The sequence below is a fragment of the Alosa alosa genome, chromosome 7 (genome assembly GCF_017589495.1).
Source record: "Alosa alosa isolate M-15738 ecotype Scorff River chromosome 7, AALO_Geno_1.1, whole genome shotgun sequence".
Lineage (NCBI taxonomy): Eukaryota > Metazoa > Chordata > Actinopteri > Clupeiformes > Clupeidae > Alosa > Alosa alosa.
Genome location: NC_063195.1, coordinates 32,409,050 through 32,461,549, shown reverse-complemented (window position 1 = coordinate 32,461,549; position 52,500 = coordinate 32,409,050). Strand labels below are relative to the sequence as shown.

At 46.7% G+C, this 52,500-nt stretch overlaps 1 protein-coding gene across 2 annotated transcripts; it reads right to left on the bottom strand.

Annotated features, from left to right (window-relative positions):
• Positions 1-5,007: 5,007 nt before the first annotated feature.
• On the bottom strand, positions 5,008-36,580 carry mxi1 (max interactor 1, dimerization protein). Of its 2 annotated transcripts, none has more exons than XM_048247426.1 (6): positions 36,253-36,580; positions 33,677-33,779; positions 29,992-30,021; positions 12,608-12,722; positions 9,379-9,604; positions 5,008-9,010 (listed from the first exon to the last, which is right to left on the bottom strand). In XM_048247426.1, exons 1-6 carry the CDS (start codon positions 36,473-36,475, stop codon positions 8,853-8,855), a joined length of 855 nt encoding a protein of 284 aa, XP_048103383.1. In that variant the 5' UTR covers positions 36,476-36,580; the 3' UTR covers positions 5,008-8,852. The 2 variants fall into 2 exon arrangements, with proteins under 2 accessions (XP_048103383.1, XP_048103384.1); XM_048247427.1 differs by lacking the exon at positions 36,253-36,580 and adding an exon at positions 34,068-34,586.
• Between the last annotated feature and the right edge of the window lie 15,920 nt (positions 36,581-52,500).

The window sequence follows — 52,500 nt, the reverse complement described above, 5'->3', positions numbered from 1 at the left end:
TTTCTATTTCTAGTGTTTCAATTGACAGGCAACCCATTTTGAATATAAACTAAAAACAAAAAAGTGTAAAATTGGAAGAGCTCCGGGTGTGACACACGTAAACAAAATGACCGCTCTGTTCCAGTGACTCACAAACTCCTCTCAGCTCCTCTCTCCTTCACATGAAATGACGGCCTAACCCAAACATTCCCTTCCCAGAACTATTTTTAAAAATTGGATAAGAATTTGAGATTCCATTTAGATATTTAGGATTTAATTAAAAACATGTTTTTGTGTGTGTGTGCGAGTAATACCTTTGTTTTTTTTTTTTCCATTAAAAGATGCATGAGTCCAACTTTCACACCAAGAATGACCTTTTAAGGACAGTCAGGTCACTTTCCCCTGCCAGTTTTTTTATTTGGTTGCTGGGAAATGGCCAACGTGCTAGCTATGGGTAATCCAGTTAGGACAGGAAATTGATTAGGCTAATTAAGCAAATTAAAAACCAGTATGATATTATATATAATATTGCTTGAAATGGCTCCTGTCGAGATAAGAGCTTTAGCTGTCAACATAAGTACACTCTTAAAACAAATGTGTCAGAAACAACACAAATGGTGTTGTCCCTATCTGGACATAGAGATGTGTTAAAAAAACACACAAGTTGTGTTATTTTAAACACATACACTCTTAAAACAAATAACAAAAGCAATGTGTTGGAAACAGCACAAACTGTGTTGTCCTTATCTGGACATAGAGATGTGTTTACCAGATGTGTTTAAAACAACAAGTTGAGCTCTTTTCAACACATTCATTTTAAGAGTGCAACCTTGGCCTGATGGAGTCATTACCAGGAATCCAGAGGTTCTAGAGGATGAAGGATTCTGATGACTTTCTCTGTGGGCTGCTGATGACGCTCTCTGTTATTGATCACAGGGTTCACATGTTAATAACAAACTTCATTCCTGCAGGTGGGTCATCAGCTGGCCTACTGACAAACTGGAGCCTGATTATTATTAAATGGTAACCACACAGTGATTTATTGGGAGAAACAAACAACACAACATTCTAAAGAAAGCTTACCAATGGCCATGAGTAATGACACATGCCTGTGGTCATTTTGTTTATTCTCAGCCAGGAAAAAAAAAACTTGAGCAAAATACTTTATGGAATATCAGTGCCACTTGTAGACAATTGGAAGTACAATATCTCCACCTAGAGGTTTACAGCCAAAATGCATGTTGAAATCCTGTTGACAGGATGCTGTTGAAATGTTGTGCCTGTGGTTATTTTGTTTATTCTCAGCCAGGAAAAAAAAAACTTAAGCAAAATACTTTATGGAATATCAGTGCCACTTGTAGACAATTGGAAGTACAATATCTCCACCTAGAGGTTTACAGCCAAAATGCATGTTGAAATCCTGTTGACAGGATGCTCTTGAAATGTTTTGTACGTCAGACATTACTATTGTTGCTGTTGTTGTTTTTGTTGTTGCTGTTTTGCAATGAGTGTGAAACTGATTGTTTTGTAACACTGACAGAATCATGGGAAATTCTGTCCGTCTTACTTCAGGTAGGCAAATTCTGTGCATGTTTACACTTTCAGGAACAGGAAATTATGAGCAATTGCAAGAAAATGCCCAAAATTGCCAATTTTACAAATGCATCATTAACAACAACAAAAATGTTCCCTTCGTGTTTTTGATCCAATAGAGACCAGTGTGTTGCACTCAAAAATAATTTGGAAAATATGCAAGACGTATGTTCACCTGGTCATCGAAGTTTATCTAGCTAGATTTTTTTACTCTGATTCCACAAAAGAAAAGGGAGCTACTGAACTGACCTGACATCAGGTCACTGGGTACACCTGTTTAATGGGCGTGTATTGTGTCAGTTTACACATGTCTCAATTTTACTCCAAATAAATTGAAAAGGACTGTGGATGCTTGAACATTACAACAAGGTCACCTTATCGGTTTCAGAGTTAGTGTACCTGAGAATGGGGCCTTGGTTATAAAGGGCTGTCGCAGTCCACTCGCCTATGAAATAGCTGAACCTTTACACTTCAGCACGGTCACTGCACTGCTTTCATAAACAACCTTCAGCAAAAAACACTGGAGCTTACAACACTGTTTAAACTTACTCAGCTGAAAATAAAGAGCATTCAATTATTTCTTTTTTATAACTCTGCAAGCCTCAAAAAAGCCATTCTTTTTTTCTTTTTTTTTTACTGCATAATGGCCAACTCTGTCTGTAACTTGATAGGCTACTAAGAATACTACCACCACTAACTAGTATCATTATTATGCCTGTTATATTTTACATTTGCCCTAAATTAGCCTAATAATTAATCAATTATTGGTAATCAAATATTTCAAAAATGTTCAGATAACTAAAGTCTAAACTATATTAGAGTCTACCACTTTAACCTAAACTGTACTTTACATTGTTAATGAAAAACTTCCTTTTAAAATGCTGTATCTTTTCTAAAAGCATTTTTTACACCCTTGAGGACTAACAGAACTCCTTTTATTTGTGTCTGTAGGATATAAGACATGGCTACAGTATACAGGTTTGAATTACCAATGTTAATGAAATGTGCTAATATATCAATAAACATGTCTTGCCTAAATTAGCACTAGAAGGAGCCATTTCTATATAATTCAACAGTCAAAAACGTTTTAGAAAGTAATCCCTATAGAATATTCCAATGGACTGTTGGTTGAAGCTAGCAGGATTAGTTCCTGTACCAAGGGTATAATGCATGATTGTTGATCAATTCATGATAATTTTAGTGAGAACCTTGTCAATGCCATGCTTCCACTATCTGCTGGTGGCTAGTAAGATAACTGCAGCGAAAGACTAGTCATGTCGACAGATCATGTTCCTTATTCCTGTATGGCACCTTTGCTGGAGTCGAATTTGCAGTTGCAGGCTGCAGAGTTTCTTTGTTGAGATGCTTTTGGGGCCCATTTAATTGTGTGGTTGCCAGAACATCCAGCATAAGGCAAGGCTGAGGGGTGGAACACAGAGCACAGAGGATGCCATCTCTATGGCACTTCACTACGCCCTGTCACACCTTGTCCATAGCAAAACCTATGTGAGAATGCTGTTCATTGATTTCAGTTCAGCATTCAACACCATCATCCCCTCCAAACTGATCACCAAACTCAGTCACTGGGCATCAATACTCCCTCTGTAACTGGATTCTGGACTTCCTAACCAATAGATCGCAGCCTGTCAGGTTAGATAACCTCACCTCAACCGTCACCCTGAACACCGGTGTATCACAGGGACTGTGTGCTGAGCCCTCTCCTTTACTCCCTCTTCACCTATGACTGCACACCTGTACATGGCTCTAACACCATCGTCAAGTTTGCAGACAGCACTACTGTGATTGGTCTCATCAGCAACAACGATGAAACGGCCTACAGGGAGGAGGTCCAGCACCTAACAACGTGGTGCACTGATAACAACCTGGCTCTCAACACCAAGAAGACCAAAGAGCTCATTGTGGACTTCAGGTGGTCAAAAGCAAGCTCACACACCCCCATTCTTATCAACGGGACTGTGGTGGAGCGTGTCACCAGCTTCAAGTTTCTGGGTGTCCATCTCTGAGGACCTCTCTTGGACCCTGAACACCTCTACCCTGATGCTGGCTCACCAGCATCTTTCTTCCTGAGGAGACTAAAAAAGGTCCACCTGTCTCCTCAGATCCTGGTGAACTTCTATTGCTGCGCCATCGAGAGCATCGTCACCAACTGTGTCACAGTATGGTATGGCAATTGCTCTGCCTCCGACCGGAAAGCATTGCAAAGTGTGGTGAAAACTGCCCCACATCACCGGTTCCTCATTTCCCTCCATCGAGGCCATCCAGGGGAAGCGATGCTTACGTAAGCCGTGCAGCACCATCAAAGACTGTTCTCACCCCAACCACAGACTGTTCACCCCACTCACCTCCGGGAGGCGTTACAGGTCTCTCCACACCCTGAACCATTTTTGAACTTTAGCTGTACAGTACACTCTTGTGACAGCCAACCAACTAAGCCACCCCATGCCTCCTTGCCTTGAGGTGTCCACGACCATGGCAACCTTGACAGGGACATAAATGAGGCGGACAATCAAGGCTGCCCCTCAACAGCCCCCTCCCCCCAGACAATTGCACTAACCTATCCCATCAATAGTATTATATTTATGTAATTACACTTACACATACAGCCATATTCTACTGCTCTATATACTGGTCATATGCACATATATTCACTTTTACTACTCTTATAATGTTAGTTACTACATATGTGTCTGTTAATACTGAATACCCATATATATTCTTTTTTATAATATTACTGTTAACACACACTGCATATATCTATATTATTTTTACTACTCCTATAATGTTACTGCTACTACACTGCACATATCTGTACATGTTGTACATTGTCCATACTGCATATCCATATCTATTCTGCTATAAGGCTACTACTGCTAGTACTCTGCACAATGACAATAGTTGTCTAAAGTAATCAAAATCTTTAAAAAAAACACTAGTGTGTTCTTGTGCAGGAGCGCTATTATCTAGAAATGCTGGGTCCTAAGATAATATAATATCAGCAGCCCTCCACACGCCCATGTGTTGCAGTTGCTGAAAGCTCACTGAAGGCCCTCACCACTGAGGCCCTGGGTTACCAGTCCCACTGTTCCCTTTGTAATGTGCATGGACATGCATGCATCACTGACCTTGTGCTATGGCCCAGTGGTTGTCTCATTTTCATTTAAGCCACTCCTTGGAGACATGTTGTAGTTTCAATATGCAGCTTATGGGTGCTATTCTGACATTAAACAGGTCAAAAAATAAAAAAAACATGGATAAGCTATCTGACACTCTGGAGTGTTTTACTGGTCGGTATCTCATTTCAGCTCACACGCGTTGACATCATGGAGTGCACTTTTTTGAAAAACAGTCATTTATTTCTCCCTTCTTCAAATGAAAAAGGAAAACCCCAAAAAAAGACGCAAACACCCAAAAGACTTCCAGGGTGGAATAGCTTTATTTAATTGACAGCCCGCTCTCCCTTCTCAGTGAATTCCAAGCCAACACCGGCAGGCTGAATACAGGCTGTAGCCAATCCCATCTGCCACCTTGGATCAGTCCTTCATCCCCGGGCGACTCGGTGGTCGCCAGGATACGGGCGGCGGGCCCAACGCGTTTTGGTGTGGCGTCATCGGAGGAACACTGTCATTACAATGGGCCCCACATTTATCATAGTGCAGATTTCAGAGAGAGAGAGAAAAAAAATAGAACAACGCAATACTCTGAAAACAAAACAAAAGTAACAACAGAAAAGAGAAAAAGAATGGAGTCATAAGAGATGACGAGCGGAAAAGAAACAGCCCCTCCTCGGTGGCAGGTAGGCTATAGAGCACACAAGGAGGGGGACGAGGAGTCTCGCCACAGGTTTGGCCATTTGCTGAAGAAGAGCACCACTTTTAAACATCTTTTACTATTTATTATTACTATGTTCTTCTTTAAAAGTTAGATTCTTCTCATCGGCCAAAACAGAGAGAGAGAGAGAGAGAGAGAGAGAGAGAGAGAGAGAGAGATTCTTCTCAGAGCCGTACGAGGCCACCACAACATCCTGACATCACATTTCCAATTCTCTTCTTTAAGATCAAGCTTCATTGACAACAGTGATAATGACTTAACACACACACACGCAGTAAAGGCAGCTGCACTCATACGAGGTCTTCTCGCCAGTGGAGTGTTTCGCTGATTGCAAATACTGACACCTTAAAAACAAGTCATGTTGCCTCTGAAGCCTCTTGTTAACATGACCTTAAAAGGACAATCCACATGGACTACACTGGACTATAAGGACTGAATTGGATGTAGCTTTTTACAGACAGGTCGCTACCCTGACAGGAAGGAATCTCATTCTGGGCTGATGACATTTCAAGCACCAGATATCAGCAACAGAATGGAGGGGTGGGAATTCAATAAATAAAATGGCTACAAAACATTTGTTGGTTTTTTTTTTTTGCCCCTCCAATATATTAAAATAACCAAATTCTGCAAACGAAAAGAAAAAGTGACATTTAAAGAATCAAAAAAAAAGAGGTGACACTAAAATTACAGAGAAACAAACCAATAAATTAAGATTTTTTTTGTTGCTTTTTTTGTGTTATTGCAAGGACAAAAATAAATATGGACAATTCTCAATCACAGAGCATTTATGGCTTCTTGACTGAGCGGCAAGAGAAAGCACTGAAGAACGGCTTACAGCAGAGCATGACACCAACTAGTGCACGTTGATTAAATAAAAGAGAAGGTGTAGGAAAAGAAAACAGTTCGGCCCAGAAGCTTTTTAAAATATGTGAATAAAATACACCTTATGCACTAAATGACAGTGGAATGCATGTCACCTTGAAAATAAAATGAACTAACCAAAACAGAAAAGGAAAAAAATTAACTGATCAAATAAATACACTTTTGTGAATGTGGGGAGGGAAGGGAGTTTTCATAACTAATTATGTCTTCAGTGTAAAAATAAGGGTCTTCCACCAAGGGCTAAAATTTGAGATCAAGTTCCAGAGGACATTAGATTGAATTCCTCATATTCAGTTTACTTTGGATTCGACTTTGTGACACGTGTATGCTGGGTTCCTTCGCAGAACAGATAAACAAGGCATCAGTGATATTAATTACAATTTTTTTATGAGTTTACCTTGCCATAGACATTCAAACTCTCCACCGACCTCAACGTAATCTCCAAGAATGAGAAACTAGACAGCTCCATAGGAGATGTAAGTTTCACAAAGCCTCTCATAAGCTGGCATGGAACCTTATCTCAAATTTTTAATCTCCACTTTGGTTTGGTGTGGACCGTATATTTCAGTTTCCTCCCCTCCCAGAGAAAGAAAATTGAAAACTGTGTGTGTATGTATGCCTTCTTTTGGTCTGGCTACAGAGTGGAAACATTTGAACCTTTCAACCAGCAAAACGAACAAAGTAACACTGTCCATGCCACAATGTCTGGCCCATGGCCATCTGTATTAGAGAAAATATAATTTAACATACACACAGCGGACACAAAAAACAGTTCAAATAGCAAGGACCAAACAGCAACAGAGGCAACAGGTCTACCAGAGGGGATCAATGTGTTCCTACCATTTTTTTTCCTTTTTGTTTTTTTAAAACTCCACATTCCTTCATTTAAAATCTTTCTTTTTTATTATTAAACTATCTGTATGTATGTACAAAATAAAAATATTATTCATAAGCAAGTCAGATCTGCTTACTGGACGGACACTTTGGGTCTGTATCTCTGGAAAAGAAATCCAAATTGTCGAGAGAGAGAGAGAGAGAGAGAGAGAGAGAGAGATCACTACAGGAGTTATTGCTTCTTACTGCTAGAAGGGTTGTGTACTCAAAAGTCCTTTTTTTGTCCTTCTCTTTTTCAGATTTTTTTTTATTTTCTATTTTCTTTTTTTTCTCCTTAAATATTGAGCCAGTTGCTATGGACACCTACTTTGTAAGCAAGTGCAGAGAGGAGAAGAGGAAGTGGTGGTGGCGGTAGCTGCTTTTGGGTTGGACGCCACTCCCCCAATACACCCCAATAACACCAGAGGGGAGGAGGGAGGGCGGGGCTGGACTGAGAGTGCTTGTTTTTGGTGGGCGGTGAGGTGCTGCAGGGCAGCGACCTGGGCCTCAGGTGTTCACATAGCACCAATGACGACGTTTGTGCCAGCCAACGGCCGGTACAAATAAAAACAAAAACTGGGGGGGAAAAAAACAGCAAAAAAAGGAACAAAAAACACCATCCAAACAATAAACACGGAAGCAAGAGAAGCGGGCCCCAAAACAATTGTTGATATGGCAAATTACGCTTTTGCAAGTCCCCGCTCCCCCACAAAACCAAACACACATACACACTACAATGCATTCCGAAAAATTCTACTTGTTCGTGGTCTTGTCGGCAGATGAAAAACAGGGCCGACGTTGACGAAAGGTTGTCAGTTCAGGATTCACACGATGACTAATAATAAGACTGAGCTTGAAATGAAAAACCCTAGAGTAACAGGTTTCGATTTTAAGTGCTTGGATTTTTTTTTTGGTCTTTATTTTCAGTACATACGTGAATCTTGAATTCGATGGGACGTCTTGTACTCTCCATTTCAAAACCACACAAGTATAAAAATTCCTATATGCCCACTGCAGTTGCGAATTCAAACCAAACCTAACAAGGTGATGAGGTGGGCTTTTTTTGTGGTGGACACGTCAAAAGCCTTTGTTCAAGAATCTACTCCCAAACCCCATTCCTTGCTCGTAACACACAGCAGGAAGTGCTTTGGTGGCTTTCTGTGTGTTTCTGAAGCTTAAGAGGCGCACATCGAAGGCCCTATGCAACACAAAAAATGCAATGACATCGTACAAATCCCCCCATTTTTGAGTGCTTTTTGCAACGCTCCTCATGCGACACACACACACACACACACACACACACCCTTGAGCACAGGTTCTCGTGCAGCCACAAACACACACTCGTCACCGGTCTGCCCGAGATGATTTTTCCAGTAGGGTGTAGAGAGGAGGGAGGCTGCTGAGACCTTCCTGCTAGGATGGGAGGGCTAGTGGTGGTGGTGTTGGTGGCCTTTTTCCGCAGAGATAGAGCCAGAGTTGAGTCTGTAGGCTGGGTCTGGAGTTCGGGCTGGGGAGCGTGGGACCATGGGAGTGGGGACATGGGCAGACAGAGGGTAGCGGTGGAGGTGACGAGGAGAAGCAGGACGTGGAGTCGGAGGAGAATAGTGGTGGGCGGCTGGTTGGTGGTGTATTTGTGCGTGTGTGTGTGTGTGTGGGGGGTGGTGGTTGGGGAGTCTCTAGGAGGCCAGTTTGACGCTGCAGCTGGAGTAGCCCTCGTCACTGGCCACACTCTGCAGGCTGCTGTGGTCGTCCAGGTCACTGGTGCTGGCCGTGCTGGCACTGTCCAGCTCGCCATGGGAGAACTCGGTGCCCTCCACATCCACCTCAATCTCTTCTACACAAACAAATGAGAGACAGAGAGAAAATGTTATATTATAATGTATTAAATATATATTATATTATATTATATTATACTATATAACTGATATCATTTAACTTTCTGAATGAAAGAGCACTGATGCTATGAGCAGAATGGGAGTTTGCCAGAAGACAAGGGAATATTAAACGTAGACATAAAAGGGAGACTGAAGAAAAATCAGAACAGTCCTGACATCAGACCGTGAAATGACTTTCAATTTCATTTTACGCCTTTGCCCAGCGATAGGTTTACCTGGGAAGGAGAGACAGAGGGACAGAGAGACAGACAGAGAGAGAGAGAGAGAGAGAGAAAAGCAAGAGAGGGAGAGAGAGCTGTCCGCTCACCTTGATCGGAATCCGAGCGGTCGGAGCACAGGGTGGACCCCACGCTGTCCATGCGTATCCGCTCTCCCTCGCCGCCGGCCGAGCAGGGCGAGGAGGAGGGCGAGGGGGACGAGACCAGCACGCCGCCGCCGCCCTGCAGCAGGTCCAGCTGCCTCTGGAGGTGCCGCTGCTCGCGCTCCAGACACTCCAGCTGGTGCTGACTCCGCCGGTCCGCCTCTTCAAGTTTCTGCACCACAGAGAGGGAGACACGGAGAGAGGACAGGTGAGGACAGGTAAGGGGGAGAGGACAGGTGTGGGGGAGAGGACAGCAGTGGACAGAACTGCTCCAACAGACTTTCGTTCCCCTCTCAGGCCTCTAGATGGCAGTGTGGCCAAGCGTTCCTCTCCAGAGATGTTGAAGGCTAGGGGGAGCCATTGGGCAGCGTTAAGGGTCAGCGTCTCATCGCATCGACAATGCCGGTCTGAGCCCTACCTGAGGTCATTTCTCGACCCTTCACTTCCTTTACTGTCTTAATCAATAAAAAAGGCTAAAAAAAGGGGTTTACGACTCATTATGCCCACATACATAAGTATTTGAACCCATGCTAAAGTTGACTAAAAAGAAGACAAATATAAAAACATCTGTTAGAAATTGATCTTAATGCCTTAATTAAAACAAATAGTAAAAATCCAACCTTTAAGGACACCAATTTTCTTAGTGAATGAAGAATGTATCGTAAATAAATAAATGTTCTTCCTTAAATTACAGGGGCAATAAGTATTTGACCCCTATGTTAAATTCCCATAGAGGCAGGCAGATTTTTTATTTTTAAAGGCCACTTATTTCATGGCCTGGATCCTATGCATCCTGATAAAGTTCCCTTGGCCTTTGGAATTAAAATAGCCCCACATCATCACATACCCTTCACCATACCTAGAGATTAGCATGGTGTGTTTTTCAGTTAGCCTATTAGCTGGTTTGATTTGCATTGAACCCAATTAGAATTAGTCAACTTTAGCATGGGTTCAAATACTTATTCTCCCCACATAGGAACGCACTGAGCAGGGAGTGGTCAGGTGAGCTGAAAGCACCTGTGTTCTCCCAAGAGCTCAGATCAGATTGCACCAATGCAAATGTGGCCGTGCCACTCCACGGAGGCGAAACCAGCCGTGACATATTCTCCGAGCCATGCAAAACCTCCTCCAGGCCTGGCCGGCTCAGCCACGCTTCCCTATGCAAGGTAAATGTTTGCAGAGAAGGCTAGGCTAGGCTAGGCTGCGTAAAGTCAGTTTGTCTGAAGTAAACACCAAAAGTGGATCCTTTACACACATTCCTATACAACCACATGGTTCAGAATCATCAGTGCTGAAGTTGCCCAGCTCTTAAAGAAGGCGACAGAGTGGTGTGTGGTAATGTTGACGAAAAGACTCATGTGAACAGAATGAGAGGGAGAGAGAGAGAAATAACATCAGATATCAAGAGAGACGGAGAGACAGAGACAAACAAGAACAAAAACCAGTGAAAAGAAGAGAAGAGAGGCGACCAAATGGAGGAGCGATGGAGACATTTCCATCTAATATGTGAATAGAGGCAGAGGAGGGCTGAGAGCAGGTGGAGGAGGGGGGTGCAAAGAGGAATGTAGAGAGCAGAGGACAGGTAGCAGACAAGGAGCACAAACACAGGGAAAGAGTGTGAGGGAGAGAGAGAGAGAGAGAGAGAGAAGCGAGGTGAAGGAGACAGGATGAGAGGAGCGAGATGAAAGCCCAGAGACGAGCCTCGTCATCAGAACTGGGCGGCTGCTTGAAGTGGCAGCTGGTAAATGTCAGCTGCAGGTCTCTCACACTCGCTTCCTGTTTGGCAGGGAGGGGACCCTGCAGCCACATGACCCACAGCACTGTCCTCCAACACACACACTCTCTCTCTCTCTCTCTCCCTCCACACACACACACACACAAACTGGCACATAAACCCCCCCCCAAAAGACATGCATGCACACTAAGAAAGGCGCGCACACACACACATTTACTCACTATATTTCATCATCTCTCCCCCTCTCTCTCACACACACACACACACAAACACATCAATCAATCAGACTTTGTTTACTACGACTGTTCACATGACCGGGGGCCACGATCAATACAACGGTTCCACGTGTCCGGCCCCCGCTCCTCGCCCGTCCCACATCCCCTGCCAACGAGCTGCCCAACACCACGGCCCCCGGCGCCAGCCCAATATAGGAGAGAAACGTCAATACTCTTTCAGATAAATAAATAAACAAGCTCCGGGGGTAAAGGACTGTATCGGTACATTGTGCCAATTCGTGCCGTTGCTTGTTGGCCCGTTTCATTTCCTGATAGAGCGTATCGAGGTCTACTTCATTTGCCCTGTCTGGACACGCTAGGCTTATTTCATAGGGAGACGTCCCAGTGTGTGTGTGTTTTTAAAAAATCCTTTACTCCGTTCCTCCATCCGTTATCAGGAGTGTTATGATGACAGGATAGAGGATTTGGTTTGGTCAATATGCAGGGAGGTTGCAGGGACTGCTGGTCTGTCTGTGGTGGCGATGTGAGGGTGCAGTGCAGCTACTGATATCTGACCATCATGGCTACACACACACACACACAGGCACGCACACACACACAGGCACGCGCAGACACACACACACACAGGCATGCTCACACATACACACACAGGCACGCACGCTAAAAGAGGAGTGAATATAGAAACGGTTATGTATGTGTGTTTAATGTGACCAGGGTTAAGACCGCCAGAGATAATTTGCTTTCGCGGAACGTGAATTAGCGCAGATTTGCCCCTTCTACTGCACTACACAACTAACCTTGCAGCCAACACACAGCTTTTTCAGCCCAACCGTCTCTGCAGCCGCCCTAGGTCATCAATAAAGACAATATGGTGTCTCTGCTGTGTGAAATCCATACTGAGGCCAATGTTTTAGGTCATAAAGAGGGATACTACCGTTATATTGTAACTATACTGACAACAAAATCAGCTACTCTAAAAAATAGGCCTAGTACTATTAACAGACCTCATTTGTGTTACATAGTTAGTAATGTGAGGTATATGTTGACTGGAGGTACATGTCAAGTGGAATGAGACAAAAATAAACATTTAAAAGAGAGAGGATAAAGCAATAGCTGCAAGAGGTGGTAAAACAGTCACTGGTTGATGTATGTGTGTGTGTGTGTGTGTGTGTGTGTGTGTGTGTGTGTGTGTGTGTGTGTGTACCTTAATATGTCCTTTGGCTTTGTTGAGCAAGCCCAAGGTGGTGTGACGGTTGCAGTCTGGGCCCAGTGGGATGAGAGCCTTCAATCGCTCCAGACACAGTCGGAGGTGGGCTCGCCTGCAGGAGAGGGAGAGAGAGGGGGAAACGGAAGGGTTAGAACATACACTCTTACTCACTCACACACACACACAACCATCCTTGCCCAAACCAACAATCTGACGCTATCTCAGAATCGGACACGGACACACACACACACACACACACACACACACACACACCCCATCCTTGCCCAAACCAACAATCTGACCCCATCTCAGAATCGGACACACACACACACACACACACACACACACACACACACACACACACACACACACAACCTTGCCCAAACCAACAATCCAACGCTATCTCAGAATCGGGGACACACACACTCAAATAGCATAATGTGTGCCACAGATGTCAAACAACAGCAAGACCTAAACATCTAGATCTTAGTGATTACATGCAGACACAGTTATCGTATGTCTTTACTTACAAAGGTGACCCCCCCCCCTTTATGATCCACCCAGCCAAAACACACACACACACACACACAGAGGGGGCCTGCTCCACAGCTGTGCTCTGTGGCTGGCCGCCCCCCGTGTGTGTTCAGATAAAGCGAGTGAGGGCAGTGAGAGGCCGAGCAGCACGAGCGGACTCACATTAACTAGATAGCGCGAGGCTGGCCGATGAGCTCCTGCCATGTATGCTGCAGATAAACTATCATAATGGGCGGATAATGCCACGCTAGTACAACCTTATCAGTTCTTATCCTCCGCGCAAGCACACAGCCCCCCCCTTCTTCTTCTCCCCTCCCCCCCTGATTTTTAAAAACACACACTTTTGGCTCAAGAGTTTTCTGAGAATACATGCGCTATATTAGCAGAACTCCGTGAAACACTGTGCAATCAACCTCTCTGTTTTCTCTTCCACCCCAATGCCTCTCTAATCAGTGGACAATAAAAGCACAGCCTCCCCGCCCCCTTTTTTAAAGAAACTCCAGGAACCTGTGCGCAATTTAAACATAATCAACCCCAGCAGCAGCCTGTGTAAAGAGCTAGGCTATTACATTATTACATGCGCCTCTGCTTAAGGACAACACACAGTGTCCTAATAAAACAACATGGCAGATTGGGAGTACTATGACCTCATATGATACGCTGCTTCCTGGTTTGAACTGCCGTCGGGACAGGAGCGAGGGCAGACAAGTGAGTGAGATAGCGACGTGCCCTGGACTGACAGTCCAGAGGTGGCCCAGTGGGGGTGGGGGACTGGACGTTGTGGAGGCTACCTTAGTTCCTGGCATGTGAGGCCCAACTTCAAACAGATCTAATCTTTTTCAATTTCCTCTCCAAACTCCACACAGTGTCATCTGATGGACTCCATTCCTCTGCACGTGCAAGCACGTGAGCTTGGGCCCACCGCACGAGTAAGGAGTGCGTGTGTGTGTGTGTGTGTGTGTGTCTGTGTGTGTGTGTGCATGCTCGAGTGAGTATGAACACTGCAGTGGGGTTTGTGTGTGTGTGTGTGTTTTTGTAAGAGACATAGAGGCAAAACATTTGCCTTTGTGTCCTACTGCATGTCTGGTGTGTGTGTGTGCATGCATGCATGTGTGTGTGTGTGTGTGTGTGTGTGCATGCATGCTCGAGTGTGTATGAAGGCTGCGGCGGAGTTCCTAAGAGCGGCCCTGATAGGCATCTGTCTGGCTCTTTGTGGCCGCTGACAGTAATCAGTGTTCTTCACAGGAGGCCGGGGCCCAACATTCTCCGGCCGGCTCCTTATCGGCCCTGAGCCTCCCTGGGCAGACGCCGGCCTGCCACTCTGCCTCCGCAGGCCCAGACGCCTCAGATGGCTACCCTGATGGGGCAGCGCCTCGCTTCACTCACCCTCTCATTCACTCAAAGGAACACTGTATGGAATGTGAGTTGTTGTACCCATGTCAAGTTTGTATGTGTGTGTGTGTGTGTGTGTGTTAAATCACTTCTGTTCACTCCTCCATAAAATTCTCATCCAGCCGGTTGGTCAGCTCTGCACGTCTCCCCCATAAGACCTCCTGCTCCTCCAGCCAGGCCCCCCGAGTGGATTCTGATTGACTGACTGATTGATTGATTGGCCCAGCAGACAAGCAGGCAACTGAGGATTCTTGGCCTGACTTCATCAGATCTAGGCCAGTGTGTGTGTGTGTGTGTGTTATGTGATTGATGATTGATGATTCTCCGCAGGCCCAGACGCCTCAGATGGCTACCCTGATGGGGCAGCGCCTCGCTTCACTCACCCTCTCATTCACTCAAAGGAACACTGTATGGAATGTGAGTTGTTGTACCCATGTCAAGTTTGTATGTGTGTGTGTGTGTGTGTGTGTGTGTGTTAAATCACTTCTGTTCACTCCTCCATAAAATTCTCATCCAGCCGGTTGGTCAGCTCTGCACGTCTCCCCCATAAGACCTCCTGCTCCTCCAGCCAGGCCCCCCGAGTGGATTCTGATTGACTGACTGATTGATTGATTGGCCCAGCAGACAAGCAGGCAACTGAGGATTCTTGGCCTGACTTCATCAGATCTAGGCCAGTGTGTGTGTGTGTGTGTTATGTGATTGATGATTCCAATCTCCTATGTTTAGCTACTGATAACACCAGTGGCTTGGCCATCCCAGAGGTGAACTCCTGATAATCCAGTGTGTGTGTTTACAAGCTTGAGACCACCTCACTGGACTGAGGGGTTGAGGGTTATATCCAGCTCTGACTGGGGTGTTTAAAGGTGTTTAAACCCCCACCTTTCTCCACAAGCCCAGGTGTGCCTAAGAAGATCAGAGTAGCGGCCTGTGACCTCCCTGTTTAACTGCATCATTAGATACACTGTAAGAGCAAGGGGCCCTGTCCCATTCCCAGTGGTCAAACGAACCTACGTATCCCATCATGGGTGACCGGGTCATACTGCTGAGGGCAGGAGTACAAGTTGTTCTGTTTCTTAAGGTCCTTTAAACAGAAACTTAGCTGCTTACGTAAACACACTGCTGCGCCGCTCTCAGCAAGCAGTACAACTAAACATGGCAGGGTGTTACAATGCACACACGCGGACGCACACACAGAGACGCTTGGATGCTCACACACACACACACACTCAAACACCCACTGTTCACATCCTGTGAGTAGAAGTCACACTGCACCACTAGCTGGTGTGAATGGTGCTCCATCTGCCACGGATTACGCAACACGTGGGCTGCAATTCCCTGAAGATCCACGCTCTTCCCACACACACATACACACAAAAAACACACACACACGCACACATAAAAAAAAAAAGAAAAATCACTCATAATGAGAGAGGTTGGTACAGACAGTTCTGGCTTCACCATGGAAACACCGCATGTACATAAAATACCCTTCACTTCTCACAAAACGCACTCAGTAGTTTTCCTGCCCAGCTAAGGGGTTCCGAACTTCTTGTTCATCCACATCCACACACACACACACACACACACACAAAACAGAACAAACGTCTGTACAAAAGAGGATCTGGACGTCCAAATGCCGACCTCGGCTGATCTGAAAGCCTCCTGCTGAAGTAGTGGATGCGCCCTGGCATCTAAAGGACAGGCCAGAAGGACTGACCCAGGGTCAGCTCCGGAAGTGTTGCTCCAGCAGCTTAGCCATCTTTCAGGCATTTTAGCGTAAGCACACAAGCCTCTGTGCACAACTGCAGCACAGTGCACGGTCTTCACTTGTGAGGCTTTTAGCCGATGGCCATCATCCGATGACAAGCCATTAGGTGGCCGAGAGCTTAGCCATTTAATGCCGCTTATAAATACGGGCGACTGTCCCTTCTGGATGGAATTTCCAGTGGACCCGCAGCACCGCAGTCCCGGAGAATGTGTGTGATCTAGATGGTCGCAGAGCCCACGGCGGCCGCCTGCAGCGCCGAGCCGAGCCAAGGTCACGGAAAGGTAGGGTGACATTCCACCGCGCAGTGGAACCAAAAAAAAAAAAAAAAGACGGATTTCACTTGGCTGTATCACGCCTGGTGAGAACTTCTGCATCATAATGCTGATTGTTGATGTGCTGGATATGCTCTTAAAGAAAAGGTTGGGTGATTCACGCTCTCGCTGGAACAACACAGGTCATTCTAACGAGTGAGCCTTGGCACTCGGGCTCGGGTAACCAAGGCAACTTGGCCCGGGGCACTCTGCCCACACTCCAGGGGTGGCGGACGGACACCCGATCTGGCCAATCGGAGCAGCAGGTCACACGCACACAGGTCGGGCCCTTTGTCCTCTTGCCTCTAGTTGCACTCCAAACACACAAGGACAGGAAGAGCGAGGGCGGAGAGAGAGAGAGAGAGAGAGAGAGAGAGATAAAGAGATAAAGAGCAACAGAGATAAATACAGATGGAGAGATGGAGAGTTTGGCCGGTGGAGGCTCAACATGAGTCACCGTGTTCAGCCTCCACACTTGTTCTCAGTGCGGTCTGAACTGTGGTGAATTGTCCTTTCATCTGAGCCTTGCGCTACCGCATGAGGGAAATGCTAAAACAACACGATACTGCAGGCATTCGCATTACACCACAAACACACACATACACATAGACATACAAAAAAATCACTCACAAGGACAGTGATTCACATTCTTCTCTGATGGGGATGCTATTTATAGACCCATCCTTTTAGTCGCCTTGCAGCTGCAGGGTGTGTAAGCCTGTGTGTGTGTGTGTGTGTGTGAGAGAGTGTGTGTCTGACACTGGCACGTTGAAGTTGAGACCATCACACACACACACTCAAACACACAAACACCCACTGTTCACATCCTGTGAGTAGAAGTCACACTGCACCACTAGCTGGTGTGAATGGTGCTCCATCTGCCACGGATTACGCAACACGTGGGCTGCAATTCCCTGAAGATCCACGCTCTTCCCACACACACATACACACAAAAAACACACACACACGCACACATAAAAAAAAAAGAAAAAATCACTCATAATGAGAGAGGTTGGTACAGACAGTTCTGGCTTCACCATGGAAACACCGCATGTACATAAAAATACCCTTCACTCCCCCTCACAAAAACGCACCAGTATTTTTCCTGCCCAGCTAAGGGGTTCCGAACTTCTTGTTCATCCACACACACACACACACACACACACACACACACACACACACACACACACACACACACACACAAAACAGAACAAACGTCTGTACAAAAGAGGATCTGGACGTCCAAATGCCGACCTCGGCTGATCTGAAAGCCTCCTGCTGAAGTAGTGGATGCGGCCCTGGCATCTAAAGGACAGGCCAGAAGGACTGACCCAGGGTCAGCTCCGGAAGTGTTGCTCCAGCAGCTTAGCCATCTTTCAGGCATTTTAAGCGTAAGCACACAAGCCTCTGTGCACAACTGCAGCACAGTGCACCGGTCTTCACTTGTGAGGCTTTTAGCCGATGGCCATCATCCGATGACAAGCCATTAGGTGGCCGAGAGCTTAGCCATTTAATGCCGCTATAAATACGGCGACTGTCCCTTCTGGATGGAATTTCCAGTCGGACCCGCAGCACCGGCAGTCCGAGAATGTGTAGATCTAGATGGCCATGAGATGTTTCACGGCGGCGCGTCGCCTGCAGTGCGAGCCGAGCGAAGGTCACGGAAAGGTAGGGTGACATTCCACCACGCAGTGGAACCAAAAAAAAAAAAAAAAAAGACGTGATTTCACTTGGCTGTATCACGCTCTGGTGAGAACTTCTGCATCATAATGCTGATTGTTGATGTGCTGGATATGCTCTTAAAGAAAAGGTTGGGTGATTCACGCTCTCGCTGGAACAACACAGGTCATTCTAACGAGTGAGCCTTGGCACTCGGGCTCGGGTAACCAAGGCAACTTGGCCCGGGGCACTCTGCCCACACTCCAGGGGTGGCGGACGGACACCGATCTGGCCAATCGGAGCAGCAGGTCACACGACACAGGTCGGGCCCTTTGTCCTCTTGCCTCTAGTTGCACTCCAAACACACAAGGACAGGAAGAGCGAGGGCGGAGAGAGAGAGAGAGAGAGAGAGAGAGAGAGAGAGAGAGAGAGAGAGAGACACAGAGATAAAGAGATAAAGAGCAACAGAGATAAATACAGATGGAGAGATGGAGAGTTTGGCCGGTGGAGGCTCAACATGAGTCACCGTGTTCAGCCTCCACACTTGTTCTCAGTGCGGTCTGAACTGTGGTGAATTGTCCTTTCATCTGAGCCTTGCGCTACCGCATGAGGGAAATGCTAAAACAACACGATACTGCAGGCATTCGCATTACACCACAAACACACACATACACATAGACATACAAAAAAAATCACTCACAAGGACAGTGATTCACATTCTTCTCTGATGGGGATGCTATTTATAGACCCATCCTTTTAGTCGCCTTGCAGCTGCAGGGTGTGTAAGCCTGTGTGTGTGTGTGTGTGTGTGTGTGAGAGTGTGTGTCTGACACTGGCACGTTGAAGTTGAGACCATGTCATCACATGCCACTATACTGCACTTACTGTACATTTCCACCTTAGACACTCTCTCTCCCACAGACACACACACACACACTCTCAAACACAACCACCCTGTGGACATCTCTGAGGAGCTGAAAAGGTTTTCAGACCGTTGTGGCCGGGGACGTGCCGTGTGTGCGCACGCACATCTCATCTCGTGAGTTTGAGACGTGCAGACGACGGTCGGCGTGCATGTGAGGATCAGGAGGGCTTGCTTTTGATTTGCGCAGATGCCGCTGATAAGTTCTTCCCCCGCCCCGCGCCGCAGTAGCTGAGGGGTGAAGGGCTCGTCCCAGATAGCGCTCGGTGAAACAGAGCTAATTCATGCATGACATTGCGCGATGCTGAAAATGTCCGGCATGATTTAACGTGTATTACTGCAGCAACCAAGCGAAACCCTACTACCAGCACTCCCCCTACACACACACACACACACACACGCATGCACTCACACACACACGCACTCACACTCCTCCTACTATCCGATCCTCCCATCCAGCCTGCCCTAATTCTTTCGTGACACACTGTCACCACAGTTAGTGAAAAACAGGAAACTGTGACACCATTGTCCCCCCCGCCCCATCTCTGAAACAAAACTGTGGCCTTGGCCAAGCGGAGTGAGCACCACATCACTTTCACCCCGTGGCTACTGAACACAGCACGCTAAAAACAACAATCCCAAACTCAGCAATATGCCAGCGTGCACGACTCAAGCGGTGCCAGCGAGCGCCACTGAAGGGGGCTAAACGCTCGCTGACTTGTTTACCAACAAACAAGCGAGACACAAAATGGCGCCCAGATGCCCCTTCATAGGCTCGGATTCTAAGGCTGTCAGTTTTATCTGATGGGGCCTGTTTCTGTAGGCACTGCCTTGGAGAAGTCACGAGGAGATGTAGGAGGTTGGGGGTGGGGGGGAGGGGTGGTGGTGGTGGTGCCATGTAATATAAATGAAGAAAAAGCGCTCGCTCTCTCTCTCGCATATATTCTCCACCCCCACCCTTCCAGCTCCCCTGACAGACGCAGGCAGAGCGGAGCACAGCACAGCGGAGAGGAGGAGAGGAGAGGAGCGGAGCGGTGATGAGGGGTGAGTGCTCACGTGCAGCTGTTGCCAGCGCTATTGTTGTACGTGCGGCTGCTGCTGCATGGCACAATGAACGGCCTGTCGTCCCCTTCTCCCCTCCCCGTCTTACTAATAAGGAGTCTCTCTCTCTCTACCCCTCATCACCGTTTCCATCATTACCCTCTCTCTCCTGTGTTTTCTGACCTACTGCTGGCACTCACATGATGAGCTTTGAGGCTGAGAGGGTCACATGGTGGAAGGCAGCACAAGCCAGTGAACAGGCCAGGCAGCGGAGTCGACGCCTCACTCTGACCATACACATTTATCATCCATCATTCTAGTACGCTTGGAACACTCACAGAAAACTATTTCTATGGGTGAACATCAGACTTTGGACCAAGGCTCTACCAGGTGAGCAACAGGACTACTACGGTTTCACACGCATTCTCAAAGGCAAGCTAATAAAGGACTACTACGGATGCACACACACTCTCAAAGGCGAGCTAAAAAAGGACTAAGGTGTTCTGAGGGAATAACAAAAAGATTACAGATCACACGATGGAGCGGCTGTGGGCTGGGCTTGGCGTTTGGCACCTCTGCTAGCGAGCTGTTTATGGGGATGGTGATATGAGGCATATGTCTTATGTCTCTCAGAGGGCTCAGGTGACTGGATTAGCAATCACATTTTTCAGCTCACATTTGGCAGATCAGAGTAAAGCCCTGCATGACGTGACGCACCCACATGTGCATACAGACTCTCTCTCACACACACACATATATATACTGTATATATACAATGACCCCATGAAGCGTTACTGGTATAAGAACACAGAGAAGCACATTCATTCACTCCTCTACTCTTTTAGACATGCACGCACGCATGCGCACACACACACACACACAGTCGAACAGTCAGAGCACATCACAAACACGCATGCCTGCGCGCGCACACACACACACAAAGCTGACCATTAAGTGTGAGGCTGTGAGTGTAATCTGCACAAAACTGCCCCTAAGACCGAGGCCACGCTGGCAGCAGAGCGCAGGGCAGCACAGAGCCGGCTCTAAGGGCTCCCACTACTCTACTCTACTCTAGATTACAAAGATAACCCTCTCCTCTGGCCATGTGGACTACACTGCTGCACACACACACACACACGTATAAAGTAACAGGGTCATGTCCCAGCATGGACAACGTGAAAGGCTGTCAAAAGAAGCTCAGAGCGAGTCCAAGAGTGCAATGGAGGGAAGAGAGGAGAGGAGGTGGTGTAGAGAGTTGAAAGTGAAGAGAAAAGGAGAGCCAGAGAGAGAGAGAGAGAGAGAGAGAGAGAGAGAGCAAGAGCAAGAGCAAGAGCAAGAGTCATCACTAAGCCTCCCTCGGCATTCTGTTCTATGGATATGTCCTGTGTGGGGGGACGACAATGGACGCCTTTCAGTTGGGTCAGACAACTGACAGCCAATTGTTGGCTCAGTATAGCTAACAGAGTCAAAGCACGGGAAGGAGAATGGACCCATCTGTTTGGGTCTCTCCACAGCGGGCCCGACCCGCTCACAGGGGACCCGGTGGGCACGACACATGGGCTTCCCAAAGAGGACCATCCTGGACAGGTCTACCCTGGACAGGTCTACCCTAGGGTGGGGGGTGGGGGGACAGGGAGCTGGCTCCCAGAGAGGTAGGGAGAAGAGGGACAGGAGTGGCTAGCGTGGGTGGGCTAACGCAGACAGGCTTAAGCTCTGGGAAGCCAAGTCCAGGCTCCCTCTGATATTTGGACATGACAGCATGGGATCTGAAATGCACAAGCAGCGAGAATGGGAACCAAACACACAAACAAACAAACAAACAAACATGAACAAGCCAACAGGCCTCATTCTCACATGCTCCTTCTCTCTTACTTGCCCTCTCCCTCTCTCTCTCTCTCTCTCTCTCTCTCTACCCCTTGCTCCCTCTCCCTCGCTCCCTCCCTGGGACAGGGCGGGCAGGGTAGAATAAAGTGAAACTGAAAGCAATTACTGAGCTGATTTAGCCCCATTATCACGCCTGCTCTGTGAACACTCGCCAAGCCTCAACTAGGCATCCGCACTGAAGCATGGCAGGGGAACACATCAGGGAGGGAGAGAGAGAGGGAGGGGGAGAGAGAGAGAGAGAGAGAGAGAGAGAGATTTTTCATCTATTCATCTCATTCAAATACTATTCTTTCAAAACAAAGCTGTTTTTCTTACTATGTGCTTAGTTTGTGTGCATTTTATAATCCGTGTGATCTCTGCGGCGTTGGCAACACTGTAAATACCATGGTCATGTCAATAAAGCTTATTGAATTGAACTGAATAGAGAGCCGGAGGGAGGGGAGAGTTTACACAAAGCTCTTGAGAGATCGAGTCAGAAACAACAGAGACAGTAAGTGGACACAAGGCCGGAGAAAATGAGGGACAGAGAAAGATGACAGAAAGAGGGGGATGAGTAGAACACAGCAAAGGAAGAGTGACAGCTGAGAATGGCAGTTCTCTCTATGTGTGTGTGTGTGTGTGTGTGTGTGTGTGTGTGTGTAGTAGGATCCAGTCCTAACCAGCACAACATGGGGATTAGTCTACATGTGCAGCAACTTAGCAGAGCACAGGTTACACTGTATGGTCTTAACATCTGTAAAGCCCCAACAGATAACTGCATACCCAAAACAATCCACTCTCTCCTCTGGCCCCTTCTCCATGTCCAGCCTCCCCCCATCGCTCTCATCTACACTGACCCTGGGTCATCAAGGCTTTGGATTACACACTAATACCACAAGGCTGCCCTAAAACATGGAGCGAGAGAGCGAGAGCGAGAGAGAGAGAGAGAGAGAGAGAGAGAGAGAGAGAGAGAGAGAGAGAGAGAGAGAGAGAGAGAGAGAGAGATCACATGAACACAGATGTTAGCTTTGGAGACCACTCATCGACTATAAAGACACACACACACACACACACACACACACACACACAAAATGAACTGGCCCAGAATCAAATAGGGCTTGAGAGCTGTAATGCAGCACCAGCAATCACACACGCCGTGTGCCCAAATTTGGGATGTAGATTGCATTCCTGCAATAATACCCCCCACCACCACCACCACCAGCACCCGCTCTCCAACTCCACTGCACTGCACTGCTCTGCTGCTCTGGAAGTGGGCCCGCTAGGGTCTCCTTTTCTCTAAGGCCCCCCTCCCCCTCATCCAGATCCACGGGAAAGGGATAAGAGCTGCACACTGACCAGGGATCCACGGTCACCAGACCAAAGACTAGCTGCTCTGTGGATCCCAGTTCTCATTGGTTGGTGAGGGAGGTGGGGATGTTGGGTTGGGAGGGAGAGCTACTGGTTGATTGATCCTGGTGGCAACCCCCCCCCCCCTCTAATCTGCTCCCCCACCTCTCTCTCGTTCTCTCTACTTCTCTCTCGTGAGGAGCTAAATATAGTTCTCCTTTCATCCCTTGATGTGTTATGGGGGGTGGCAGTGCGATCACTGGCATATCCTTCAAATGTCAAAAAGCAAACGATTCCCCACCCAAACATTTCAATCCATCCTGCAGACCCACAAGGTGCTGACATCCCAGTGGTGGAGCCCAGTCTGACAGAAGACGTGTCTCCTGGGGGTTTGGTGCTCTGACCTTGAAGATCTCATGGTCTACCAGTCAACTAAGCTGTGGAAGTCACAACACTAGCCACAAGCCCACTACTGAGATAAGGCGATATTCAAGCTTACAGGTGATCACGGGCTTCATGCTACCTGGAAAAATAAATTTGCTTCCCTTTTATCAGGCTGATAGCTCCTCTCAGTTGTCCTGTGTAGTCCAGATTTGTCTTTAGCAACGGTAGCCTTGGCTAACATGCTAACTGTTCATATTTAGCACAAAACACTGGCTGCAAAAGGAACCTTGGCCAACTCAAAAATGGTGTTAATTATGAACCACTCTGAATTTCATGGTAATTAAACATCCATGCAGATGAAGTGTTAGCTGTCTGCTTCAAATTCACATTCTGTGGTTATAAACCTAAAAAGTGGTGCAAATCCAATTGGCTTAGCGGTTATGCCAAAATGTTAAGCAGTGCCGTGTTATTGTGTGCTGGCCATTTTATGGGTTAATTGGTAGTAATGCAGGCTTTGGCATTACGTTAGTGACTATTTATCTGACCTGTTTCTGCGCTGAATCGCCCTTACCTGACTCAGTTAATCCCGCTTTCTGCCTTGACACCACCCTCTACCACTAAGCACAGGTTGACCAGAGGGTAAAGGTGAGGCCAAAAACTCAGCTCCGCAGAAGCACGACTAAGGACCATAAGTGATAATGTGGAAAAGATTAGCCTCCATACATCTTAACTCGCCCCACTTTGGCCCGACAACGGGGAAGCAGCTACTGCGCACCTCAGTAATGCCTGGCATTAGGAACAGGCCTGAGACACCAAAGGACACTTTGGCTACTTACAAAACTCAAGCTGAGCTGTCTGAGGTTTGAAAATCCTCCCAACTGTTTCTGTGTCAACCAATCTAAATTTGCAAAACTCACAATTATTGAAACTGTGAGTTGCCTGCGGAAATAAGCGGGCAAAACTGGTCCTCATTTCCGAGGTGACAGGAAGGAAGGGGTCATGGGGCTTACCCAGTGTGCCCAATGCTACTGGCCAGACATGACAGACGTGCAGGGGGCCAAGAGGTGCGGGCAAGGCCAGCTTAGGGGGAAGGGGGGGGGGGGTTGTAGCTGAGAAGGGACTGGGGCCCAGGGGTGAAACTCTGCCCTCCTTCAGGAACACGGCGGTGGATGGCGTTTCTCACCTCACCTCATCACGCCCCTTCACCAACGAGGTCTCAGAGGGAGAGAGAGAGAGAGAGAGAGAGAGAGAAAAACAGCACAGCTCTGACCTCCAATTCTCAAATGACATTTCCTCCACTTTTCTGAGCAAAAAGGAGGTGGTTGGTGTGTCCTCAAAAATAAAAAAAGCAAAATGGAAAGAAAGCCATGACAGTCTTGCCCAAGTATATGGGTGGGTGTGGGCATGCAAGCAAAAGTGCATAGCCTGTTCCAGCATACCTCAAGTCAATGCTGGCTAGTGTGTGTGGTGTATGGTGTGAGCTTATTAGTGTGTTTGAGCGTGTGTGTGTGTGTGTGTGCGCAGTGAGTGTGCCCCAGCACGTGTGTTGAGAGCATTCTGTTCTGCTGGACCAAAGATCAACTCTCCTAAGCTGCTTTATCCTGGCCAAGAAAAGCTTACACGGCATCACACAGCACAGGAACAAATGCTTCCAGTTCCTCCCTCTGTGGCTCCGGAGTATCCCTCAGGGACAGGGCAGCGCTCCAATCCCCACTTCCTCTGAGTGCACACACACACACACACACACACACATACACACACACTACCTAATATGCTCATGCACGCACATGCCCATACCCCTACATAGACACACACAAGATAGACGAATACACTAGGCACGAGGCACACACATACAATCATCTCCTCAGTTTGAAACTGTATGTGTGTGTAAAACATAATCATGGGACATAGAACTAAGGAGTGTCATGTGAAGCTAACAAGGAGAGAGAGAGAGAAAATAAATGAAGACAGAGAGGCAGAGGGTCCTTAACTTGAGTGACAGGTGTGTGAGACAGGAAGACTATTTGTGTGTGTGTGTGTGTGTGTGTCTGTTTGTGTGTCCTTAAGACCTCAGAAGGCGGAAAGCGACAAGGTCACAAAGGCACGATAATCAGACGGAAAACAATGAGTGACAGGCGTGTTGCCATGCAAACCCCTCCGCCCCCCAGGCCAATCCCCAGGAGGCGCTCGCCGATGCACCACCACGCCTTTTCCTCACGGAGAGGCTGAGGACACAGCAGCACACGCCTGGCTATTTTCAGCCAATCCCGGCTTGGCGAGCTTTTCCTGGAGAACCGAGGAAGGCGGCCACAGCCTTCAATCAAACACAGCACTCGCCAAAAAAACCCTATGTGTGAGCAACCAGAAAAAAAACACTGGCTGATTTGGCTGTCCAGGCAGGCAGGCAGGCACCGAAAGCAGGAAGCAGACACCAGCTACGACAAAGAAATAGGTCAGGACCGACAACGTGAGAGATCGACTGAGATAAAGGACCCTCATACTTGTGACTTCTGACAACACACAAACAAACTAAATGAGCCATAAGGAGGGATTGTTTTTTTGTGCAGCGTAGCCAAAACTGATCACCACAGTGCACGTGTGAGACGGACCTCAGGCGCATGAGGCGTGTGACCCTACAGATGGAGCTGTTAGGTGGGTGCTGCTGCTGCCGCTTGCACGCTGCTGCATCCTCTGCACGATCCACAATCCACTTGCAAAAAAGACCATCTGCAAAAAACAGCTTGCAGCAAAAAGACCATCTGCAAAATATATATATATATATATATATATATATATATATATATATATATATAAAATATATATATATATATAAAAAAACAAGCAAACTCACTTTCACTTCCCACAATGCACTGAGAGCGGGACAAATGCCACTTTGACTATGTAAACAGGGAGACACTTTTTGGTCTCCAAAAGCACTGCAGGCTTGTGTGTGGAGTAGTGGCTGGGAAGACCTTTAATGCACTAGAGCCTTAAAGTACGTCGGAGCAGAGCGGTCCGCAACACATATGGTACGGTCCGGAGTGAGACGCCACTTGGAGAAGAAAGAGCTCTCAATAACCTCCTGAGACTTGAGAAACACCCCAACAAAGAACAGAGCAGACGGAAAAAAAGAAAAAATGAAAAAAAGAGAGTTGGTTTTGAAGCATACAGGAAAACCAAGCGACAAGCTGCGGGCTTGTCTGGTTGAATAGCAGTGTGTACTTCTGTGTGTTCTTATGGGCGTGTGTGTGTGTGTGTGTGTACGGGTAGGTGTGTGTGTGTGTGTGTGCAAATGTATGGCTATCCAATGAGTGTGTCTCTATGGGTGTGTATTTGTATGGATGTCTCTGTGTGTGTGTGCCTATGGTGCATGTGTGTGCGTGTGTGTGTGTGTGTGTGTGTGTGTGTGGAATGTGGTTTCCAGCTCTTTCATCTTCCTCCCCTGCTGGTCTGGGCTGGAGGGGTTATCGCGGCCTGCGGCAGCCTTCTGAACACACCACACTGCACGCTCAGCAACACAGGCTTCCAGATCCTTTTCGCAGATAGTGAACAGACTGGTGGCACAGGCTACGCCTTCGCTCCCTCCACACACACGCTCTCCACAGCTCAATGTGGTGTTTGAGGTGTTTTCCACATGCAATGGCTCATGCAGGAGTGGAAGTAATTAACGTAATTATAGTACTGTGTTTGCAGCAAAGGTTTTTATCTGCTGTCTGCATCTCTGGAAGAATCTACTCAGGAATGTGTCTGCATAAAATGTACATATACAGTAAAACGCATTACATACACAATAGGTAAAAAAAATCCACTGGCTCATTGTATTGCGTAAATATTAAGTAGGACCAACTGTTACATAAAGTAGGACCAACTGTTCTTTGAAAGATTGACTGAAAGAGTGGTTCACTTTGTATGCATCTCTGATTGGTCCAGAAGCAGCGAGCAGCCCGGTGTTACCATATGGTGAGCACAAATGGCATGTGGATGATGTCTGGTGATCAGAGGCACCAAAATCATCATGGTCACCATCGTTACACTCATGGGATATTTCCGTCACTTTGTTCTTGTGTTTTTTGTTGCTAGTTATTTTTTTTGTAATCACCATGTGTCAGTTTCACATCTCCAGCCGCTGAGGAGGGATGCCTCACACACACGCTGCGGCCCTTATCGTTAGAGCCCAGCACCCGTTGTGCCCCGTATGCCATGTGGGTGCTATCAGCCACCACCAGCTGGCTGGGCACCCATGACTCAAAGAGAGGAGGCGAGCGAGTGAGTGAGCGAGGAGGAGGAGGAGGAGGAAGAGGAGGAGTGTGAAGGCAAGGCGAGGCACTTCTAAGTGCTTGCGGTCTATATTTAACACGCAAGGGATTCGCTGGTCAGGACGGTAACATGCCCCTTTAATACCTGAGTATTTACATCCGATGAGCCCTTGAAGCCTCCCATTGAAGTGTGCACTACGCAGGCTGCACAAAAGGTGGGCACTGCTCAGTGCTGTGTCACACACACACACACACACACACACACACACACACACACACACACACACACACTAAAAACAAGTTGCACAGCCTGTATGCCATATGGTTTAAGAGACTAAGCCTCAGACAGAAAGGGCAACAAAGGGCCAGGGCTGGTGCCTTGTGCTTGTGTGTGTGTGTGTGTGTGTGTGTGTGTATACACAGGTACACTGGCTGCAGGGTGGCAACCAGACTGACTCAATACTCTCTCCCGAAACCGGGATCGTCAGTAGAGCCGACCGCACGCGAGGCACACCCCCTGCCCTTGGGCGTTGTGTTGTTGCCGTGTGTATAAAAAAAAAAAAACAACAGCGAGCATGCCCTGCACCGGCATTCCTGCCTGTTTGGGCGTCGACGTCAACGCCATGAGACGTTTCTTAGTTAGACGATGCATTCAGTGGTCAGGGGAGGGTGAGCTTCCCTTGCAGTATCAGCTAGGCCTCGGTCACCCGTCACCAACATCATGACGTTATTCATTTCTCTGGACTCACAGGCTTTATTGTGGGACAGTGGTCATAAAATGACACTATCAGGAGGACACAATACACTGGTCTGTTAGGCAGCATTTTGTCTCTGGAAGGCTATGTGGGAAATGTGACCTGCCACAGTTACAGGCCGGGGCAAATGTTTGTCTACATCATGAACTTCAATGCATGTTTGACAGTGAGAGCAACTCAGATAGAAAAAAAGGCCGCATATATACGTGTTATGTTATATACGTGCACAGACGGGTTTCGGCTTAGCACCTTCCTCAGTGTGCTCCGAGCAAAGGAAGCACCAAGCCAAACGCGTCTGTGCAATGAAAAACACGTATATGCAAAGTGTGGCCTTTTTTCTTTCTGAGTTAACCTTTAAGTTCGGCCAAGCACTCTAAAAAGTAACATAAGAGACTGAGTGAAGCCTGCTCCTACCATATACTTTGACAGTGAGAGCAACCCATCATAACACTACAATCTAATACCACAATATAACCTAAGGGGAGGGGTGGGGCATTTTTCTAATGCATACATGCCTCTGTGTATGTGTGTGTGTGCTTAACTAAGCCAAGTTAATGTTACACAAACTGTTTGTACAGTTATGTATTTTTTAAAAGGGGGGCACAGCGCAGATCACGGCTCTGGTTTCTGCTTTGTACCCTGGCCGCTGTAACCCGAAACCTTGAAAACAGCACTGCTGCATAACCCAGCCGACTGTTGAGTCAGAGACGTAGAGACGCAGGGACAGGACAGGGGAGGGGGGAGGGAATGCCCTTAGATTAGCACAACTGGGTCACATCTTACTTTCGGTTTTGGAGGACCTGTTGCACAGCAGATATTGCTCTGGGGCTGTGTGTGTGTGTGTGTGTGTGTGTGTGTGTGTGTGTGTGTGTGCATATGTTTGCTCTTTGCTCTTTGCGCTTCCTGGCTTTTGCTGAAAAAGCATGGAATCTCATCCCCTTGCTAAATTATAATGTGTGTGTGTGTGTGGGTGGGTGTGTGCACGATCATGTCCCTTTACTGTACAAGTCCCTTTACTTCCTGTTAAGTGTCTTCACACTAGGTTGCTATGCTTCCTGGCCCAGAGGTCAGGAAGACAGGCACAGGCACTGCCACTGTCACACAGGGCAGGCAGCCATTTTGAGAAGAAGGAACATAAAGCACACTCACCGGTTCTTCTCTAGCTCGTTGTGTGTGGACCTGCAGCGGAAGAAGAGAAAGCAAATGAATAAATATGAGAGCACAGAGCAAAGGGCATGCACTGAGGTCTGCACATTTCCAATTTATTTGAGCAATTTCCTGCTGCACCAGTTCCATTAATTATTCAAATGATAGCACGTCAGGGCTCAGGTCTGTTTTGGCAAAACATAAATTGCCACCATCTGTCTTGCCTGCTTCCTGGTCGACTAGTATGTAAAAGAGGTCCTTATCAATACTGTATGAGGATTTTTTTTTTTGTATGTGTATGTGTGTTTATGGGTGTGGACGGGCGTCACAATTTTTTTTTCAGTGTACTTGCTCCTGTCAACCAGACACTCCCTTTGAAAACGAGGCGTCATGCATCTTTTGTACGCCAGCCAGCCACACGTTGACCCTCACCGGCTGGCCCCCGGTGCAGCACCACACTGCCTGCTGTCATTAGGAGCGGCAGGAGACATTCGTTAATTAAAGTCTATCCAGGGAGCAGAGCAGAGGAGAGCAGAGGAGCATGTGCACTGGCCCTGCCCCCACTCACTCACTCACTCGCCCGCCTGTCACAGGGCATACTGCTGATGCTGCTGCTGCCCTTGCCCACGTGCCGCTGAAGCAGAGAGCGCCCGGAGGACTGAGGATGCTGCTTCTTTACTGAACAAACATACCAACCTCCAAAACACCAACTTTTGGGTTGTATTATTCCTCAAAAATACCAACCTCCAAAACACAAACTTCTGGGTTTTATCATTCCCCAAAAATGTCTAAAGTTAAACTTTTGTTTAGCATTGTTATATGCCAAATGATTGTGCTGTTTTATTTGTTATTTCGCTTTGGCAACACTGTGTCTAGTACACTGTGTCTAGTCAGTCGTGCTGAAACAGAAACTCTGAACTGAAGTGAATAGAGAAATTGGAGGGCAGGCCAGAGAGAGAGTGAAAGTGAGAGAGAAGATATCAGAGAAGAAAAGGCTGAACAGAGGGAGAAGAAAGAGAAAGAAAGAAAGAAAGAAAGAAAGAAAGAAAGAAAGAAAAAGAAAGAAAAGAGAAAGAACGAAGAGGAAAGGGAGCGTAGCGGAGCTCTGGAGGGCTGGCCCGGGCCATGCGCGGCTGGCTGGTGGAGTCAGTGCAGTGGTACTAATGCGGAGTGAGGGCACATGGGCTCTTAAGAGCCTCGGCGTGTGGCTACACCACTGCAGAGAGGGCCGCTGCTCCTGGGGGTTTTAATAGCCGTTTCTACTGTACCCAAACCAGCACAGCAGGGGGCTGGGAGCCGGTGTTTCTCTCTCTCTCTCTCTCTCTCTGTGTGTGGCGTGTGTGTGTACGTGTGTGTACGTGGGATTACGCATGCCCTGTCCAGTATACAGCAGGTCTTGCGGGCACTTCCCTTTTATGGGGAACTATTATTATTGCAACACTTTCTATTTTTTCCTCCCCCTGCCCCCCCCTGCTTTCTTTTTCACAGCCCACAGCCATCCCGAGGCTGACCTAATGGCCTGTCGTTTTTCTACTGCACGAGAGGATGCAAGGAGCTGGCGAAGAGAAGGGAGGAGTGAGTCGGAGTCAGAGAGAGAGAGAGAGAGAGAGAGAGAGAGAGTGAGAGAGAGAGATGAAGAAGGGGGTTGGGTGAGAGTGATGTGGCGGCTGCGTGTTCATGTGTTTCCACAGTTGCAGAAGCGCCACGTGACTGGAGAGCAGGGGAAAACGCAGCATGCATCCCCCTCTCTCTCACTCTGTGGCTAGGCCTTCACAAAGCCCTTACAAAAAAAAAAAAACAAATAAACAACAACAATCAAAAATAAAAAAACCCCAGCACATCCTCGCAGCCAGGTGGTGGATTCTCTTCCCAGATACAACGGCGGAGCATGCGCAAGGGGACTGAACCAACCTGGGGGCAGCTGATGCGAACAGGATGAAATCATACCCACCCCCTCGCCTTACCGAAGATGAATCCTCGCCCATAACCTTATGCTAGCCTATACAATAGACCCTAACTCATGCTCGAGGGGGCCTGAGAGAGAGAGAGAGAGAGAGAGAGAAAGAGAGAGAGAGGAAATGCTGGGTGGTCTTTTGCGGTGAAACATATCTTGATTAATCTATGGGCTTATCCAGTTACCTGAGCGCAGATGAGGAAGGGGAAGAAAAAATAATAATAAAATAGGCGGATATGAAAGGCTTCCCAGAGTTTCCTGTCAAGCACCCACTACAGCCTTTAGTCTCGACAGAAGACCAGATAATGTGTTTTTTATGGGTGCAGATAAACATACAGCCCCCTGCATCAGCCGCTGAAGACAATTGTAAATCAGCAATGCAGAGATAGTAAAGAGTATGGACCAGCGGCTGTAACATCCAATCCACGCGCACACACACACACACAAACACATGCGCGAGAACATAGGGCTGCAGAGAACAACAACCTCAATGCAGCAGGGCAGAATTCGCCCAGGACCTGGTCAAAGGTTATGTTATGTGCACATTTAAAGTCAATACTTTCTTCCTACTCCTATTTCGGCCAAGTATTAAGATAAAAGGCTTTGGTGGAGTGACTAATGTATGGTGACACCAATAGCAAAGCACGGCACACGGTGGCGATAATAGGACCGGTCAATGCCAATGGGTTAATCTGACAAGGCCGTAATGCACGCCCGCAATGTTTTTAACAAACAGCAAGGAGGACTGCAATCATTCGGCTTGTGCAAGCATTTGCTATCTTTTTTATTTTATGTTATCAATTTATGACAGCATACGGTCATATTTCGAATCACGCGATGAAATGATTGAGGGGTGTGTGGGGTAGAGCATAAAAACATGTTCTGTAGGCTATGTTTCCTGGCTAAAACAAGGCAAGAAGCTTTCCCAGATGAGGTGAAAATGCGGGTGCATATGGTGGATCTTCAACGCATACATCTTGGCTCTCAACGCTCCAAAAGGTGATCGAAAAGGCTAACTTGGGCTTTGCCTTCTTGTTTTTGGAAACGTGCAAAATATCGTATCAGCCGGAAAATATGACATGCACGTAGGCTAGTCTACTGGCTGAAAACACTTGCCGTTAATAAGAGCTTTTTTCCGCAAGGGTTGTGGTAAAAATTCTCTTGCTGTTTGCGTCACGCTAACACACCATATATAGGCCTGCCCCGTGTGTGACAGTAAGTGAACATTATGTAGACGGGTTACAATATCAATTAAATAAATGTATGTACGTATATCAGATTAAGAAAGAGGTGAAATCCTACAGTGTTCGGCACATCTAGAGATTGTAATTTCCACCGGTCCCTAACGTCCATGCTGCAGTCGCTTTGACAATCAGCTGATGAAAGCCAACCGAAGCGGTGACCACCCCTCCCCCGAACGAAAAGAAAAGCAAACAGCTTTCACACATGTACTTGTATGGTCAAATAAATAAACGTATTAAGAAAAAAACTCCAACAAAACTCCAACTCTACAACTTTTCCATTGACTAGGCTAAATATACCGGCTGATGTGGACTGGCAACATAAATGATCCAAAACAGCAGTGAGTCCCTAGCTCGGCGATTATCGATGACAGTCGGCTATCCGAGATGATGGTGTTTTGGCAGAGTTCACTCTTCATATGATAGGCCTAACCTTTAAGTGTAAATATTATTCTCACATAAAGGAAAACACTCGAATATGAGCCTGACTTACCTGTTGTGGTTGTTGTTGTACTTTTTGTTTCGAAACTTCCGTTGTCTCTGGTAATTTGTGTTCTGAATAGCTGGAAACGTCGAGGCATATCCGTGTTCACATTCTGTTTAAAGAAGATGTAGTAAATTAAGACAGTAGTGAAGGCAAGTCACACCAATACTGCCTGTTGTTTAACAGCCTATTTCTGATACATTTTATGATAAGAAAAAAAAAAAAAAACTCTTCATAGATTAGGCTTGTCCGTCGAATTATGTTTCTTCTTCGTTGGGATATGCCAGGGCAACACACCGCAAAGAATTTTCTCCCATTTCAATACACAGTGACAAACAAGTATCCAAACGTCTTGACAAACACGAATATACTACTGACAATAAACAAAATCAAATAATACCTCGTTCTCTTCTTTCTAGATATTCCGCAGCTTCCAATAACCTCTGGATATTAATCAGCTGCACTGCCGTCATTCTGCTGAGGCTAACGATACGTGTTGGTATGATACTGTTAGCGACTGGGGCAGAATTATTTTTGAACGGGCGACAGGTTGACTACTATATTGTTTCTCAACAAGTATTGCTATATATAAGCTAAAACACGAGAACAATTGGTTCGTTTTTGTATTTGCTGGTTCTTCAATTCAAATCAAAGTAGGCAACTGACGTTTACGTTATTTGTTGCCGACGGTAACAAGCTAACTAATGTTAGCCCCGTTGCAACAAAGTCAGGCGAATTTCAGCTGTTCAAAAAAGTGTCGAGGTCGGAGTATCAAAGTATTAAAAGTGTGTAGGAAACAGACAACTACAAATTGTAAAAAAAAAATGAATATAAAAGATTCCCCGAAAGCCCACAGGCTGCAAAGTCCCTGCTGCCTATTTTCACTCCTCCCCCAGTTTGTTTACCTAGCTTCTCAGCTGAGAGGAGATGAACCTCTTCCGCAAAGCATTATGGGACATGAAGTCCATACATTATAAATATCTCCAATGTCACATACGCGTGCGCGCGATCACAGTAATCTCTATTTTGCACTTTTATTTCACTTGAACACACATACACATGGCTTGGGACAAATCTCAACGAATGAACATTATGCAAGAAAAGAAGGATGAAACATCCAGCTACGGCCCTATTGTTTTTTTAATCGTAGATGCAATGAGACTTGTTCATGGAGACCATGACTACTTTGCCTTAAGAATTCGGAGGCATGGTTATCATAAACATTATGTCGGTCACATCTATAAGACGATGACCGTGTGTTTTCCGAGCAATATGCAAATATATTAAAGACACACACCAAAGACATATCACAAGTGCGAGTAGATAAACACCCATGAAATGAAATCCCCATGGTCTTCGCTGGAACTAGCCTACTCTACTACCCATGTCAAGCCAGGCCCAGCAACACATGTCGTCATTCCTACGGAGTCATTTGATTGGTGACAGAGTCTGGTAAGCACTGGCAACAAAGTAGCTTTTAGCCAATCATAACGTGAGAATTTGCGCCATGTGGAAACCATGTGGCTACACCTCCCAGATATCAGGAAGCAAACAATTGGTTCTCAGAGTTGGCCAAACAAGTGGGTTGACGTGAGTCAGACTTCTTACCGCGGAAGACACTTTTAGGTCAAGAACTAGATTTACAACGAAAAAAATGTAGAAAATTCTAAGGAAACATATTTCATCCAATAACTGCACAGTAGCAGTATGCTATAACTAGTAGAACATTCTGCTTTAGCATTGCGCTGCAGCCTATGACTTCGCAGATTAAAAGAGCTCTATTTTCCCCCCTCATCCAAGTTGGATTACAGTTCAGGCATGGGAATCGAATTCCAGGTTCCATTTAGTAGCCTAGTTCAAAATTATAGCCTACAAATGTCAGCAAAGTGTGAGATCGTTCAGTTATTAACTTAGTCTACTTCCTTCGCTATTTAGGTTGCACTAACATAACTCTTGGACCATGTCCAATTGTGAGGCTAACCCTTATATCGGGTCATACTGTAAAAACATGATATTCCAAAGAAACCAAAACTTCATTCGAGTTCATATTACAGGCCTATTGCAGGCGTTATAGTAGGCCTACATCGTGCAGCGAAATAATTTCCAAATAAACACAATTAGGTTAGCCTACATATTGCTGGAACTAGTCTTAGCTTGAACATCCTAAAAACGCATCCATTAAAAATAATCCAAGCTGTTCAGCACATTAATGATCGGCTAAGGCAAATGTGAAATGACAGCAATGATGTATTCGTCACATCATGTTATTAAAATGAATAGCATCTATTGTTGAAATGCGATGCGATTCGAAGTGAAAATAATAGCTTAGTGTTTGTGTATAGTCTAGCTCATAAACCGTGTGTCTGTCACACTATCTGTCTGAAATGAAATCACATGTATGGATGCAAATACTTTAATTTGCCGCATATTGGGACAGTGCACATTTGGTCTACTTATCACTAGCTGATTGCGCCTAGTTCGTTGAACTCAAGTCCTTTGTTGTCTGAGTCTGTTGACAATGAAAGTCTTCTTTCTATGAAAAGCATAAGGAGGCAAAACGTTCTTAAGTGAACAAATGAACTTACTTCCATCTCTCCTTTCAGCACTTTCAATGTAACTTGCAGCCTCTAATAAAACTTGCACATTTTTCAGAAAAGTGCCAATCTGATCCATAGGGGAATCACTGGAGTTGAAGACGTCATTGAAAGGACAAGACATCTCAAAATCATGCTGATCCATAGACGTCTCGGAGTCCAAAAATACATCTTCGGTTTTCACCTCTTTTCTTTGCCGGACACTTCGCACCATTTTTGTTGCACAGAAAGTTCTCTTCCCTGGAATAAAATATGTGGTTGCGGCTGAGCACTAGCAGGCAGCTTCTTGTGGATTTGCTCAATGAAAAGAAATGAAATGGGAAGGAGAGAAGGCAGACTCCAGCCTATCACATTCTGCAGGGTCCTTGTGCCCGCAGGGTCCTTGTGCCCGCGTGTTCCAGCATTACGTCAACTCCCATCAAAGCTGGATCTTAGCGTCATTGAGTAGGCTACCAAAGAATAGCTTAACCTACTACAGCTATACAGCCTACTGTGAACCAACGACAGATAATATCGACAACACAGTTCGTAAAATTTATGGTGTAGCCTTGTAGCCTAATGACCAAATACCATGTAGGCCTAACCAACCTATTGATTTAAATAGCCTAGGCTTAAACTGCAAAATAACCACTTCTGTAACAAGAATAAAAAAGTCTTATTTTTTAACATGCCTACATTATAAATTATACAAATTGTCTTGAGACAGTTGAACATGTCCGGCAGAACAGATTGAATATAAGTAAGGGAGAGAGTAGGTGGATGAGAGTTTTACTGGCATACGTAAGTGTATTCTTTTGACTTCACCATTTTATTTTCATTTTGTATTCACACCAGGCGTCCCTCTTTCAGCTCTGAAAACCAGAGAAATGGCCTCGTCTCCCTCCACTTCAAAGGGCTTGCAGTAGACCACAGCAGCGTTTGATGTGAAGCTCACAGGAAACTTGAAAGCCTAAAAGCGAAGGCAGAGCCAGTTGTCTGCCAGTGCAAACGAAGAAGACATCTCAGGAACCTAGCCAGCAGGAGGGTCTCTCTCTCTCTATCTACACCCTGTACAGCTCAAGCTGCAAAATGGATGAAAATCGTGTGTGGTACCAGGTGGGAGAGAGGGGCCACACCTGCTTAGTTGATAGTGCCTCGGGATTACACTGGTGTTTGTTTACATTATATCTGCCGGCAACAGGGAAGTGAATTTGGTCTAATGTAAATCAGTCCGGATTAAAATGTAAGCTAAAGAAAAATAAGCAGACATGAGAAAAGCTCTTCACTGAGCACTGAGATGTGTAGGTGTGAAACTGGTTGTGGGTGAATGGATCTGTCATCATCTTTCAAATTAACTCCTGGCAGGAAAAAGTCAGGTGCTGTGAAACTAGTTTACATCTGTGTGACATCCTTAAGAACTTTGTGACAAATATCAATTAATTGTGATATTTTAGTTCTATGCCTATGCTGACAAATATGTCCACAACAACAATGTGACAGCCTGCATAACACCTACATAAGGTCAGCACTCTTAGGACGACAATGTAAAGGCACGTATTGAAAGCACTCACAGCCCTGGGCACTTAAAAGAAAAACTGGTTATATTTAGCCGCTCCTCTCTCCCCATGTATTTCAAGTGCCTTGTTCAGTCCCTACTGTTAGTTGTTAGCACACACCTTTGTATTCACTCAGGGAGAGGTCACGACCCAAAGACAAGCGGCGCATTAAAGCACTACATGCTGACCCGAGGTAGATCATGCTGTTTATGGCCACTTTACGACCCCTGGTAACCTCTCTCCCGCCCAGTGACCATTTCAATTAAAAAGCAAGCTTCAGGCCCCAGTCACAGGAGTAATTCATGTGTCAGAGACAGAGAGAGGAGAGAGTGGCCTGTGGGGCTATATTGCAGTTGACCCTTGCGTGCACACACTCCCACCCCCAACACACAAACAAACAGTACACATACACACACACATACCAGGCACCCGGGGCTAGCTCATATTTCGGCTGTGTCGGATTGGCAGTCCCGACAACAGCTCATCCTTAGGCCTCACAGGGAGACTCCCCACATAGCTCAAATACTCACGGAGTCCATTAAACAAACTCAGTGTGTGTGTCTGTGTCTGTGTGTGTGTGTGTGTGTGTGTGTGTGTGTGTGTGTGTGCATGTGTGTGCATGCGTGTGTGCATGCCTGCGTGCATGTGTGTTTGTGTGCGTGTGTGTGCATGTCTGTACCCATGGGTTGTAAGAATGTGTGTAGCTCAATAGTAGGCCCTGGGACTGCAGCATTATCTCTTTCCATGCCTTTGTCATATCTTCCACAGTGTCTGAATCACTGCCCCAATCTCCATGCCCAACTCTGGAAGAAAATGAGCAAATGTGTGATGCAACAAATTAAAACAGATGAATTTTAGTGAAATGCCCAATGGGGAAATGACAGGAAAGGAAAGGCTGGAATGAGAGGAGTGTGTATGTGTGTGTGTGTGTGCATGTGTGTGTGTGTGTGTGTGTGCTTGTGCGGTTTGAAAACTAAGTAACAGCGAGTGGCCATAAAGAGCCGTGTCCTCTATCATCCCCAGCCGTCCTCTCCCGCTGTGTTCACTGGCATTTGCGCAAATGTCAGGAAACGCTGGCGCTCGCTGGGCTACTTGTGAGGGCGTAGGCGGCGGGCGAAGCCATCTTAAAACAATCCCTTTTCTGTGGTGAAACGTGCGTTATGTTGGAATGGCCTTCTGTTTCAGTAACGTAGTGTGTGCGGGCCGTTGCGGGTGGAGTGGGGATTGGTGGCATGGTGTTAGGATGGGCATGTCAATCTGGGGAGTGTACAAAACAATGTGGCTTCTTATCCTCAGATCCAGGACAACATTACACATTCTAGACAGACTTATGCCCCCTAACTCCCACCCACCCGCCTGCCCGAATCCCGTTACCCCTTGACCCATTTCTATGGCGATTCTCTCTCCTCCAACTTCTGGTCTCCTATTGGCCCTCATTGTTTGTGTTTGTGGTTGACATGGATACCATTGTGGTCGCTGGCTTGCTTGATTGTTCCAGCCGGTTCCCTCTTGGTTACCTGGTTAAACAGACTGGCAACCAATGTGGCAACCAACATGGCCTCATTGTCTATGTATTCCCTCATTCAATAAGACCAAACTGAGAAACTATTTGCCACTCACTATTAGTAGGGGGGTAGGGTAGGCAACATTTCTGTTAGCACTGCAAACAGTCTCACTTTAGCTGGCAATTATTGTTTTTTTCAGTGGTTAATTGATTACCATAATGCTTAGTAAACTGAACTCTCTGAATGGACAAACTAATCCCTGTTTACTGATTTTGTTTTGTTTTGCTAATTGAGTGCTCAATGCATTTGTTTGTGTGTGTGAAAGTATATGTGCATTTGTGTGCATATGTGTGTGTGTGTTTGGTTAGGCGCCTTGTTTGTTTGGCTGAAAAAACTAACAACAGGATGAGAAACCCTCACACCCACCCGTCCACACAAACATACAAATATACACACATACACACACACACACACACACACACAGAGAGAGACACACACCTCCAGCAACCACATCCTGCTGTCTGGATGTGGTGCTGCATGAGGAGATTGTACTCAGTATGTCATGTGGAATGTCATGGGACACCCGTGAGAAAACAGAAAAAAAGACAGGAAAAAAAATGCTGAGCGAGTGACAAACTGCCTTTTTTGTAGTTGGGAAAAGGGGGAGAAGGTGATTATTTGTCCTGACCTCAGCTTGCCATCCTGTCAGCGACAGTTAACCAATATGCTGTTTTCCCCCAGGACCATCAAACCAGCACGTCCAACTGTTTTCCATGTGAGATCATCTTATCACATGACCATCTCTGGACCTCTTTTCTCTGTTGGGGGTATGTGTGTATGTGTGTGTGTGTGTGTGTGTGTGTGTGTGTGTGTGTGTGTTTTCAGGATTTTTATCTCAGTTCTGGGTTATTCTCCTTCCTTTTGACACTGTATCAAAACAATAACAACAGTGGGCTCTCGTAGTGACCACACCTGCTCTCCAGGGCCTCCTTGTCCCTCTCACAGTTGAGCTGTTTTTGACCCCTGTCTGCTTCCTACTCTGATTGCGTGTGATTGCGTCTACACGGCTTCAGCGTGGCACACTTTCATTTCTCAGCACATGTTGGCTTTCATTTTTCTTCTGGTGAGGGGTAGGTGGGTAGATCTTTCTCCTCTATTGGAGATTAAAACAGATGTAGATGCACAAAGCAAAACACACACACACACAGTTGTAGGGAAAGGCAGGGAAAACCAGTTTGACGGAAGAGTGACGTTTTCCTCTCGGGCTATTTGCCCTTTGGCTCCTGGTGGCCATTGTTTCACACAGTTTCCAGGGAGTGACATCTGGTGACAAAGGCAAACGCGGGAAAGAGAAGGGTTAAACAAAAACCATACAAGAAGCAGAGCAGAGGGGGAAACACACACACACACACACACACACACACACACACAAAAAATAAACATGAAGAAATACATAAATGTGTAGGCAGATTAACGTTGGTATGGACCTACACAAACACAATGCCAGTGCGCACCCTGAAATTACAATCTGGGTGAAGCTGAGTTTTAATTGCAAGGGGAGGGAGAGATAAAGAGAAAAGGAGAGAGAGAGAGAGAGAGAGAACAAGTTAAAACACCAGGGAGTGTAGAGGAGAATGTGAATGAAGGACAAAGTAACAGACAGTGAAAAGAGAGTATGTGAATGAGAGAGGCAGAGAATAACAGAGAAAGAGACTGAAAGAGAGAGTGAGGACAAGTAACGGAAAATAAGAGGAAGAAAAGAAGAGACGTGAAGGAGAATAAGAGAGAGAACAAGCGTGAGAGAGAGTATAATATCCAGAAGGAGTGAGAGAGTACCGTATAATATCCAGAAGGAGAGAGAGAGAGAGTATAATATCCAGAAGGAGAGAGAGAGTACCGTATAATATCCAGAAGGAGAGAGAGAGAGAGTATAATATCCAGAAGGAGAGAGAGAGAGTATAATATCCAGAAGGAGAGAGAGAGTACCGTATAATATCCAGAAGGAGAGAGAGAGAGTATAATATCCAGAAGGAGAGAGAGAGTACCGTATAATATCCAGAAGGAGAGAGAGATAATATATCCAGAAGGAGAGAGAGAGAGTATAATATCCAGAAGGAGAGAGAGAGAGTATAATATCCAGAAGGAGAGAGAGAGAGTATAATATCCAGAAGGAGAGAGAGAGTACCGTATAATATCCAGGAGGAGAGAGAAGGAGAAGGAGAGAGAGAGTATAATATCCAGAAGGAGAGAGAGAGTATAATATCCAGAAGGAGAGAGAGAAAGATGCAACAGATGCTCACTCCTACCAACTCCTCAAACAGACAGACAGATACAACTCTCCACCCTCTTTCTCTCTCTCTCTCTCTTTAACTGTATCTCGCTCTCTCTTTCCTCTAGGTCTGTCTCTCTCACCCTCTCTCTCTCTTCTATATCTCCCTCTCTCTCTCTGTCAGTCTCCCTCTCTCTCCCTCTCTCTCCCTCTCTCTAGCGTCAGGCTCCTGGAGGAGTCCCACCCTGGCTCTCTTTGTGTTCTAGCGCCGAGCCGAGCGCCTAACCTGTCATTAGCAGGTGGCCAGAGACTCCGAGTCTGTCTGCCGAGCCTGTCTGCTGGGACCGCTGACGACGGCAGCAGTAATGGCGCGTGCACGCCCAGGGCACACCGAAGCTCCCTCCCCAAAAGGGCTTTGAAGGTTTGGGCCCCGGCTGGGCTAGTTGCGCTTGGGGCAGGGCGGGCGGGCGGACGGTCAGGTGGGCGGGCGGTGGGGGGCGGACGCCTCTTCTGCAGATTAGAGGGGAGGAACAGGACAACATAAAAGAGAGAGAGGGACAGAGAGGGACAGAGAGAGAGAGAGAGGGTAGGGGGGAAGGGAGAGGGGCAGGTAGGGAGGAAGGGAGGAACAGGTTGAAGGACCTAACAACCTCATTAGAGAAAGAATTGGTGAGAGAGAAAGACAAAGGGGGGAGGAGAGAAGGATAGCTTGGCAGGTTGAAGGACCTAACGACCTAATGACAGAGAGAGAGAAGGTGGGCTGAGGAGAGAATGAGGGACCTCATGACCTGTCCTGGAGGTCGGGGGGAGGGGATGACCTCAGACTGCAGCTGCTGGTCACTCTGTGTGCTCCGTGTCCATCTTTCGTCCATCCCTCCTCATTCTGTGTCTTTGGGCCTTTCTCCACGTCATGCTCCCTACTCCCCCGCTCTGGGGGGGCCGGTCCCCGAGGGACGCTCAGAGGTCAGCCAGAGAAATGCAGAATGGACGCTGCGCTGAGAATCCCTCACTCTATGTATTCACACCTCTGTCTCCTACTCCGCTGTATCTTCCCCCCCCTCTCCTTTTCTCTCTCTCGCTCTCTCTCCCTCTCTCTCTCTCTTTCTTTTTGGCGACGTCGGGAGCCATGAAGCAACAAACGGTCCTTGCTAAAGCCACCGAGCTGCTGATCAGCAGGAAGATCGCCCATCATGACTTCAGACTGTTGTTCTTCCGGTGCTCTGCTCTCCAGACTGCCAGTAAACTCTCTGAGTTGGTCAGTGAAAGAACTTTGTTGGTCTTGCATTGGCAGTCGGTTGGAAATTGGACTAATTTTAACATGATTATTATTATTTTATTTATTTATTTTTAATTTGCTGTGTTGTCTGTCTTGTATGTCTTAGTGTCACGGGAACGCTGGCGACTACGCTGCTCCGTCCGGCATCTTTTTTGTGTTTGTTATTTTTAAACGCGTTTTTGTCATGTGGTGTCAACGCTGGCGACTACGCCCGTCCGGCCTGGCATTTTTGTCTTATTGTCTTTTTGTTTTTGTCAATGTCTTGTATGTGGAGCGCTTTGGGTTGCACTTTGTGCATGTTAAATGCGCTATACTAAATAAGACTGACTTGACTTGACTTGACTTTCTCTCTCTCTCTCTCTCTCTTGATCTAATATTGTTTGTAAATGCACAAAACTTTCATTCTGTGTATTTTGTGCACAGTCATGTGCTTTAGATGTCCCTGTAGAGGACACACACATGGCTGCAGGTTGACTCACCTTGTTGTTGTGCCGTGCCTCTTGTCGGCAGGCTGGCATTAGAGCCGTTCATGTTGACATGCGGCCTCTTGTCGGCAGGCTGGCATTAGAGCCGTTCATGTTCACATGCGGGCGCAGCCCAGTAGGCTGGCATTAGAGCCGTTCATGTTCACATGCGGGCGCAGCCCAGTAGGCTGGCATTAGAGCCGTTCATGTTCACATGCGGGCGCAGCCCAGTGCTCTTAGGAGACGTCTGGGAGAAGAGCGGAGGTCTGATGTCATCTCAGGAAACCATGATGACCTAATTGCCCTCGGCCCTTGGGCGCGTTCTCACGCAGGCGTGGCCGTCACACCGGCTTACTTGCGTCACGCCTGTTTGGCTCATTTCATTTTTATTTTATTTTTTTAAAACATTACAAACACAATCACATTTACAATCTCATGAGAAGCATTCTCATGCATTGACAATAATTTTAAAGTTACTCATTCTGGCTTGATATTGGGCTAACATTCATGGAAGGTAGAAAAACTGAGGTAACACACACACACACACACACACAAACATGGTGTGTGCCATTTTTCACGCACAACTCACTTCAGGCAAGTGACTCACTTCTCAGCTTTCTTATTAAATAGCGTCAAGTCAATCTATAATACATGGGTAACGCCAGGTGGAAATGAAATTTTTAAAGACTCCCTTGAATGGTCAAATAAACACACACATACACACACACACACACACACACACACATACACACACACACACACACACACACACACACATCCCTCTTTCTCCTCTAAAGCTTAAGGACACAGTTTGCAGCCTGCAAGGGAGACATTAAATGCTGGCTCTTTTTTCCCCACTGCAGTCCGCCCTGATTTTATTATTTTCATAATGGGGAGACTTCCACCGTGACAATCCCATTAGGATAAGACCATTCACAGCAGGAGAGAGGGAGAGAGGGAGGGAGGGAGGGAGGGAGAGAGGGAAGGAGGGTAGAGAGAGAGAGAGAGAGAGAGAGAGAGGATGGCCACAGGCTTTGGACTGAGGATCAGGACTTTGAGAAAGACAGTCAAAAGCATCCGGGAGCTGAGCTACTCATCTAAAGCGATTTCCCACCAGACCCAGCCAATATCAAAAATCCTCCCGTCCCCTGGAGACCAGTTGGGGAAGGAAAGCAAAACAAAACCACAGGGGGATGGTTTCCTCGAAATGTTCAACCAAAGAAAAAAAAAAAAAAAACAAGCGCAAAACGGTTTCATTGAAATGTTCAACCAAAGAAAAAAACAACGATGTGATGGAAGTCGCTGGTGTCCTACCATGGCTCTAGCTTCACACAAAACGACCAGAGCCACACTGCCCGACACCCCACCGCCATCTTAATCACAAACCACTACAGACAGACTGCGTGTGAAGCAGTATACACGCTCAGTTACAGATATCTAGCAGGATGTTTGTAGGGAAAGGTGACCCCCCACCCAACCCCTAGGGGAAAAAAGGCGGGAATAATTACTCCCCATCTGATATCATTAGCGATAAATCAGGGGAGTCCACTGAATAATAATGGCGGGCCAGCGACACTGATCATGATACTAAAAATGAAGCCAGTGCTGCCATTGAGGCGTGCTGTGTGTTTTTGTCTGTGTCTCCACCAAAAGCCCAGAGCAAGGGAGGGGTGGGGGGTCGGTCGTTAATCACTCACAGCAAGTCATTCACCAGCGGCCCGATAAAAACAAGGGGGCCCGGAGTAGGCCCCCCACACAAGAGCAGACGACATCATCATGAGGGGCGCTGCACGACCCCCCACAACCCCAATCCCGCTTTCTCCCTTCTGACATTTTAACCACCCCATTTAGTGTGCCAGCTTATGGGACAGGAGGCCGGGAGCAAAATCAGGGGCATGTGTGTGTGTATGGTTAGTCAAAGAGAGAGACAGAGTGTGTATGTGTGTGTGTGTGTGTGTGTGTGTGTGTGTGTGTGTGTGTGTGTGTGTGTGTATGAGTGGTCAAAAAAGAGAGACAGAGTGTCTGAGAGTTTGTGGATAGATGGTAGGTCAGAAACTGAGAGAGAAGCTTAGAAAAAGAGAGAGGGTATGTGTGTTTGTGTGTGTGTGTGTGTGTTTGTGTGTGAATGCATGTGTTTGGATATCACCCTTCACCCCCACACACACACACACACACACACACACACATACACACACACTCTCTCATACCACATATGTCCTCGTAAGCCCCCACCCCCGACCGCACATCGTCATTCACCAAATCCCCATAAGTCTGTTGCAGCTCGGACATCTCAGACAGGCAAACAAATCATATGTCTGGCCTCTAATGCGTTTAAACACACATGGCCAGAGGGCTTGTTTGCCCACCTCCTGTTCCCAGAGGGGCACTACATGGTGAGGGAGGGCTTTGGAGGGCAACTTCAGTTCAACGTGAAGTTGACCTCCTCAAAATAGAGAGCCTTGTGTCTTGTAGCAGAATAATTGTTGGGGGAATGAATTGTGTTGTTGTGATCTATGTGTTGTTTATTTTTTTTTTTTTCCTTTTGAGGTTGTTGTGATGAGCAGCTAATGCTGTAAGATGGCTGAGCAGAGAAGTTTCTAGAAGGACTATATGTTTTTCGTTGGGGGAAGGTTGCGCTTTTCCATTTGTGACATTCCAGCATTGTTGAAATGCCTCTATCACCACCACCCCATACATAGTTGGAAATACAGCTCACCCCCATCAACACACACACGCACACACACACACACACACACACACACACACACACACACACACACACACATCCTAGTCTAATTCCATCAGCTTCCCCCCCAGGCCCTGTAATCCGAAAATCAATCCCCTCATCGGGGCGTTGTGAGCAGGATAGGGGCAGTAGTGGTGGTGGTGGCCAGGGTAACAATGGGTCAAAGACGCAGAGCTAGAGCGAGACCAGGGGAGATGAAGAGCAAGCATAGGATGACCCCCTCCCTGACAGCAAGGGCGAGAGAGAGAGATAGAGAGACAGAGAGAGAAAGAGAAAGAGAAGAAAAACTAGGTCTTCCATTCTTCCATTCAGTGAACTTGGAGGCACTGGCTTGGCTGAGACAAAGCCACGGCCATTCCTGTGCACGGGCCCAGTCAAGGGCTGCGAGTTTAGACAGAACGAGTTCTAAACAGCTTCAGCCCAACCCCCCTCACCCCCCAACTCCCCCAGTCCAGCCTCATTGAACATCTGTGCAGCGCATATATAAAACATCAGCTCCCCCCATTCAGTGCTTCACAGGAGCGATTTCATGAGCATTGTATTAATGCTAGAGGCGCGGGGCCATGAACCCACATCTGAGAGACTTCTGCTCTCTCCCTCCCTCTGTCTCTCTCTCTCTCTCTCTTATCTTTTTTTTTTTTGGCGCGCACGGGATTCGGAGGAGGAACGTTAGCCTGTCGGGCTGAGTGTTGAGAGTCAGAGAGAGGGCGGGTGGAATTTATTTATTTTCTTTATGTTGGGAGGCAGTGGGTGGGTAGGTTACGGGGTGTGTGTGTGTGTGTGTGTGTGTGTGTGTGTGGGGGGGTTCTCACTTTGACCGCCAGTTTTTGGGGTATTTATCTGCGTTAGCTTGGGTCAGCGGAGAACAAAGCAAGGGAGTGAATGTCATGACGGCCAGAAGAGAATCAAAAAACAACTTTTGGGGCTTTAAAAGGTTTGTCTGACAACCTAACTCTATTTTCCAGTTCATTTCTGGAGAGAAAACACGAATTTATGCAAGAGAAGCAAAACATCTCTGCACTGTTTTATTTACCATTTGACCCATTTTTCATTTCACTCTTGTTGAGGAGGGCAAACAGCATCATATTACTCAAACTCGTACAGTTTCAGAGGTTTGCAGAGCTGAAATAACAAAAAATAATCATTCTGGAGGATGGATTGGCCCGGTGGAAATATTATCTTTAGTGGAGAGACTTTGGTCTGTCGCTCAGAAGCAGTTTGTGTTGAAGAAAAGAGCCTGGAGACAATAATCTTGTGTGAGCGATTTCACAGCAACTATCTCCCCAGAGCAGACACAGACTCGCATTGTCTCCCTCCCCGATAGAGCCAGCGCAGGGAGAAAAAGCCAAGCGAGACGAGAAGTTGATATTTCATAGAGAGAAAAGGGCTGCCCCAGCTGGAGTGAGAGAGAGAGAGAGAGAGAGAGAGAGAGAGAGAGAGGAAAAAGAGAATGAGAAAAGAGAAATGGCTGTCTGGAGGAGAGGAAAGAGGAGGAGAGAGTTGGCCTGCCTCTCGTATGTTGGCCAGAGTCTCTCAGTGACTGCTTAATAAGTCTCTTTTTCAGGAGTCAGCCACAGAGTGAGACCTCCACCCCTCTTTCTCTCTCTCTGAGCAAGTGCAGGCAACCATCAACCCCCGCACCCTCTCCACCCAGACAAAGGGCACAGATGGTGTAGGCAGTGTGAGCCCGGAGAGGGTGGGTGTACGCAGCAACAGACGACAGGGGAGAGAGAGAGAGAGAGAGAGAGGAAGAGAGAGAGGGGAAGAGAGAGAGAGAGAGAGAGAGAGAGAGAGAGAGAGAGAGCTGTGCCCTCTTAGGGAAGCTCATTTCTGCCTCTCCCAGAACAAGCCGGCTGCCAGGGAGTGTGTGAGTGTGTGTGTGTGTGTGTGTGTGTGTGCATGTGTGCGTGGGTGTGTGGGTGTGAATGCGTGCATGTGTGTGTGTGGGAGTGAGAGAGAGCTAATCACACGAAAGGAGCTTCATGACTGGGGGTTTGAGGGGTGTTGTGTGGGCTGTGGGTTGTGGGGTGTAGTGTGTGGGGTGGGTGCTTGTGGCGGCTGGGTGAAAGTGACCTTTGCCCACTGTGTGGCGTCACTGGTCAGATACGCGGGCGGGACAGGAGGCCGGCGTGACGCCAGCATGCCACCACACATTAGCAGACGGGCCTGCTTAAGTCCACCCGCACCGAACCACACTGGGCCTCGTCGGAGCCTGACCCGGTGAAGAGGAGGAGCGTGTGTGTGTGGGGGTGTGTGTGTGGGGGTGTGTGTGTGTGTTGGATGCCGATTGCTTCTGTGGTCCAAGCTGCGTCCAGGATATTCTCCCGCTCTCTTGGCTTTGTCTCTGTGCCCACTCAGCAGGGCCTCTTCCTCTCTAGGCCTCTCTCTTTCTCTCCCCTCTCTCTCTCTCCCTCTCTCTCTCTGTTTGGCTTACTCAGTCTCTCTCTCCTTCTCCTCCCATGATCTGCACTCTGTGTTTTCCCTTCAAGGACATCTTGCGTCGTCCACCACACACACACACACACACACACACACACACACACACACACACACACACACACACACACACACACACACACACACATATTGCAGTGCTGCGTGTGTTGTTTTTGTAACACGACCACCTTGTGCCGCGCAGAATGGTTTGTTCTTGGCTCCTAGAACATGTAGGTCAGCCAGGAGAACACTATTAAAAAAAAAAATCCCCTCTCCTCCTCTAGATCTGTGACCACTGAGCATGTTCCAGGATATCTCTGCTTGTTTGTTTAAAGCCTCTCTCCCATTGGCGTCTCCTCTTTCTGTAAACACACACATGAACGTCCCTCATCTAGCCTCGCTGTCTAGATAAAAGGATTCTAAATCCCCACGAGCCACAACTCGATTTGTGTATCGCAGATAATAGGATACAGTCCATCTCCATTTTGTTCTTATGTGTGCGTAATACCCGGGGCAGTGACCTGCTGGCCTGCTGTGGGGGCCGGTGATGTGGCCAACATTAGGCCAATGGAACTGGAGCTGCATGAGACTTTAAAGGCCCGGTGCTCTTCAGAGACAGCATACGATGAGACCAAGCTAGTCCTGCCCACGCCAAAGCTCCAAATACACTGCACACACACACACACACACACACACACACACACACACACACACACACAGCTCAGGTGTCCTGTGATCCAGGGACAGGGCAGGGATGGTTTCCCAGGGTCTTGTTACAGGAAATACGAGTGAAGAGGAAAGGAGTAGACATGAGCGTGTGTGAGTGTGTGTGTGTGTGTGTGTGTGTGTGTGTGTGTGTGTGTGTGTGTGTGTGTGTGTGTGTGTGTGTGTGTGTGAGAGAGTATGTGTGTGTGTGTGTGTGTGTGTGTGTGTGTGAGAGAGAGAGAGAGAAGGGTATGTACAGTGTATCCTGCACCAGATGACGACGCTGCTGGGCTGGAGATAGAGGAGAGAGTTGGAGAGACAGGTACAGAACACAGTGAAGGACAGGATGCCTGTCGGAGCACTGGCCTTTCTTTCTTCCTTTCCCTCTCTGCCTCCCTCTCTCCCTCCCTCCTTCCCTCCATGCATTGCTCCCTCTCTCCCTCCACTTGGCAGAGGGCTGGGACTGGCTGGAATTGATCCCCCTCTCTCTTCTTTTCTCCCTCTCCTTCCCTCCATTTCACTCTCCGCATCTACACTTGGCTGCCAGTCAAAGAAAAAGACAGAGAGAGAGAGAGAGAGAGAGAGAGAGAGAGAGAGAGAGAGAGAGAGGTCTACCAGGAAATTGCCTTCGTTGTTCTTGGTGTGCCCTAATCCTTTTTTAATATCAGTTTTTCAGGAGCAGGTTAGAAAACAGAGTAAGGGTGGGGAGGTGTGGTGTAAGGGGAAAGACAAAGACAAGAGAGAGACAGAGAGAGAGAGAGAGAACACAAGCCAATTAACAATTAAGACTCAACAATGGCCTGCAGAAGCCCATGGGCAGAGTACTTCTCTGCTTCTCTGCACTGGGCTGAACTCAAGTCACAGGCTGACATGATATCCACAAAATCACCACAGGCCCAATGTCCACTCTGCATTACTGTGGCAGGACCATGGAGCGCAGTGACCAACAACTCAGTCAGTCCTTAAAGCCACTTCATAATGTAGTTCTTTTTATATAGTTTTATTCATGCTACTCTGAGAGCACCTACAATAGTATCTGCTCAGAGATGATGAGAGTGCCTGAATTTGCGAATGAATGGATGGTTGGTGGTGAAAGTAGAGTCAAACCTTGGATGGTGAGGTGATGTCAGTGCTCCTGGATGTCAGTGCTCCTGGATGTGAGGTGGTGTCAGTTCTCCTAGATGTGAGGTGGTGTCAGTGAGGAGCATGTCCAGAGTGGAACCTTGGATGGTGAGGTGATGTCAGTGCTCCTGGATGTGAGGTGGTGTCAGTGCTCCTGGATGTCAGTGCTCCTGGATGTGAGGTGGTGTCAGTGCTCCTGGATGTGAGGTGGTGTCAGTGCTCCTGGATGGTGAGGTGATGTCAGGGGTCCATGTCGGTGTGGGGTCCCTCCCATCTGCCAGCAGCTGTCTCCCTCTAACTGGATTATTTACAAGAGAGTGAGGACAATTAGGAGACCCAGAGTTGAGACCCTTAACCTCCGCAAGCTTGTTGTTGTGGGACGTGTATTCTGGCCATTGTGTGTCTCTATGTGTGTATGGAAAAAAATATATATGTGTGTGTGTGTGTGTGAGAACCTATATATGCGCCTATAGGATCCCATATGATTGACTGTGCTAATGTCAATGCTAATGCTAATGTGGAGCTGTATTAGTGAGTGTGTGTTTAAGGGTGTATTACTGATTGCGTGTATATGTAGGCTATGTGTTTAAAGGTCCAGTATGTAGGAAATAATGGAAAATAAACTGTAACCATTCCAAAAATGATCACCATATGTTGTCAGAGAGTAAGGAAACACGATGAATTAAAGTAATGGCTTATTTGACAACATTACTCTAACCTGTAAAACCCCGTAAAACCCATGAAAAAAAATGAGTTACGGGGTGGAATTTCTTGGAATTTTAAGCTTTGAGCGATTAATTCTAGAATGGAATTTTTCTCGATGAATTTTCCGCGTTCTCAAAACTTTGAACGCACTTGGACAAAATTTTGCTAGAATAGCTTTTACTCTCTTAAAGTTTTTGCTCGCAAATCTTGCCTTCGTTTTGATACCTGTGTCAACACTGACATCAAAATGCAAAAATCTAGTTCTCAAAACAGCATTTTTGAGCTGTTCTTTTTCATTTTTTCTGGTATCAGAAAAAAAACTGTGAAAAGTCTGAACAAAAAAATACTCTTTCTCGTCCTAAGTTTTGATACAAAATGACACATTTTGCTTCTGAACAAAAGCACTCTGGACTTTTTTGCTTGCAAAAACTGTTACTCTCTCAAAACACTTAAAACATGCAGCAAAAGCAAATCTTGCCTTCAAACACTACAACTTGTTGCCAATTCAAAAACACTCTTTAATCAATCATTACACACTGGATAACAAAATGCAAAATCTAGTTCTCAAAATTAGCATTTTTGATATGTCTGTTCTTTCTCATTTTTCTGGTATCAGAAAAAAAACTGTGAAAAGACTAAATGTGCTGAATAAAAAAAATAATTTATTTATTCCTCCCAAGATGTAACTGTCATTGTAAGACATACAGCAAACACCTAGTAAGATACTGTAAATTTCATTGAACTACAACTTTCATCGAAATAGACCTACAGTAAACACCTTTTGTACTGTTTTCTCCACCAAATAGGCAATACAGTACTTTGTCTAAATGTGCATTAGATCCATACTTGCAAATAGCAACACAGAACAGACATCTCTTATGTATAATGAATGATTGCTGATTGAAGAATTGTGCAAAGGAGTTTCACACAGGTGTATCAGAGATTCAGACTTATGCAAGGAATCTATACCATCTGTGAAAATATGTTTTCCTTTTGTTTAGCATGGGAAAACCAATAGAGTTTGGGGGCTTTGAATGACACCTGTGTTAACTGTTTTGCAAAAGGGTGTGAGAAATGTGTGAACCCAATGAAAATGTGTGAACACATTCAAGAAGAGATGACTTCTGCTGTGCAAAGAAAATAGTCATGAAGACCAAGTGGGTTCTAGTTTACTTAAGCAGGTAAAATCAATCGAGAAAAACTGTAATGTAACTGTCTCTGTGTGTGTGTGAGTAACAAATATATGTTTGTGAGTGAATCTAATGGCTAGGTGTAAGTCTATTTATTCTGTGTGACTGTGTGCTCACGTGAGTTGCTAAATGTGTGTAACCGTATGTGTGTGAAATGTGATTTGGTGTACAGTATGACATAGTAATGTGTGTGCATGTGAGTAAGTGTAACTGACTGAGTGACTGTATGTATGAGTGAGTATGTGATCATGTGTGTGTGCATGTGTGTGTGTGTGTGTGTGTGTGT

Bases quoted from the DNA above. Each gene is read 5' to 3' on its own strand.
- mxi1 (XM_048247426.1), bottom strand. From the start codon at position 36,475: ATGGTGCGAAGTGTCCGGCAAAGAAAAGAGGTGAAAACCGAAGATGTA. The intron at 33,780-36,252 runs GTAAGTTCATTT...TTCTTTAAACAG, and splicing joins TGCTGAAAGGAGAGATGGAA to AATGTGAACACGGATATGCC. The intron at 9,011-9,378 runs GTGAGCGGACAG...TTGTTTGTGTAG, and splicing joins CCGCTCGGATTCCGATCAAG to AAGAGATTGAGGTGGATGTG.